The 70,863-nt window shown below is 50.0% G+C and overlaps 1 protein-coding gene across 3 annotated transcripts; it reads left to right on the top strand.

The window, feature by feature from the left end:
• The first annotated feature begins 6,071 nt into the window (after window positions 1-6,071).
• Window positions 6,072-56,134, top strand: NTN4 (netrin 4). 3 transcript variants are annotated; one of them, XM_052774763.1, is made up of 10 exons: window positions 6,072-6,205; window positions 9,445-9,974; window positions 27,982-28,269; window positions 38,864-38,990; window positions 40,288-40,476; window positions 46,652-46,868; window positions 47,574-47,686; window positions 48,874-48,942; window positions 50,616-50,786; window positions 54,420-56,134. In XM_052774763.1, exons 1-10 carry the CDS (start codon window positions 6,145-6,147, stop codon window positions 54,554-54,556), a joined length of 1,902 nt encoding a protein of 633 aa, XP_052630723.1. In that variant the 5' UTR covers window positions 6,072-6,144; the 3' UTR covers window positions 54,557-56,134. The 3 variants fall into 3 exon arrangements, with proteins under 3 accessions (XP_052630723.1, XP_052630720.1, XP_052630721.1); XM_052774760.1 differs by lacking the exon at window positions 54,420-56,134 and adding an exon at window positions 51,494-54,408; XM_052774761.1 differs by lacking the exons at window positions 6,072-6,205; window positions 54,420-56,134 and adding exons at window positions 6,701-6,724; window positions 51,494-54,409.
• Window positions 56,135-70,863: the final 14,729 nt, after the last annotated feature.

Consider the following 70,863-nt stretch of genomic DNA (forward strand, 5'->3'; position numbering starts at 1 on the left):
TCCAAAGGGACTCAGGCTCAAGAGGGGACCAATGCTCACGGTACCTCTTAGACCCAGGGAGGAGCTTTCTATTCCAACAGCTCATTCAATCAAAGTGCAATCATTTAGTCAGTGTTGTTCCATATATTGTCTGACTGTCATTTCTCTTTCTTCTTCAATGGAGTAAGATCACAAAACAAGAACCTACTTTCTCTAAATGCTGCCTTTATTGCTATGTTTGATAAAATGTCATTATTTAAATTGACCTGTAATGCCTGAAAGGGGGGATTTACAACCACCTAACGCCCCCTAAGTTTTCTGTAAAACCACTGCCAAATGCTTCTTTGAGCATTTCTAAACTCAGTTTGTCAGATGCCCATTGCTCATCCTGTTATCAGGCAGATGGAGGCACATTTTTCCAGTCTTGCTTTCTACTAATACTATCTTTCCTCCGCATGGGTAATGATTGTAACTGAAGGCTATTAAACCTCATTTAATTCAAATGTAATGTGGTTCTCAAACGGTCCCGCTGGGGTGGCAGGTTCAGCAGCAAGTCACTGTCCTGGAGGAAGCCCTGACCACCCAGTGCCTACTCCTGACTTAGGAAGTTACATTTTAAGCCCATTTTCTAAATTCATTCTGCGTTTGCATCTGAGAGTCCCTGCAGCTGTCTCTGCTTGATTACCTTTCTGTAAGCTGCGCTGCAATAGGCTTGTGCATGGACTTCAGCCCCAAATTCCCATCGCTCAGGTCACCATGGAAGAGCTGGATGCCGTTGACGGTCTCCAGAGCACCCGGCCCGCTTGGCAGCCCGGAGGCGAGGAGGATCGCGGAAGGGTGATGCTCAGGGCCTGAACCAAAAGGCAAAGAGCCGATGCCGAAGGAGGTGGCACGGCCCCGCCAACATCTGTATCCCCATGATGCCCCGGTTGAGAGGCGGGAGCAAACACAGCCACCTCGTCCTCCTTTCCCGCTGGGGAAGGCACGGAGGGGAGCATGGCACGGTGGTTTCTGCCTCCGCACACGTATTAACACCAGCTGGCAGAGGACACCTCCCTCGGTCGCCCTGAACCCCAGCTTTGGGGTTTTGGTTCACCTTACATCGGCGGTGAGGCAGAGCAATGCTGAGAGTCGTTCCCCCATCAGGAACTGAGAAACAGGCTGCAGTACGCCGTGCCCAGCCAGGCATTGCTCAGAGACGAGAGGTGTGCTGACCCTGCTGCACTTGGCTGTTTTCCAGCACAAGGCAGCGTCCGGATCGTCTCCCCGTACGGCTCAGAGGGCAGCGGAGATGCGACAGCAGACGTCCTTGCCTAACCCCTCTCCCTCTGCCCCCCAGCTCGCTCTTCCCAGCCCCACATCCCACCGCTGCCGGGCTGCCCTCCGGCACCCTGCTCCCAATTTTCGGGCTGGGTGCCAGGGCTGAAAGGAGAGCCGGTGAGAGCCCCGGAGGGCCGTGCCCGGCCTCGTCCCGCAGCCAGCCCCAACGCTGCCTCGCCACCCCGGCCACCTCTCGCTGCCCCGGCTGCTCTCCCTGGCTGCCAGGAGCGTTTCGGAGGCTTCCCGGCGACTAGATGCCGAAGCTGGCAGAGGTGGCATTCAGGTTAATCCTCCTAATAATTTGTAGCGTGCAGGATGGAGAGGAGAACCGATGTAGAAAGCGTCGGTGCTGTGAGTTTCTATGGCATTTAAATTTCATCATTGTCTTAATATCTGCATATCAATTGCCCAGGAAAGGAGGGAAGGAGGAGGGGCAGAGGTTACGTGGGAGCTAAGAAAACAGTGACAGCAATAATCCGGCAAGCGCAGGTCTTATTGCAAAAAATTACGCCGACTGCCTACCAACACTTTTCTTTCTTTAGCAAGTCCTCCCCATCTCTTTCTCTCTTTCGCTTTGCTTTTTTTCCTCCTGAATCCCCTATAAGTGGAACATGGGCAGATTAGCTGGTTCCCCTTCATTCCTGCTTGTCCAAAATGGGTGGTAAGAAGAGAGGGAGAGAGAAAGGAAAAAAAAAAAAACTCAAAATGCCTGGAGCCACGGCTTGCGGATAAAAACCAGCTGCACGTGAAAAATAATTGACGTGGTTTTCAAGCTACTACGGTTTGGAGAATAAAACGTGAACTCACCCCTTACTTCCAGAAAGAGGGCAGAACCTTTAAAAAGCATTGTTGAAAATAGGGGTTTGGGTTGGTGTTTTTTAGCAGCAGATGCACAGAATCTAATGCACCTGGACCCAGCCCTGTGTGCTGCCAGGCAATCCCCTGCGGCACTGGGCTCAGGGGCTGACCTTCCTTCCTAAAACAAATCCCTGTCAGAAGGCATTTTGGTGCTGTTAGTCGGAGAATTGTAGCAGCTATCGGACCTCCTCGACACCTGAACGAGCCTTAACCCTCTCGTCCCTCCCGTGAATCCCAAGAGAGGACTGTAAGTGGAAGCGATACCTGATTTCACGGCCAGGTGATGAACCCTTGCCGGAGCGCGGGGGGTCCCTTCGAGTGGTGCGGGGAGATGCTTTTGCGCACTAAAAGGACCGATGCTATAACCAGAGGGGAAAAGGATTCAAATCTTTACCAGACTACATAGTAAATGGGTCTGTCTGTGCTCAATAAAGGGGTTTATCGTTATGTGCAACGTGCAGAAGTCTACCCGAAGACTGTGACGGTCTCGGCTTTGCCCCCATATAAAATGAACTGCAGTGAGTAACTCCAGGGTTTTTCTTTTTCTCTTTTTCAGGTTCCCTACTGACCTTTTGCATTTTTCCCCACAGTGGGCAGAAAGAGGGTCCTTTCCATCCTCATTACAGACTTCTGAAGAGCAGCGCTATCATTGCCATAATGCTTCTGTGACTTGACTTCCAATTACTAAATCCCATGAAAGGGCTCCCATTCTTGTATGCACACTGGTCCGGCATGCAAAATACTTGGCTCCAAAAAGTCAATCACTGGCTACAGGGAAAAGGAAGGGCACTTTGGTTCCCTCATTTTCTCCAGTTGTCTGTAGGGTGATGCCTTATATCAGAACTCAGCTTTAACAGGAACTTAAACAAGGAAATACGAAGCCTTAATCAGTAATTATCGCTCTGGATTGTCCTTTGGTTTATTTTCATACAGAAAACTTAGGAATCAAGCTGTTTCAAAATATGGTGAGTCAGGGAAACATTTTCATTGCTCATTTGGTGCCGGTTGGAAGATTTTCAGTGATTTGCACAAAAAATGGAAAAGTGCAAGACTTAACAACGGGTTTTAATAGAAAGGATTAAAGATGTGGTACCAAAACAGACAAGGGGGAGGTGGCTTCTGACCCCATCCAAAATCCACTGATCAGATGTCAGGCGCCATTGACTTCAGTAGACTTTGAATCGAGACCGTATTTTTTCTTGAAACAAATTTCTACTCCCTTCAGCGAAGCCCTTTTAACACGTTTAAATTTGTATGCGGTGCATTAACCTCTGTTCGTGGCTGGAGGAGTGGATCATCTCCCGAGAACAGCCACCAGGTCGGGATCAGCCAAATTTTCTCTGAAGTCAAAAGGATGCTTTCTGCTGATCCAGTAGATCCCTCGTAGAGACAGTAGCATCACCGTCTCCCACGCGGTAGAGCAAAGGACCAGTACCGTATCACTTGGTATTTTACGTCGGTCACGCAAAACATTAGGAAAAGGCAAAACGGGTCAGTGAAAACGATATGGAGGAAGGCGTAGCTTCCATGGGGAAGGACTCTGTACAGGACTGCGGCAGCTCTTCTTGCACAACACGGCACGCTTTGCACCAGTGCGAGGAGGGGATCCTTTTGCCCCCGACTCTCCCACCAGCAACCTACTGCTGAGCAGTGTGTGAGATACCTCCAGTCCTGCCTGGCGGACACCTGAAAGGGCCCCTCAATGAGAAATAACTAACAGACTAAAAATAAGCATCTCTAGAGCTAAAGCACGTAGGTAATTGTTGAGCTGGAATTGCTGCCCTGCAGTTACGCTGCTCGGCGGAGAGCGCTCCGATCTCTTCCCACCAAAGTGTGATGCTCCATTTGGGTACCACCTCCCCTCCCAGCACAGAGCGGGCCATGCCCGGTCCGCAGAGGAGCAGCGAGCGCACGGGCAGGCGCAAGGTGGCATATGTGACACCACTTAAAATAGTCAGGCGTGTCTGAAGGACTGCATCGGCCCCAAGGGCCTCCTGTTAAACTGTAACAGGAGTCCTGCATACTTACACGGATGCCAATAGAGAAAATGGTGATCTTTGAACAAGGCTCTAGTTAAAAAGTAAATCTGATCTTTTGAATTTTTGAGATTTTAATGACAAAAGTCTAAGCCAGACGGCTCTGACTGAGCGGGCGGTAGGTGAGGTATTCCCCCCATTGTTTACTTCTAAAATTAGCTTCACACACTGACTTGAAAATGTTAATCCTGGCTCATCCCTACCCTTGGCTTGGGGGAAGAGATTTGCAGAGGATCCTCTCTCGTCACCCGATTCAGGGGCCAGGATTTCACCCTGACAGAAAAGGCTGAAGGGCTTCTGCTGCCTCTCCCCAGGGATGAGGGAGCCCTTGGAGACCTCTGCCAAAGCAACAGGCTCTGCTCCGTCCTCCAGGTTACCTCCCCAGCATCTCTGAGGAGGCAGAGGCCATGTCACCACTGCTTATTCCCCTCTAACTTACTGGGACATGCATATTGAGGGAACATCACTCTTTAAAGACTTCTTAAGTGTAATTGAGAAATGCAAACTCCAGACAAAGGCGGGTGATCTTCACGTTTCTGGGCCCTTCTGTCTACCTGGCTACCTACAACCACATTGCAGGAAGGACAGCTGGAAACAGTCTTGCTCTTCCTTAACCAGCAGTACGGTATGAACCCAAAAGCCTAGGATCCCGAAGAAAGTTTGGGGAGAGGTGAACACTCTCCTCGTAACTATGTGATTTTTCTCCTCTGGCACCTCGAGAGGCAACACCGACCGACGAAGAAAATAAAAATGCGCTGAAACGTCTCCGTGCGCTTCCTACCCTCTGCTGAACTCCCACCAGTCCTGCGAAGCAGCAGGCAGGACGCCTGCCCTGGGAAGATGCCCACAGCTCGTGGCCGTGCAGAGCTCCGGGGGGGGGGATTTGCCCTCGTGGGTGCGTGTTTGTGCAGGTCCCACGGGACGACCAAGAGCCAGGAAGGGGAGCTGGGAGGATTTGAGCTGCCCGTGACCAGAGTTGCAGAGTGTGTGGCCTCCAACAAGTAAAACAGATACTACAAATATAAGCAAAATTACCATTTTGCATATAGTATTGATGTAATTCTCCTGTAATTCAGTTCATACGATTGACGTGGAGCTCGATGAATTGAGTGAGTTACATTATTTCACGCTAACTTTGTCCTCGCAACAACCAAAAAAACCTGCTCTTTTGGCTGCTTATGACCAAGAATTCTGTTACACGTGAAATCATCATTTGTGTCTAATTACAGACTTTACCGTTTCGTGGCCTTTGTGCCCTTTTGGCTGAAAAGGGTGCCTAAGCACAGCAGTCGCGCATCAAAAGTCGTTGTATGTACGTAGTGTGATGTAATCCTTCAAAATTAGTTTGATCTCAGATCCTGAAATGAAAGATAATTACGGAACGTGTTACGTATTCCCTCACTTTTAAAAATAAAAATACAGGAGAAAAATTGCGGAGTTCCACGCGTGGGGCTGGGCTAGACCATCTCGAGAGATGGAGACCGTCCACATCTGTCCCGTCCCGACCGCAACGATTCTGCGACTCTCCCCGCCACCCTAAGGAAGACCAAACGGGTTTTATCGGGCGGGAAAGCGAGCGGCGTGCGAGGCAGCAGCATCTCGAAGGAGCAGGCTCTCCCAAACCCTCGGCTTAACTCAACCCGCCTTTCCCACGTCCCGCCCGGGGTGAGCTGGAAACTCTCCTTTATTCCCCCCCCCACCCCGCGGCTTTCCCACGCCGCGCCTCGCTTCCAGCACCACCGGCCCTCCCGCCCCCGGATCGCCGCTGGGAAGCGCTTGCTCCCCCCCCTCTCCCCGTCCGCCTCCCCGCGGACCGGGCGGAGCGGAGCGGCGGGACGCGCGGGGCGGCGTGGGGCGCGGCGGGGCGGCGGGGCGGCCCCGCCGCGCCCCACGCCGCCGCCGCCCCCCGTTTCCACGGCGGGGGCCGGTCGGCGCCGCGGGGCGCTCGGTCATGGGGCGCGGGATGCGGTTGGCGTCGGTGCTGGTGCTGCTGGTGGGTGCTGCTGGTGCAGGTGGGTGGCGAGCGGCCCTCCGGCACCCACGCGGGGGAGTGGGGGGGGGGGGGGTGCTCCGCGGTACGGTTTGCCCTCAGCCGTAGACAAAGAGGGAAGGGGGGGGGGGGGGAGCCGGGGGTTTTGGGGTTTGGTTGTTTTTTTTTTTTTTGCCCGCTGGGGGATTCGGTGGGGGAGAGCTCGGTGCCGGTCGCGGAGGAAAAGGGCTGAGGGTTTCTTTTGGGGGCGGGCAGGGTTTGCAAAGCCCCCCCCTTTTCCCCGCAGGACAAACCACTTGGCGCTCGGAGCCGCCCGCAGCGGAGACAATTGGGTGTAAACAGTTTGGCGTAAGCCGAGTGCCGGGTTTCTGCTTTAAAAAGACGGGAAAAAAAAAAAAACAAACCCAAACCCAAACCCCAACCCACCCAGATGGGGGGACAAACATTTAATCGGGCACCAGATGTAAATGAAACATCACGAGGCAAGGGTTGCTAAAATGCTGGAGCGGGAAGCGTATGATTTTCCGTGGATGTTTTACAGGTGAGTCATGGTATTCGCTGCATGCTCTTACTCATTACTGAAGATCCCAGTCCGGTGGCATGTACAGTGTAGAGCATGGGAGCATTTACTCGGGCAGATTCATGAAGTGCAAGTAAGGAAAAGCGCCTTTTGCAGGGCTGCGGCATAGCAGTCGCGAGCTTGTGGCCGACGGCACGGAAATCTTTACGCTCTCATTTGTCCTTTTTCTGAATTCCTGTGGCAGCCAGCGGTACGCTAGAAAGCTGTCACTTTTCATAACGTGCGGTGCTCTGCATCCGTCATGCAACTCTTTCCAACTCAAGTGAAAACAAACACCCTTTCAAAGGGGGTTTCCTCTCCCCCCCCCTTCCCACCCCCAGGATGGGAAGTGGGGTCTGCGTGCCAGCAACGTTTCTCGAATCCCACCGAAGCCAAGGTCCCTGGCCCCAAATCTGGCCCCAGGTGAGGAAGGGACGGACCCTCCATGCCTGGCCCGAAGACAGCTGCACTCAGTGACCGGGGCTGGAGCACACCAGGAGCTGGGAGCAGTCAAATACTCTCAGCTCCGGGGGTCTCACATGGGATTTTGGTAGCCAACCCCTCCTGGCCGGGCTCAGGCAGAGCCTTGCCCCTGCCCCGGGGACAGCTACGTGCCGAGCCCTGCCACCACCACCACCGCGGTCATCACCAGTCACCGGGAAGCCTCCCACTGACCGGGTCCTCCTCCGCTGCCTCCCCGGGGACAGTAATCGGTGGTGCGCAAAAAACAAAAGGACTTGATGAACGCAAACAATCATCTCGACCTGTCCCAGGGTGCTGACTGAGCCCCGCTTCTCTTACCTCTTCCCTAATCTGCTTTGCAATCCCGCAGCTGAGGGAACCGCGGTAAACGTTCATCTATTTGTTTAGCGGCGAACTGCGTTGTGTTACACGTAGCCAAAGAATCCAGGAAAGCAGCCAAAGACATAAATTAGGCCAACTTGTGGCAAGCCTAACTGATAATACGATAATAGCACTTACTTACCTACCCCTCAGGAGAGCTGCGTAGGTTAGTTAATGTTTATACAGCGCTTTGAAAAGGATGTTCAGGAGATGTAAGTGATATTACATTAATCTTACAGTTATATTTGTTTACTTTTCTAGAGTAAACGTATTCTGCACAGTTAATAAGAGATCATCTCAGACACAGTTTTACCAGGTCCCTGTAGGAAGCTAACTTGGCTGAGCCTTTCTTGTTCACTAAAAATTTCACAAGAGCGCTTAGCCGGTGAAATCCAGAGGCTGGATTCAGAAGTGCTTTGTAATGGGTGCATAACAAGCGGCGGTCCACATCTGTTCTGAATCACCGGTATAGAAAACCTGTATAGACCTTTGGTGGTAGGAAAGTATTCTTTCCAGGGTGTTTCTTGAGGAGCAGAAGGAGTGGGGAATGCTGTCAAGCTCTGAAGGCTTAGCCTCTGCTAGTGCGTAATATAGCTTAATTGCAACTATGACACTGTAGACAAAAGCTGAATAAACCCCAAATAAAGGATTTATTGGATGCTAAACTGAAACGACCTTTGGACATAACAAAAATGTCAAGAAGAAGCCATAGTAATTGGTGCACAAAGCTGACTATGTATGACTGGCCCAGTGATAAAGACGACATTATGCACCTCAGATGGTTTGGCCTGCCCACATCCAAGTCATCAGAGCTTACTTTTTTTTTTTTTTTTTTATGTTAAACAGTTACGGTTCATCAAATACAGCCTTGACCCACTGTTACATTTATTAATAAAGAGGTGGAGAGAGACCCTAATCAAACATTCCTGCAGCAGGAGGATTACATTGCAGATGGTTTCACACCAAACCCCATGGTGATTTTATTTTTCTTTGACACTTTAACTGTGGATTACTAAATCAAAAAGGCTTCCAGAGAAACTTGGAACACAAACCACAAAGCCTCAGCTGTGAAGCGGCTTGCCAGCATCATTTCAACCAAGGATTATTTTTTTTTTTTTTTTCCCCCTTTACACACACCAGTGACAGCCTTCCCAAACTTCAGCGGTGCTTCGATTCAGCCCTGACCTCGGCAGCAGTTTGGGACTGTGGGGAGACCTGGGATAGGGATGGAGGGGTGGGAAAGGGGTTAAAGATTTGAGGTCGTTGGTGGCAGGAGATATTCCTACCAGCTCTCGCACCCCCGACACCCGGTCTGCCGCACGGTGAGCCGGGGTGCAGCGATGCTGTCCCTCGCGGCCGTCTCCCGGCCACCCGCCGGCATGCCGCCTTGGCTGCCCCAGTGTCGCCAGCAGCCCGTCTTTCTTATGCTTTTCTCCCTTTCCCCAGGACCACCTGGATCCCCTTGGAGGCCTCAGGGCAGGGGCAGCATGGCCACGGTCACTGCCCCCGAAGCTTCAGCCCTGCTCCAGGTTCCTTTTGGGGTGGGAGGGTGAGGTGGCGGCATCTCTCCTCCAGTGCTGCCTGCTCTGCTCTGCAACTCTTGGTCGGGATTTTCCCAAAGCGTGGGGAAGCCCTGGAGCTTTTTTGGTTTGTTTTGCTCTTATAGACGTGCTGAGCTCCACGGAGCAGAGAGCTGAGCAGCAGCGCCGCGCTCTCCCTCGGCCCCTCCGGGGCTCGGCGGGTTCCGTCGGCACGCGGTCTCGGCAGGGGCAGCATCCCTGAAAAGCGTGTCGACGGGGTGGAGTGTGCCCACCTCCGGAGCCGGCTTCAGCCCCCTACCCCTGCTTTCTGCCTTGCAGGTCTGGGCAGCGCGGTGGGAACGGGCAGCCCCTGCGAAAAAGCCTGCAACCCTCGGATGGGCAACCTGGCACACGGGCGGGCGCTGCGGACGGAGACGGCCTGCGGGCGCCATGCCGCCGAACTCTTCTGCGCCTACACCGAGGACGCCCAACGCCGCTGCAAGCTCCCCACCTGCGGCCGGTGCAGCGGGGCCCACGCGGGGCTGGCTCACCCCCCGGCAGCCATGGCCGATTCCCCCTTTCGCCTGCCCCGCACCTGGTGGCAGTCGGCCCGGGATGCCTCTCGCGAGACCATCCAGCTGGACCTGGAAGCCACCTTCTACTTCACTCACTTGATTTTGGTCTTCAAGTCGCCCAGGCCGGCCGCCATGGTGCTGGAGCGCTCCCAGGACTTCGGCGAGACGTGGAAGCCTTACAAATACTTTGCTGCTAACTGCTCGGCCACCTTCGGGCTGGAGGATGACGTGAGTCAGAGAGGAGCCATTTGCACTTCCAGATATTCCAGTCCCTTCCCCTGCACTGGAGGAGAGGTAGGTCTGCCGGGGTCGGGATGAGAAAGCCCTCGCTCCAGCCCCTCTTTCCCTCTGCAATCTCTGCTCCGGCCTTTACTTTACTTTGTCATCAAATTTGTTTCACAGGGTTAATTAACGCAGTTCATTCCCAGGTGATGTAGGCACCGCTCTACCCCTCACTTTGCTGAGCTCGTAATCCCCCTCTTTTCCGAAAAACTCCTCTCCCCTCACCCGGTGAAACCCCACACACAACTGCAAACAAGGCAGATGCTGCTCATTCCTCAGGAAAGTCGCTCTTTGACGGTCTTCTCCAGTCCTTACGGTCGTGTGATTTAGGGTTCATGCAAATTGGTCCAACTTTGACCAAAATGCAACTATGTTAAAATTAATGGTCACCAGATTCACTTTAAATAGCAACCGCCTTCACTGAGAAGTAAGCATGTAACTGCTTCATAGCCACTTCATGTAACTTCAGCATAGCCACTGACCACACTAAGTACCACCCCCGTAAGCCACATTAGCCAGGTAATTAAGAAACTTATACCTCATCTTTTTTTCTCTGCGCACACTCATTCTGATGTGAAATGAGCGTGAAAAAAAATGAAGAAAAACATCATGTTTGCTAAGAGGAAAAATACAAGTGGGAAAGATTGTTTTCGATATCAGAAAGCAGATAATAAAGCATGCATTTGGAGGTACTACCAATAATACTCTTCCCTTTGGTGCCTTAAGCTGTCCGGCGGCCCTGGAGACCCTGCCCTGGGAGCCCCGGCTGCAGGGCTGCCCTCCGGGGTCCCCACTCCTGGCAAGGTGTCCCCAGTGACCACCTCTGGACTTTAAAGGCTGCTCCCTCTAGTGGCATCATTTAATGAGCTTGTCTGAAAGTTTAATCAAAATTCCCCTCCGACCTAACATAGAGAAAGGAGCAAATCTGATTAGTGAATTGGGGGGGGCAGTTATATCATTGTAGTTTCTGCTGAGAATGGGTTTTGAGGTGACAGCCCGGTCCTTGGAGACCAGCAGTCATGGCTGAGAAAAATCCCCTGTTCAGACCCCTTTGCAATCGTTTGGGGTCACCTCTAGCCATGCTCCGGCTAGGAAGCCACTCTCTGCAGAAATACCAAGAGCTGTTTTTTCACCAAAGTGCATCTCTCAGCTGCGTTTCGGGAGGCAGCCCATGTCCTGCTCTAGGAGAAACTGCTCCGTGCTCTCGTCAGCTCAGAAACAAGGATCTCCAGACCTGCCAGACAGACCAAGGATGGTTATTGCATTAGCCCAGCAAAGGGTTTAAATCAGATGGCTGGCAAAAGAAAGTTCCATCTTCCTCTCATCTCCTGCCTCCCTGTGCTTGTGCTGCCCAAAAGCTGCCTGAGCTTCCTTTCACAGTGAAATATATAAAAGGGCTTGCAAGAAAGATGGAGAAAGACTTTTCACCAGGGTCTATTCTGACAGGACAAGGGGCAACAGCTTTAAACTGAAATTGATTTAGATATTGGTTATAAGGAAGACATTCTTCACTATAAGGGTGGTGAGACACTGGAACAGGGTGCCTAGAGAAATTGTGGATGCCCTGTGTTTGGAAGTGTTCAAGGCCAGGTTGGATGGGGCTTTGAGCCACCTGGTCTAGTGGGAGATGTCCCTGCCCATGGCAGGGGGGTTGGACTAGATGATCTTTGAAGGACTCTTCCAACCCAAACCATTCTGTGGTTCTGAATCGGGGCTAAATGCAAAGTGAGACCTACAAAAGAAAGGATGGACGGACCCCACTGGGAATTTTCCAGGCCCTCAGCACTTTGGCCAGCCCCTGTGTCCCACCACCTGAAGCATAAACCTATGCCAGCCTGTGATACAGGGCAGGGACCGAAATCTATAGCTCTCGGGCCAGCCAGCAGGACATGTCTGAGGTACTCGGACTTGCACTCTCCTTTTCCAGCTTTCCCAGGGATCGTTCACAGGGATGGGAAACCCAGGGCATCATTCGGGTCAGTATTTGCCTCGTTTATGCTGGGTCCCATGTAGCGAGCACGAGTTTTCACTGCGGTCATCCCAGTGATGTACCTGCACGCCAGGATGGGGGCTGTGCCTGGCGAGAACCTGTGCAAATCCCGACGGCGGGCTGGGTCTCTTATAGGTTGGTGCAATGCATAGGGACAGTAGGATCGAGGTCTCGTGTGTAGAAACCAATGCCTATCTCAAGAAGAAAAGGAATTTGGTGGTGTTTGATGCGTCTGCGGTAGCATGCTGCAAAAACAGGCTGTTTACCGAGCTTGCTCCTGCGGGATCTCTTCTTTTGGCATTGTGTTAGCCTCTGTTATTGCAGAGAAGCTATAAAAGTCAAGATCATCTAATTATTCCAGGTTTTAAACAAATGGTGAGTCCAAGGGGCTGGAGCTTATAAGATGTTATTTATATGGCACACTTCAGTTCCCTGCACTTAACCACTTTTTTACCTGCAAAGTAATAACAGCAGCTCTCTGGTGACCAGATGGCAAGCCTGCATGCTTAGCAAATATCACATTTAATTTATTACACTGTGCTACATTCCAGCAATTACTTGTAACTGCGAATAGCAACATGTATCTCACCTAAAGAAACATCAGAGTTGTGTGTTCTGTTTGGAGTTATGTCGTGCTTTACTCCCACTTCTGGTGGCACCTAATTTCAGACATATGGAAACAGTAATTTCACTTGAAACAGTGCTTTCAAATACGCAGTCATCTGAAATGCCCAAGTCTGAAGGGTATTATTTAATTGCAGCTCAGTTGCTGCAGCTTTCTTTAAAGCACAAACATAAATTCCACGAGCGCTACTGGATTTCTTCTTTAACTTTTTAAGAGTTTTTTTAACTGCGATGTAACAACTGTAACCGGTGATCCAAACCGGGTATCGCTCCCTCTGTATACCACTTTCTCCCACTTCAAACATTTCCACGCCACACGCGCATTTCCAGGCACAGAGTCAGGGCTCGCAGGATTTTGCGGGACGGTGGGGTCTCTGCACGCTGCCGGCAGCTCGGTCGCTGCCGCCCGTCCCCTCGGATGAGCAATTTGCCTCTGGGGAGGCCTCAGGAGATGCCGGCTCACCCCAAACGGCGCCGGAGCTTGGCACAGACCTGTGGCTGGTTGGGCTGGTGGTTTCTGGCTTTAGCCCTCTGCAAAGAGCAGGCGGTGCTGATCCGCCTGCATTTCGGCCGATCGTTACGGTGCCTGCGAGCCCCGTTTCAAGGCAGAAGCTCGTAGTACTCAGGGGCTTAGGGCCTCTTTTTAATAAATCACCTGTGTTAATTTGGAGCAAAGGTGTATCTGCTTCAGTTTTTACTGAAAAGAAAGATCAGGCTTTTTGCATTTCTTCTGCCCTCATCCCCATGAGTCATTCCTTAGATGCCTAGCTCAACTCTTACGACAAAAATCCTCCCTCAGCACAACTTGCCGTGATGTTGATCTTGAGGAGATTTACGATAGCGCAGAAAGCAAGCTGCCAAGCCTCTGGGTTCATTTCAAAGATCCAGAGCTCAGAGCTGGTAGAGAAATGAGAGATGCTGAAATGGCTCTGGGAGACGCCTTTCATCTTTCTTCTGCAGTAGAGCAGCTCTGGGCTTCCCTTTGCCGTGGTGGGACCGGAGTGGTGGAGAGCATTGGGAGAGCGATCTGTACTTGGAGGGTGTCACCGTGCCGCGGTCACCCAAGCTGGGTGCCACCACAGCGGTGGGAGCCAGAAGAGGTAATGTCATACGCCATGAGTGGCACTTGGCAGGTCTACTGATGGGTAGAGTGTCGTGGTTTAACCCCAGCCAGCAACTAAGCACCATGCAGCCGCTCACTCACCTCGGCAGGGATTTGGCAGGTCTCCGCTCTTCTTTGCTACCTGTCCTTGATGCTGCAGAACCACTGGGCATGGTTATTCTCTGCTTTGGATGCATCTGAGTCCTCCACCCTGAAGCAGGCATGAGCTGGAGGATCGACAGCCCAACGGTGGGATTAGGAAGGAAAGGAGAGATCTGGACAGAACTGTAGAGGAAAGAGGTCGAAGGCTGCATGGCACAGTACTGATCTCAGGAACGCTGCACTGATGCCCCGGGTTTGGTCTTAAAGGCTTTCTCGGTGGAAGTAATCATGAGTTCACAGGTCAGCACACGCTCAGAGACTTTGCCGAGCTGTGCCCCATGCCAGAGCAGCCTGCCTGTAGTCTGGCCTCACGCAAAGAAGAACCACCCTTTCAGCAGGCAGGAAAGCAATGACTTCTCTGCAAGGATCCAGGAGCCAAACAAAACAACGGAGCTCCTCCTCGGTAGGGAACCGAGGAAACGATGCAGATGGTGGGTGCCCACCTCCTGCCCCGGCATCCCCAGGCACTCGCTCCATCCTATTCAGAAATCCGCCCGCGGGCTGGCACTGCTCTCAGGAGCTCTCACTGTTCAAGACCCAGGGCCAGGCTGTCCCCCATCATCCAGTATGGGCGAAGGAGAAGCGGGAAGGAGGAATAAACCCCAGTACAACCAACCCAGGTTTCCAGCAAGCTTCAGGCATCTGCCGCTTGGAGGGGTCGGATTTGCAACACCGTGAAGGGGACAAGAAACTCCTTCCCTGTCAGGGAATAGTTTCAGATCAGCTGCACGCAGAGGGGTCACTAAAGACTTTCCCCATGCTTCATTTAGTGAATTAATTGTTTCACAGCAGCAGTTTGTTTAGCAGAGGCAGAAACCTCTAAATGGTGGCCTTATATCATCAGTGTTTTAAGAGAAAGGCTAAGGCCAAGTTTTAGCCTGGATCATCCAAATGTGCTACAAATCCAGAGTATTTCCACTGTTTTCCAGGGTGTAACCCTTCAGCCACATTATTACAAGGGAAATCAGAACTGGATTCACCAGCCAAACATAATCTGATCTCAGTAAACAAGATGCAGAAATAAACTCTTTCAGCTTCATGCTCAGACAGGAATGCCGATTTTATTAGTATGCATAAAAGGCTATCTTCCCTCCCACAGTTCAAATCATATTAATATTGCTTCTTTTACACTCTAATCTTAAAATTGTCCTTGTCTAGAGATCACTGTTAAGGGCTCATCATCAAGGGGCCCTTAGCAGATGTTAATACTTTAACTGTGAGCAAGAGTGACTGTCCACTCTGCAATGCAATTATCTCATTCACTTTACATTCCCATCTGTGGTCAATTCAGATTAGCTCGCCTGAGTGTCCCCATTTAGACAAGCTCCAGGATAAAAGGACTTACTGAAGCAGAGTCTCCTTGACAAGATTTTAGTAAATTAGTAACTTATTTGAGTGTTCATCTATTCAGAATACTGCTAATAAATCACTTGGAGACCTCGGCTATTGTTGGTGTTTGCTATTAATAGGAGAGGCATATTTGCAGCTTGACTATATTCCAGCAACAAATTCTAACGTGCTTTTAACTTTCAAAACATCACATACCACTGTTTTACTGTGGGGGGTGTGTGGCTTACTGAGCATTTCATTGATCTCATGGGCCTTCTGTAGCAGAAAAACCTTCAAATGTTTTGCCTTGCACTGTTACTGCATGCAGCCTGCCTCTGGTCCTTAAGGATTTGGACACCAGTCCTATTGGTTCTACCTGAAATTAGCTGTGTAGAGGAGAAGGAAATTGTGTCCTGCTACTCACAAGTTTGGCCCTGATAGACAGTGAGGAATTGTAACACTCGCTGATGCAAACAGGAGTTAAAGATGCTCCATGATTTTTGTTTTGGAGCCCTAATTTTGGGTTGTGGAAACACTCTGTTGCAGCTTAGAAGCTTTTGCCCATTTTTTTGCCTTTTAGGCCTGAGTAAGGTTGGGGTTTAAGCTTATCATTGCTGTCCTTAACTGAAGCTACATCTTCATTGCCTTGAGATCCTCCAAGGAACTCGTGGGTCACAGGAGTTCAGTCACTTGCAAGACTTGGCACCCCATTAAGAACCTGGGCAAATATGCAAGAATAACCTCAAAACAGCCTGGGATGTCAGCCCATTAGAGGGCTGCAAATGGCTTTTTTAATCCTCCTGTTCCACTGATGTCTGCACAGAGAGAAAGCAAAGGTCAAACCGACGAGAAGGAAAGAGGGATCCTGGCTGGTGTTCAGCAGTGCTCAGGACACGTGAGGACGTGGCTAGGGAAGTATGTTTTCAAGTCCCATCTCTACACTTTGTAGAAGTGCATTTTGTCGGAAAAAAACCCTCTTTAGTGGCATCTTCCTGATCATTCTGTCTTTGGCAAAATGCGAATTGTAGGGCTCTGTACAGAAATGCCACGTGTAAAGGAGAATCTGTTTAGCTAGGGGCCAGGGATGATGGGGGTGATGGCCAGACCCAGCCCAGCTCTTTGCATTATATCAGTGAATTTAGCAAGACATGGGGACCGTTATTTCATAAGCACGAGAATAATGATTTCTAGGGGAATAGTTAACGAGACGAAGTAAACGAAGACAGGCCAGAGTCAATGAAATGATGTAGAAATCCCAGGCTGTGGCAGCTGGCCGTTCAGCGCGGGGTGGCCGAGGAGGGCTCGTGAGAGCCGAGCGGGATGCGTGCCCGCCGGCCAGCGCGGCACGGGGCTCACTTCTCGAGGTAGCGACCACAGCAGCGGCACACCGGCGAGATGCCAACTCCTCTCCATCTACCTTGCTGATGGCTGTGGCGAGGTGCATCTCTTGGCTTGGCCCCCGAGCTTTCCCTCCTGGCATGGAAGCCCGTCTTCCCAAGCCCTGTGCAGGGCTTCCACCGGCTTTAACATAGTGGGGTCCGGGGGAGCTTCTCCCTTTAAAGAATGGGGCAGCAAAAAGAGGATTCAGGGAAAAAGGGGAAACCTGAGCTTAGTTTTTACCTGTGCCTGGGAGGACAGGAGACGAAGGCAGTTCTGGGCACATGTAGAGACAAACCTTCAGTCTCCAGGGAATTTTACCATGAAAGACACTTCCCTCTAGAGTTTGGTCACCATTGGGGCTGAGCGACACAACTGCTGTTTTCTGAGCACCGGCACCTGCTTTTGAATTTTTCCATACGTGGAGCACCAGGGATGATCTGCCAGATCTCTGGGCCAGGTTGTGCCAAATCCGTCCCGCTCTCCTGCGGGCAGTCACGGAGGAGCCACGTGTCCCTTTGCCGGACCTCCCGGGTGCTCAGCGTCTCTGGAGGAGCAGGGCATGCGAGGAGCGAGACGCTTCTCCAACCTGCCCGGTGATCCTCCACGTGGTTCCCCCGTCACAGTTAGCTCACGGGAAGGTCTCGTTGTCTCCTCTTCCTGGCTTTCCCAGTGCTTTTGGCACTTGGAGGTTGGCCCTCGGCTTGGCCAGCTCTTGAAATGCAGCCGCCTCTGGGATGGAGCATAGCCAGTGTTTAACAGTGCGTATCGGCAGTCCCCCGTTTAGAACAGCAAGTTTCTAACGACTGCGGATCAGGGCTTCTGGATCGGCCTCCAATTATGGCTAAAATAAATTATTCCTCAGCGGGAGCTTGACCAGTCTGTGAAAGGGGGTATATTGTAGGCTGCCAACAGCAGGAGGGAATGGGTCCCAGGGCTCCAGGAGACCCTTTCCAAACCTCTTGTGTAGGAAGTGAAGAGCACTGTACCCATATGAAACAAGGAATTTGGGTAGGCAGAATTTAATTCTCTAAATTGGCATCTAGCCTTGTTAGTGGGACTATTGCTTCCCTTGAGAAAAGTGCCACGGGATTTTAGCGGTGCAGCCAGAGCCTCTCTTCAGGCACTGCACCCCACTGCTTCATTTCACAGTTCATTTTTGGCATGAAGGGAGGACTGGGTCACTTATTCAGCTTCCACTTTGCTGGCTGAAAAGTAGGGCTGCCATGTTTCTCTTTGGGATTCCTGGATACAACCGGTTACACGGGAAGTGTGTAACCTAAAGCAGTGAATTGACACATCTCAGAAGTTTTGGATCAAAAGCTCATGGGGACTTAATCTGAGATTAATCGCCAGGCACAATGGGTGTCGGCATGAGGTATCCAGTATACCAACGTTCAAAATCCTACACAAATGGTGAAGTCCTCAAACTCTCCCTGGGCAACATTTCCAGAAAGAAAAGAAGTTAATGTCCAAAAACAAACTTACTGGACACATATGCCATGACTCTCTGTCACCAGTCTCTCTGCAGCATCCCTCATTGCTGTGGTTAAAAACTATAGCCATGGGTTAAAAGGAGGGTGCTGTTTCTCATGACCTTCTTGACGGTGCATATTTGCATATAATTCAGACAGGTGTTCTTTTTCCTAAAATTAAGTGTAGCTCATGGTAACTGGGTGGTTTAAGCAGCCAGTTCTATAGACACAAAGCCTTTTCATTATAGAAAAGACCACTTGAGAAATATTCATGAAATCGGGTTACTCTTAGGCTGAAAGAAATCCTCTTGATCCTTAGTACTGTTGCAGTTACTGAAACGCTAACCTGCTGCCTTGCAGGCTTTTGCAGAGGTTTGTCGTGCTCAGAAGCTTTTAAAGGGGTTATTCTGCAGCTCTGGGGAGTGAGCCAGCTCTTTTTACAGCCCTGCCTACGAACAAGCAAGTCCAGTTCTCTGTCTGGCTCTCTGGAGGTAGCTCCGGGTTTTCTTGGTCTTCCATATGCACAACAGGTAATGCCGGCAGGCCAAGGCTGAGAACATAAATCTTTGTGGGGATAGGGAAAGGAGGGGAATTGCTGGAGGGAAGAGCATTTAAATACCATCTTTCTTGCTGATGGGTCAAAGGACTTCTTCATATCATCAGCTGAAATGCGCTGGTTCATTTTCCTATGTGGGATAGTGCAGCCTTGGAAGCGGTGATTCTGAAGATGAGAAAAAAGCAATAATTATTTTCCTTGATAGTGCATAGCTGATGATATCATGCATCTGGAGGGGTTTGTGAGCCAAAAAACTGAGCATTTCTAGCTGTTTGATGAGTGAAAGTAGTGACTAGGCAAAATAAAGCTATTGTGGAATAAACTATCAATTCTTGGAGAAGCGCTGTTAACTGGAGGTGAAGAAATGCAAATGTTTTGAGCTGTTGTGAGCTGGAGAGAGATTTTTCTGGTAAGCATATTACTTCTGTGATCATTGTCTGCATGAAGGCAGGCATGACTTAGCAGTTTTTCATTTTCATCTAATGAAATTGTGTGGCAGGATGTTGAAGGGAAGTCTAGAAGATGGCTTTCGTCTGATTGATTATTGCCAGAGATGTCGAGGATCCTGGAGAAATCCCGAGGCTCCTGCCTAGCTCTCCTTGTGCCTTTTCCAACCCCCCACTGTCCTGCTGCTGCGTGTGTGTAGGAGCTCTTCCCATACAGCTTCTCGCTTTTGAGAATGGCAGAAGAATGCCTTGAGTTTCCCAAAAGATAAAAGTTGCCCTGGTATAAATTAATTTGCCAAGGCCCCCGGAAGGGCTGGTTATTTGAAATACCTGCGTTTTCCTCCTGAAGTCTTTGGAAGATTGTGTAACTTTTGGATGGCAAGACAAGGGGTTATTTGTCTTGGTTTATGTGCTGTAAAAGATTGCAGAAGGGCTGTAGGCATGGGCCAAATGTCATCCTTTGTCAAAATATATGAAACAGCCTTAACAGCTGCAGGAGTGCCATTTCTCCAGCGTCTCAAGGAACGCAGGGGCTGCTGTTGGTGGTACACAGTGGGTTTCTGTCACCATTGCTTGGGGATGTGGACAGAGTGCTTCACACTGTGGCCCGAAAGACAGGCTCCACTACTTACTGTGATCTTGGAGTCTCTGATGGTCACCTCTCTGCAGTGGCAAGGCAGGTTTCCCAATTTCTGTTGCTGTTTCATCTCACCCTGGGTGATGCTGAAGTGTGCACCGTGAATGTGCACATGCAGGGAGTGATCAGAGCTCTCCATGAGAAAAAGAGAGGCTCTTCTTCCCTGCAGTCCACTTGGCCGGACAGGCAGAAAACCAAAGAAACCTGTTAGAGGAGCTGGTGGGTGATACCTGCCCGGTTTAGGCCGATGAACTTCCCACACCATGTGAATTATTTACAGCATCTGCCAAAAAGTCTTTTTTTAGCCTAGGATCATTGCAATGAACATAGCACAGAGATGTGCATGGGTTCCTCTTAAAAGCTCTTTTGCTTGGTGGTGTAATATATCAAATAAGTCTGTTTTGTCAATAGAAGGTTCCAGCACTGGGGCTCTGGCAGCCTTCTTCACAGGGCAAGGAGTCCACCAGGTTTGAATTTGTGAAGGAACAAGATGGTTTTCATAAAACTTTTAAGAGCTTAACGCCTTTAAGATATATCTCCCAAATGTGGTTGAAGTTAGCCAGTGGTTTCAAAAGTTTTTGGGGTGGGCTGGTAGACAGACGCATAGATACACGTGCAGTGCAATGGCACAAGGCCTGTTTCAGTAGGGAACTCACCTAAAATAATATGGGAAGGCTTCACAAGTGAAACACTCCTCTGCAGACACAGTTCTCCTCTCCTTGAAGAGCCAAGGAGAAAGCCTGGCAGAAGACCACACTGATGCAGAAAATGCCTGGAAACTAAAATACTGACCGGGAAGGTAAATGCTAGCATGGGATTGAGCTTTCAATACTGAAACTGGGAGACAAGAAAAACCTGTCTGCAGAGTATGTGTCTCTCTCAGAGGATGTATGTGGGCAGGGAATAAGTCGGCCGTTGTAGGCACTAGGTCTGACAGACGGGGCCCCACTAAGCCAGGCAGCTCCTGTGTCTGAGGTTTCCCACTGAAAAAAGGGGTCCCCGAAGGCGTCAGGGCAGGTAAGACTGTCACTGCCCCCCATGGGGACGAAATAAGATTTATTTCTGCGGCATGAGTCTTGCCGCTTGGCACAGCAAACCTTGAAAGTCAAGCCATCCTCCCACGTACAGTAAGACACTCACCTCAGTCTTTCTTGCACATGTTGTGGGGTGATAAGCTTAATTACTCTTTCCTGGGAAGGCACATGGGGATGAGCACAGAGCAGTCTCAGCCCCAAGGTTCCTCTGCACCACATAAGGGTGACCGAGGCGGGGTGGGCGAAGGAGATGGGAGGACACCCTCTTTGAACTGGGAGGACCTGGCTGGCTCTGGATTTCTGCAGCTAAATTAACATCCAACTCCATCTGCAAGTGAAAAACAGAAAAGTCTAATCAGGCTTTGGTGGGGATGATGAGTTTATTGCTCCTAATGCAGTTTCTTGGGTGGAAGTTGAAAGCAGGCACCGTGGCAGGTTGACATTATAGACGGCCCCAGTGGGCACACACACGTTGCATCATTATTATTATTTTTTCAACTACTCATTTCTACAAATCAGCCTTATTGCCCGCTGTGAGCTTTCCGTAATGTTTACCGAGAGAAACTATTACTTTTAACTTTTACATCTATTAAGAAGGAAACCTTAATTGGCCCAGTAAAACTTCCCAGCTAAGCTTCTCCGAACAAGACCAGCCAAGGCTGAAAGCAGTTGCCATTTTTGGGTAGTCCTTGTGGGAGAGGGCCTGGACCGTTGGACGGGCTGGGCTGTCTGTGGAGGGGGGGACGGGGGGACAGGGCCCAGGAACGCAGTGACTGGGGGTGGCAGGGCTGTACTGGGCAGCACGGAGCATCTCAGCTTGCGCTGCGGCTGCGAGCAGCAGCTGGCTCCTGCGGGCACAAGCAGATGTGAGGCGATGCTGGAAATCCCAGAGCTGGGAGGTGGGAGACGAGGGCTCCCCTTCGCCTTAGCCCCAGCGCCAGGCAGGCAGTGCCTAAGCTCGGCTGCTTGCCAGGCTCCAGGGAAATTTTTCAGGAGGTAAAGGGATGAGGTCCTGGACTCGCTGGCAGAGCTCCACCACCGCCTTTACTGCCTACATTTTCCGAGCGTTGTCCAGGCACTAAATAAACCAGAGAGCTTCCAGTGACGTGGAGATTCAACAGGGCCCCATAATGCCCGCCAATTAGCCACATTTATTTAGTGCCTGCATACCAAGAGACACTGCAGACTCCTAATGCAAACCTTAACTTTTCTGTTAAACACTTTTACCTAGACATCACATGCCCTTTTGTAAGGTGGCGCACGTCCCCCATTGCTTTTGCTGCCTTTCTATTTGGAGAAGACAGCAAACCTTACATTCTTTCTATTCTTATTATTTTTTTCTTGTGTTCCTGTAAAATACATTGAAAGGAATAAAACCACCAGCAAAAATCAAATGAAACAGTACTGAATTTATCAAATGCCCACGAGCCAAATAGGTGAACCACTAATACAGATAGGTCATTATTATAGAGTGCTTATAGATGCATTTTCAGCAATCCAGGTCAGATGATACAGAGCAGAGTCGATCAATCTCTTTTGGAAAGAAACCACAGACCGCTTCATGCAGCGCTACCACCTTGGTTTTCATTTACAACCAAATAAAAATCTGGTGAGGTTTTTAATATTTGTTTATTGCTTTTATTCCTGCCATATTCCCCTTTGTTGGCTTGTTCCCATGTGTATACGCTTCTTGAGTCTCCCATCCATTTATTCCCTCTGTTTGTAATTTACTGGTGGTGTCATTTTGTGAACCATCTCCTGACGCCTTCCAGGCCTGGGGGGAGAAACTCTGGCCACGGCCAGGCTCCCGGTTGGAGCGTGGCACCTCCAGCCAGGCGCAGGGACCCGGGGAAGGGGCACAGGCATGGGTGCTGCGGGTCCCTGTCCACGGCCTCTGCGGCTGTGCCTGTTTCTGAAGGTCTGTGGGGAAGAAGCTTTTTGTGGATCACGCGTGTCTCTTCAATGGCCTGGGCATTTGTATCCTAAAGGGCCCCATTTTATCACTGTGGACACTTGTATTTTGACAAAGGTCCGGGCCCTTGCAGCTGCAGTGGTCCGAGATGCGCCCGTGACTCATTGAGAAGGCTTTGCTGGTGGCAAATCTTGCATTGGTTTTGTTGACTTCCTCAGGCAACTTTGACTTCAGAGCCTATTTTGTTGCTCTCAGCATCATTCATTAGCATTTTCCTTCCCACTGTGGAGATATATATAAAGATGTCCTTTCATTGCCTCTTGTGTGTAAACATACTCGGGTACTTCTTGCAAAGGGACTTTTATGTATTTATAAATCGAGGTCATTGTGGTGCAGGCGGTTACTTGAGTGCACCATGTTCATGTCTGCTGCTTTATTTATATACAGGGCTACATTATTGCATCTGTGGAATGGCAAGTAGCTGAAGCCTCTTGTGCCACTAAGACAAAAAACCATGTGAAGTAATCTACAGAGCAAGAGTTGCTCATGACAGGCCATAAGGAAATTCAAATGCTGTGGAAATTTGTTAGAGGGTGTCTATGTAATGATGTGCCCAAACTGCAGACAACTGGAGCGGTCTGGCTGAAGAGCAGAATATTTTTACTCCACAGCACGCACAAGGCGATGCAGGGCAGCTTCTCCGCTCCCAGTCCCCTGGGAGTGGAGTGGGCTCCCTCCTGGCATCACCAGGCATCCCACCAGGAGAGTCGGGTGAACCCAGCCCTCTTGAGGCATAGCAGTGGCATTCCTCACTCAGGGACTGCAGTCTACAGTTCCTATTTGGCTGTGTAGAGAGAATTCTCCCCCACCAAAAAAACAGATCCCTGTGCAACTTTTAAATCACTCCTCTATTGATGTTGCTTCATGCAAAGATTGTATTTATAGGATGCAACAGCATAATTCCATGTAACGTGGAAGGAACATTACCCCAAATACTAGATATTTTGTTTTAAAGACAGAGGTTCTTTTTATTTGCCTCCTGGTTTGTGACATTTGCTGCTCAGGTATGAGATATTATTAGATACGTAGTTTTAAATGGAAGCTGAGATAAGGATTCAGTTCCTGGGACTGTGTTTAAGAAGAATACCAAATATCATAAGATTTATAGTGAGCTAGCAACACTGGGAATGAAGATATCTTTCCGGTAGGATATATTATGGCATGTCTAGCAAAGAAGTGCTGTGGGTTTTCAATTTATTACTTCCTACTTGTTCTACAAAATAGAAAATTTGGATTAGTGCATGCACTAAAGAGCTGCTGATGTAAAGATCCAAGCCTCCCACCTTTTGCTCTCATACGTGGTGCTGACTACTGGGAGAAGTCGTGTTGTCCACCCAACGTTGTAATGCTGGGGTTTGACATATTGTCGGTAAGACACCTGCTTGCAGACAGACTGGAGTGGGAAAGCCGGAGGTCTGGTCACCGTGGCGTGCTTTCTGGTGAGGCTTGCTGCAGGCGAATGGCCAGATTTCGGGGCCGTTGCTCCTTTACCAAAGGGGTGGATGCGTTCCCCTTCGCGTGGTGGAGTTTTCTACTGGCAGAGGCCTCGCTCTGTGAAAACAAACAGGAATGGCATCATCTATCAAAAAGGATGTTCTCCCATACCTCATCTAGCTATTTATCTCCCTTGTGTAATCGCAACACAGCTCTCTTTGGCAGGACCCTCGGGCACGATTTCTTCCAGCGCATTTGGGATAGGAAGAGTAATGGACTCGATGGCTCTGCAGGCAACGACTTCTCCGGCGGGTGGGAGGGATCTGCCACCCCCATGTCACATCTGGCAGAGGGGCTGCCCCAACAGCTAAAAAGCTGACATGACGTACCCGTGTCAGCCGAGACCACGGCCATGGTGGTGGAGATGCTGGGGAGAGTTTCCATCCCTGCGATTTGAGCCAGGCGTGTGTGGTTTTTATGCCGCTTTAGCAGGATAAACCCGGCGGGCTTCGGGGAGCTGTTGGGAAGAGAAAATGATGGCTGTGGATTGGGCACGTCACCGTGAGCGTCCCAGGGTGACTGGGGAGCGCTGGCCCAACAGAGTCCATCAGAGGAGCCGGCGGTCCCCGGCCGGGCAGCAGGACTGAAGTCCTGCCTGGTGGCACCAGGGAGATGATGGGCTTGCAAAACCCCATCGTCAGATACACATGCGTATTGGCAGCGCATTCTTCTCAAATCCTGCCTACGTGCTTCCCCTGCGCCATTAAAACTAAACAATATTTTGGTTGAGGAGGCCTCTGACTGCAGTGGCCAGGGGCTACCAGCAGAACTGTAGGTGTGAAAACGCAGTCAGGTTTGCTGTGCAAAGCATGGTTCGCTCATAGATGGGATGCTGCAGACCAGGGCCGGTCCTATCAGTGGGTCAGTTGCGCAGAAAAGTCCAAGGAGAGGTAAAAACAGGAAAGCTGGCACCCACGCGTGTGTGTACGTGGGGCTGGGGTGCTGGGCAGCACAGGAGTGCAGACCCATAAGAGCTGTATGAGGGCAGTGATGTGCTGACTCCTGATGAGAGGGGCTGGGATAAATCAGCGAGGTTAACGACTGAACAGGGAAATCCTGCTGGGAAACACATCCTTGACCTTATTACGCAGCCTCTGGGGGCTCCAGCTCAATCTGCTGGGGCAGAGCGGAGAATTGCTATTTGTATGGCGTCCTACATGTTATAATGACGGGGTTGTATTTTATTTAAGCAGAGCTGCTAGCGTCTGGGACAGAGGGATGAGGGTGTTTACTGTCTTGGTGGTGCTGAGACCAGGCTCAGCGCAGATCTGAAGCCGGGGCCAGGGCTGCCGGGCACAGCCGGAGCGATACGGCACAGGCGGGGGCTGAGAGCCCGCAGCCCCTGGGAATTACAGAGAGGGCTCATGTTTAGCATCACTGTTTTCAAGTAGCCATAAAAAGAAATGTTTGCAACATTTCAGGGCCTGAGCGGGAATACTGGCTCCATTGAAATCAGCAGCATAACTCCCCCTGAATTCCACACAGGCAAGGTTTAGTTCTCTTGGCATGAAGGCTCTCAGGGTTTTGATTTCCTTGCTGCGATTGTCTTTACTAGAGCAACAAGCATCAGTCATGTGCATTAAACAGGGATAGATAAACAAGAAAAACTAAAAATTATGAGAAGAAAGTCTGCAGCTGCATCTAGCATAGATTGTTCTCATTTATGTATTTCCTTTGCTGCTCTCATCCAAATCAGGATGAACAAAGAATTCTCTGAGATGCGATTTATGTAATCGCAAGGAACCCAAAATGCTAGTTTTTATTGAAAATTCTCAGCCTGGCATTTTCCATCATCTATCTCCACTAAAAGGAAATCAATGTCTCCAGTTTGGAGAGCTGAAAGCATCTTGTGTTCACAAAGCCACTAACGAGTAAATGTGATCAGAATGGTATTGATTTAAATTTGGGTAAATAGCAAGCCGTGGGGAGAGGTGCAAGGCCTGATAGTTGAGTTCGCTTGGGTTTCTGTTCATATCTGCTTGATATTTTTATTTTAGGAAAGCAGAAAAAGACTCTGTATGTTCCTGAAAGAGAGGGGAAAAAAAAAACCAAACTTTTTGAAATGTGTTACTATTTATTAATATCCCTCATCAGACTCAACACTTCCGCACAAGGGGCGTACCACTCACCAGCCTTGCCCTCTGACCACCTCTCCCGGTTAACCTTCTCCCTTATCGACGTCTTTCCGGCAGAAGATGCCGGAATACCTTTGGGAGGGAGCATCTGCAGGACGGCGGCACGGGGCCGCAGCCGCGACGTGCTTGCCGGTGCGTGGCACCCGGCACCAGCACGCCCGAGCCCGGCTGTCACCGGCGCGCTGGTCGCAACCGTGCTTGGCAGGAACACTGGCCACGTAAAAGCACACTGCTGCCATTCAGCTCCAAAACGAGCTCTAAATCTCCTTCTAGGCTGGGACAAAGCTTTCTCCGGCTGGATGCTGGCAGCTCTGGAGAAAAGCCAGGTCCTGGCCAGGAGCGGAGGCGGCAGCCGGCAGGCAAAGCCCGCAGGCAGGGAGCTGGCAGCAGCAGGGTCGTTATTTCCAGGATGCGTGAATCCTGGCGAAATCAAAGGGAAGCCTTCATCAGCTGAAGCGTGTCAGCCGCATCCTTCAGGAGGAGCGGATTTAGGGAGAAGGAGGCTGTGATCAGCGTAAGCGGTGCTGGCAGGCTCACACACTGTCGCCAGGCACCCTGCGGCATGTCCTGGCAAGAAATAATGGTCGCCTTTTGCAAGAAACGATGGTCGCTCTTTGCAAGAAACGATGGTCGCCCTTCGCTGCCACACACCTCCTTGCTGTCTGTAAGAGTCTGGCCAGCGTTTCGGGTGGCGTGGGTGGTTATCAGTGGGGCAGCAGGGTGGTTTGGGGAGGTTTTAAGCCACTGCTGGGAGCAGTGCATCGAGCCATTAGGCTGCATCACGCCCTCAAACACTCGGCGAGTGACTGATTAAATGTTGCTTAGAAATACCGTAGTCCATCAAGGCTTCAGTGGCTATGCAGTGAAGAGCTATTTAACTATTTAGAAAGCATCACTGTAAGTTGAATGTACCGGCAACTAATACATGTGTCATAAATGTGTCATTTTATGCCGGTGGTAGTTACATGAAGTATATGCTGTTTCTGATGTCTCACTGTAGGCGGCTAGACCAGTAACTTTAAAATAAACCTCTTCAAGAAAATTGGTTATTTTTATCGAGTGCTCTCAATTTTCAGCTTTAGCCAATATTTACCTATTCAATCAGACCAGAGTTAAAATAAAGACTGACTGATAAGTATTTGTTTAAAATCCAGAAGCCCCCCACTTTTCTTTCTTTCTTATCTCAGTTTTCTCGACTATCGGCTTGCTGTCACTAATTGCCACACCTCGACACTTTTCCACTAGAAAGCAGCCTGGGACTGATAAGAACCAAATATTTGGAAATCTGAGCTTTATTTGTTAAAAAATACACCTCTTCTGCGGGAGGGGAGGTTCATGAAGAGTCCCCCACCTGAGCATCGCCCGCAGGACGGCCGGTCCCTGTGCTGGGCCACGCCACGTACCAGCGGCACCGACCTCTGCTTTAAGTTAATGGCAAAATGTCCCTTGACACCCATAGGGTCCGGACTTCATGTGGAAAGGGACGTAGGGGATCACGGGGGGGGGTCACTTTGTGCGCACCGGGGTGGAGGTGGATTTACTGCTCTTGCAGTAGGGGGACGAGCATCACCAGAGCCTGGTGCGTGCTCCCAGGGGATGCTCCCATCGCCATCCCACCCCCCCGACCCACCACGGGGCTGGCTGACGTCCTCCTTTCTGCTTCCCTTGCTACGTTTCTCTGCCCAGGTGATATACCGAGCCCTGTCACCGCCTTACGCCGCAGAGGACCCGTACAGCGCCGAAGCCCAGGCGCAGCTGAAGATCACCAACCTGCGGGTTCGGCTGCTGGAGCGGCAGGGTTGCCCCTGCCTCCCGGCCGTCCCGACCCCCCGGTCCCCGCAGCCCCCGTCGCCCCTGCACTACGCCATCTACGACTTCATCGTGAAGGGCAGCTGCTTCTGCAACGGCCACGCTGACCACTGCGTCCCCGTCGCCGGATTCAAGCCCGTCAAGGCGGCTGGCGTTTTCCATGTGGTATGTACACGCGCCCAAAAACGTCTGCGCTGCAGGGGAGCGGAGTTTTAAAAACAGTAGGGATGGTATCGAGTATGGTGTACGTCCAGGTATGCGGTATTTGACGTGTGATGCCCTGAATTCCAAGCACAGTGAGCAAAAGCGGTCTTTACAAAGGAGGTGGTCTCCATGTTGGGCTGAAGTGCTGGGCTTCCCTTGTGCCTTGGTGTGCCTTAGTCCACCAGGACTCTCATCCTTCAAGGGTACTCCACAGTCATTTATTTATTTATTTCAGGTGGATCCTTAAAAAAAAATTAAAATTTCTGACTCCCTTCTTCCCCCAAACGCTAACTTGCAATAACACGATATCTAAAAGATAATAAATGCAGGGCATCTTGACGACAAAGAAGGAGGAGAGCTTCTCCGAAGGTACTAGGCATCTTGTGATTGCCATTGCTTCTGGAGGATCCTCAGATTTTGGGTTGGGTCCTGAACCGAGGGCCCAGAGAGCTGGGTCTTGGCTCTCACTCCCAGGCTTTCTATTGCACTCTGCAATACCTTTCTGCTCCAGATGAAAACCCTGTGCTCCAGTTTTGAGGGACTCCCATCGCAAGAGCTCTGAGCTCAAATCCCTTGACACCCACCAAGACCTAAACCCCAGTCCTCCCATGTCCTGAAGAAGCAAGAGCCGCTAACCCGTTGGGGAGGCGATGGGCACAGCAGCGGCCGATACATTGGATGCCTGCGGCATGACGTGCCTGCACCTTGCCGCTTTGGGAACTCTCGCTGCCCCTAACACATCTTGTCCTTTCTACCCATCTTGGCTGGCTCTGAAAATCCTGGCTTTGCTGGCAGAGGAGCAGTAGGGAAAGCCGGGACAGTCAAACATATTGCACTGAATAATGTTAGAAAGGGAAAGATCATAAAAAAACCATAAGGCAGTTACTCGAGGTAAGGAGGTCTGGCATCTGTCCAGCTCTTCGGGGAACTCTCATTTCACTTAAATTATGGTCTCAGACATGAAGCAGACAGCACGTTTCCCTTCTAATAGAGCTAGTCTTGCAACATCTTGAAAATATACCAATTTGAAAGCCTGCAGCGCTATGATTGATAAGGCTGTTTCAAGTAGCACTGCTCTGCTTTCCACAGATGTTCCCTGAGAAAAGTCTTTGAAAGGAGCTGTTTGCTCAGGATTATTTCAGTGGGATACAATTGCACGGGAGCATGCCCTGAGAGCTGTAACAGAGCCTGCAGCCAAATACGCTTCCAGTAGGGCTATAGCCTATGGAAACCATAGTGCGCAGGTAACAGGCAGTGCTGTGGGAAGGAATCAAGTGCCAAAATCGCACTGAAAACCAAAGCAAGAAATAGCAACAAGCCCCCACACCAGCCCCGAGGGGATGGGAAATTCAACTCCGGTTCTAAAAGTGTATGTGGCAGGAGTCCCAAAGGTGACGTTTCTGCAGTCAGGCTGACTCATTTTACTGTGCCTTACAGCTTTTTCTGCGTGTCCCATAAGGGACGTGCCGGTGTAGGGGTGACATAGCCCCATGATTTGCAGGGAGGGTCAGGGAATGGTAAGATGTTTCCTCTCCCAATACCACTTTTTCCATCATAGGACCAGGGCAGCTGGGGCTGAGCCCAGGCCATGCCAGGCTCCTGCCTGGCACGAGGCTGCTGCGATTCGGGGACTGCGGTAGCACCCCACTTGTGCATACCGGGCTGGGGTTTGCCAGTGCATTGCTTCAAGGTGGGAAAAGAGGATTATTTGCAAGATGATAGCAAGACTCATGTGTGTGAATGAACAGAAAAGGGATGAAGGATTGCAGGGTCTGTGGCTGCTTTAGCTGGGAGAAGGTAGAGAAACTTCTGAAAAGGGAGTAGGATTTCAGAGAGGGAGGATTTTTGTACATTTAAACTGAAAAAGTCACATAAAAGCTAATTCTGAAGAATTATGGTCAGTCATTCAAGTGTGAGATGGGGACTTCAGTCTTGTCTTTATGGAACTGTACCTACATGGGGTTTTAGCAGACCCTTCAGTGTAAAACCAAGGACAGCAAAAGCTGGGAAACACATTACCATTTCACAATATGATTATAAAGTCTGGCTCTGTTTTTATGCTTGTTTAGACCAGACCACTCCTGAAGAATATCCCCTAAGTTAGAGAGTTAACATCAAAATTTAAACAAGTTTACGATCCTTTAAAAAAAAAAACCAAACAAAACTTTTCCAAAAAAAGTATGTGCAAGTTTTTTTAACCCCCTACTTGGTCTTAGCCCACAGGCAAAATCCTAACTGCAGGCTTAGTTTCAGTCCCTGTTTGGCCAGCGGAAGACCTGGACGTGATATATTTGTTTTTCTCTTGGGCTGCTCTGGGCAGTAAGCCAGGGTGTCCTGGCAGCACTGGGCACAGCTACCAGGTCTCGGGCAGATCTCTCAAAGCGACCAGAAGCATTTCAGCCACCTCACCCAGAGATGTGACAAAGCCTCGTAGGGATGTGGGGTTGCTGGTGGCTGCTGCTCGGGCAGGTTTGGTGCAGGGACCTGACCCGGGGGGTCCAGGATGCTCCACTCAGCTTGGGACATCGTCCCAGCTCACTGCCGTGGGATTCCTCCCATCGGATGCATTTTTCTTCTCGAGGGCTGGGCCACCATGTGCTGAGAAGCTGACAGTTTTGAAGGTAAGTATTCTGAGTGGCTGAAGGGAGGCTAGAAGTCCGGCCTGGCCATGAGATAATACTGACCTGGGACATCCTCGGGGCGAGGGGGTGGGATGCCAACAGGGTGGCACCGTGGACAAAGAGGGGCTCCTTCTACCCCAGCAGAAGCGGCTCTAGCTCCGTTCACTGGGGTGGGATAACCTCCTTTGTGATCCCTCTGAGGTGAGTCAAAGCAAAGGTGGACTTTACAGAGTCCAAACATTCACTGTGAGAAAAAAATACTTCACATTAGCCCCAACAGCAAAAAGCAATAGCCAGGGCGTGATAAGAGAGGAGGCTCGTTTCTGTGTGCTCACCACCATCCAGCTGCAAAACTCTCCGCGATGCTCCGCTCTGTGGCCGTCACTGTGTGGGTACCACAGAGCAAAGCTTGCCGGCAATTCCTAATGGAGAAAGGAATTGATGTAGGAATGCTCTGGGTTCGTTTGAGCATCAGAAATGCCGTGTCAGCCTTTAGGTGAATTCTGAATATACAGGTAGGCTCCTGATCTAGGGAAGGGTATCTCTGCATGAGCCGCAGGGGAAGACTACAGAGAAGACCTGGCTGCCTTCCAGTGACGGCAAGGGCTGCTCCTCATGGGTAGTGTGATCCTGACCGTCCCTTGTTATACACTTGTGTGCAACAGACAGCTGTCAGGGTGATACAGATACACTTCCTTCTCTTCCCTGCTCCTCCCAAATTTATTCAAAGGGTCCCTACCCAAAGCTCATCAACAACAGCCCAGGAAAAAATGTGCGTGGACAAACGCACCTCACACCATACCATGCAAAGCGGTTGGATCAGTTTGTGAGCTGCGTTACATAGTGAACCACCAATGCGAGTAGAGAAATGGATTCACATACACAGGAGATCCCTCCTGATCTTCAGTGGCCGTGAGAAGACTGTTTTTTCCACTGATCTGTAGCTTAGGAGCTTCTCACCCCTTGCCAGTACCTCTGCACAGGGAGATATTGCCAAGCGTGCTCGGCCCCTTACCAGCTAAAGCATCCCCATGGCCTGCTTGCAACTATGGCAAGGTCGTGGAAGAGGAGATCAGCCTGGAGATAAGTAGGATCTTGCAATTTAGGACTCCGAAGTGGGGAAAGCAAACCCAGAGACACCTCACCTGGCCTGTGCAGTTCTGTCTCAAGGTGAGGGCAGGAGTTCATCCATCTCAGAGACTCCTTGGCCCTCCCGGACTGCAGAATCCTGCAACAGCTAAGTGGTTTTCATGGTTGGCCTGAGTTACCAGTCTCTTACAGGGCCGAGTCCTTGCTGGGGCTTCCTGCTCTTACCCCTATCAGACAAGATCCCACTATCAACTGATGACTTCATTATCTCATTGATAATCCAATATTATCGACTATTGAATGTTTCCGGCTCTGTCCTTCCTTTCCCCTCCTGCACTCCCGCTAGTGCAGCCCTGTCTGCACGTCTTTCACCTGCATTGAACAGAGTGAGAACAAATGCAGCGATCTGGTTTTGTTCATCCTCTTCTTCTCTTTTTCCCCTAATGACAATTTTAATAACACGATACAGCAGCTATCTTTGCTCTGAAGAAAGGAAGTGGGAAACTAGAACTTAGGGATGAAGAATCTTCAATGGACTTAAAATATGTGCCCAAAGCAGTTTGGTGTGGTGCTGCTGCCATACCAAAATGGTACTGCTGCAGTTACGCTTATACACTTCTTCAGTAGTCCAAGGTTCTGTGTCAGTGTAAGTCAAGGACTTTTCCAGGGACTGTGCTTTATTTCCCAGGCTGAACAAACCAGCTCCAGAACCTGATCGGTGAATGCATCTGAACTTGATTTCTGGCAGCTGCCTGACAATTACGCACCAAACCCCAGCTATACCTCCCCTAATTTTAGGCATGCATTTGATGTACCCAAGTTAGCCAGCTGATCTCCCCAGGTTCCTTCCACAGTTACGAAGGGATGGGGGGATACAGTATGGTTGGGATCCTGGGTAAACTGAGCTACCGTGCTAAAGCACTTTGGTATAGTCAGGCAGGGTGAATATTCCTCCCCCTTCCCATGTGGCCACCCCAGCGGCTGTTATAAATTGCTATCGTGCTACTGACATCAAAAGATGCTGAAGGTCTTCTCCAGCAGCACTGACAGAAGTCTATTGTACAAGGAATTAAAAAAACCCCACCAGACAGCCCCCACACCCTGGACAACAAGCTTTGTATTCTTTCACAAGAACAAGATAGGATATGAGAATTTTCTCATGCATAAATTTGGTTGTCTGGTGCTTTGGGAAAGAATACCTCCCTGCATGCTGACAGCAGCCAGTAGGCATTGTTCCTAAAATTGGCACAGGGGCTCGAACGCAACACAGTTTAAAAGCTATCGTTAAAGACCCAGCGTGAGTGTCGTGATTTTCCTTTAGGCTGATATCAAGCCCATTTTCCATGAAAGTAAAAATAAAAAAGAAAAAATAGAGAAAATACAATTTTAGCAGTTCCAAGAAAGAAACTCTATTAAAAGCAGATGCCCCTCCCAGCTATTTAGCCTATTTACGCTATCACGTCTTTGGGACATTGATTTTCTTTTAGCGTGTGTTTGTGTTGGACTCTATATAGTGGGTGAGTTCTCGCAATATAAATCAATTCATAACAGGTGACTGAAAGCATTTTTCCCTCGACGCAGCATTTCTTTCTCACTGCGGAACATGATAAATAGGGGGAAAAGTATTTTATAGGATTCAACTGAAGAAAAAACCCTATGTATTTGCAATCTGAAAGGAAGCGCTGGAAGGTTATAATTCAGTAACAAAAGGCCCTGGAAGGAAGCATGCCCTAGCAACTGTCTTTGTATAGAGAAATCAGTCGCTCATTTATCTTACAGAAGTCAACTTTTGTAACACTGTTTGCATTGTGCCCTCTAATGACTGACGTTGCGACGGGGCTGTCGAGCTAAGAAGGGAAACAGTGTGAAAGTGAACTGGGATGTAAAGACCCCGTGACAAAATGAAAAATGGTATGAGAGGGCTTTGCCGCTTAAATGAGTCAAGAGCCGTGTGAATGCTTAAAGGGGTGAGACGTACTGGGAATTGTGTTTGTGTACTTAGTGATGCTCCAGAATGACCCAAGTGGGTACGCCTTACAGTTAAATGTAAGTCGAGGTGAATGAAAAGGGAGGAAAAAAATGTCCTCTTTCCCTTGTCCATGCGTGGGGGTCACATTCTGCCTTCAGAAATGTGCTGAGATGCCAGAGAAATCCCCGAGGCTGGGTACATCATTTCCCCACTCTGCCTGGGTTCCCAGCAGAGCTGCTGGGCTGGTTTCTCGGCCCCAGCGCCCAGCTGCTCTGTGGCACGACGGGGAATTTACAGGGCACCGCAGTCTTGCATCTGGCCCTCCTACAGCTCTTACAGGCATTCATTTTGCCCGGTGTAGACAGTCTGCTGGCTGTTTTTCACCTGCTGCCACTTCTGGTTTACTTCTATTACCCCTTCTTCTTGTCCTGTCTTTCTCCTATTTTCAGCTGTCACAGTATTTCTTCATAACTAAAAAAAAAATACCTGTCTGCCTATGGGCTGCAAGAAAGGGCTTGCTAATATTCACCTTCTTTTGTTGTTTGCAACGCATAAAAATCTTTTCTGTCATGCTGGAATTACGTAGAAGAAAAAAGATTTTCTTCAATGGGATAAAGCTAGGATGGAGAGATTTTTTTAAAGCAGAGCTGTTTTGGGGGGTAATCATTATAATGCTATTGAAAGAGAATAAATACATCAGCCCGAGGCAAGGTTTTTGAAGCACTTAGGTCCAACTTTCATTACATTTCGGGGAAAGAAGGTATTAACTAAACAGTTACACTGAGAAACAAGTTATTGAAGACCCCGTTTCCCTCCCCTCGCTCGGTTAAGACTGGCCATTTAGCAGTTTAGCTTGTTCATTAGTGGGTCTGTGCCCCGCTCTGCCTGCCTGAGAGGGGTCAGGGCCACCGTGGGACCCGGGGGGACCTCGGAGAGGCAGAGTTTTCTCGGGGTCCAGCCCGTTTGAGTAGCACCGCTGTAAAGGCTTGGCACTGCCGGAATTGGGAACCCTGCTGCCTTTTCCAAAACTTGCTCCCAAAGACGGGAGCTTGGGTGGCTGCACCTGGCGCAGAAGTGGGGCCAGCCGGGCTGTTGCGTCCCGTACCTCTGTGGGTGCTCACCCAGATGTGAATCCCACTGGGATTACGAGTCCCGAGCCCCCCAGCGAGCAGGGACACACAGGTTTGCGAAGCGTGCGTGACAGGCTGGGCTACAGAACGGTCCTCCCAGCCCATGCCGAGGTGAGCGGAGGTGGGGTGCAGGATCCACAGTGGGATCTGGGCTTGGGAGGGAGCATCTGATGAAGACACTAAAGCATCTGGTTGGGACAAACCCTGGAGGAAAGGAGACTGCAAAGGAGCGCCCTTATGATAAGGACTGGGAACACGGGGTTCCTTCTGACCCAGGCTGCGACAGCACCCACCGAGTCAGCTGGGGACCCCAAACCTACGGACCTCTGTGCTGGTCCTGCGCTCGCCTTTACGCAGAAGTCAGAATCGCACTATTCTGTTATTTTTTAAGCTTTCCAGCCAGACCATTCGTTTCCTTCCCCCCAGGTGCATCATACTTTCACAAGCGATCAATACCAGGAGCATCATGTCCTGCTCTGCCTCAGGGTCTATCTAACACCAGCTGGCTCGATTTGCACCATCTCCAAATTTGGCTCTTTTGCAGCGCTCCTTGCCACAGCATCTGAGAGCCTGCAAGCCTGCCGTTGCTGCAGCAGTTTTTCAAGTTTATAAAACCTCTTTCTTTAGGATTCGCATACAGATTAACATTAATAAGTTGGCGCACAGCTATTTAGGGGTTTACTTACTAGCTCTGCATGCCAAATTAATGGCTGCACGTCAGGTTCTTGGGTACCCATCCTCTTCTGTTTTATTTTCACCCACCTCCCCCTATTCTGGCAACATGCTATTATACAGTACTTGGGCTTTCAGAAAATGCAGGCTCTTACGCCTTGGGACCGTGAATGCTCCTCAGCAGGGAGTTTTGCCTCACTCGCTGTTGGTGTCTTGGGATGCTTAATCCTTTGAGAGTTTCTTAGGTGCTGCTGAGTTTCAGAGTCGTACATTATTAATGCTGAGCAGCTGCTGGCTGATTGATTGAGTCCCCACTGATGCTTTGTGCGGCTTTGGCAAGGGGGACGCTGAATTTGAGGGGTGAGGCTGTAGGCTGCGGGCACGTGCAGGGGGAGCACACGTCCCCGCAGTAATCCCAAGAGTCCCCGTGTCTGAGACATCCCCCTGTTTGCAAGTCTTCTCCCGTGTCCTTCTTACTTTGGCATCACGATTGCCAAAGCACCAAGGGACCACCCGGGTTTGACCACGGCACCCTCTGGCTCCCTCAGGTCACCTTCCCCTCCTGATCACACACGTCCCGGGTCTGGTGGGTCCCTCTACCCTAAAAGCTGGGACAGTCCTTTGAGGAACAAGCTGAAGGATTTCTCTGGCCACAGATGTGGTTCAGGCTACTACAACCTGTTTAGTTTAGCCCTAACCACTCAATCGCCAAAGGGCTTGCAAGAAAGCCCTACCAAAAATGACATCAAAGAGTTAGGGCTCCATCAAAACCACCAGAAGATGACCACGCGACCAATACAGGTTTAACCAATTTCTGTTTTCATACAGCTGGATGCTTTTAAATGTGTGTGAAGTAGCTCTGTAACATTGGTTTGTGTGCAGACATTGCCTAAAAATATATGAGAGAGACAAATTTTATTGAAGAGTGATAATTTAGGAAAGCAAGGCATCTGAGAGTTTGAAGAATGTTTTGTAGGTGGTAGCAAAAATGAAAATATGAAAACACAAGACGCCCTTTGAGAACTAAATATTCCCTCTGCAAATTTGTTTTGTTTCTTTTCTGTATTTCCTTCTCATTCTTTTCAAACATTAGCACACATTTAATCATATATCAATCTGATAAGCCAGACAGACCAACTAGTATCTGCAGTGAGACCAACTGATATCTGTGATGAGGCCAAATAGCACAGAAAGCAATATTATCTTAGTATTTGTGCTTTAGCTTAGATGCTTGTGCATTCCGTCTGATTCCATCTGTATCTGTCCATTGCTTATGCAGTCCAGTTGCTGCACTGTATTTTGCTTATTCCTGTTTTGATGATTCAGACATTTCAATAAGGCAGGAAAGTATCCTTTGAAAAGTTTTTGGAAGATTTTGCTGTTTGCATTGCTGCTGAAAAGTCTTTTAAGGCCTTTCAAGGTCAGTTTTGAAGTTTCATCTGTACCGGTTACATCCGACCCCTCTGAGATAGCAGCTGAAGTCTATTCATTAAAAATAAATAAATCAGAAAGTCATCATCAGCCAGGAGTGTATGTGGGGGGGGAGCGTGTGTGTGTGTGTGTGCACCTACGTAACAAGCAGGAACTGTTTACAACATGTTCAAGTTCCTCTTCTGTTTTGTTTACTGTTCAGGTTTTTCACAGGAACCTTTTTCGTGGCAGGTCTCGGCAGCAAGTCGTACAGTTAGGAACAGCACACTTGTAAAACCACACGTTAAACAGAGTGGAAGGCAGCATTTTCCAGCACCAGTTAAAGCCATGCCCCAGCTCCGTGCCGGATCACCAGGCATCCCGACCGCCCTGTGTCGCTCCCGATGCCGAAAGCAGCCGGTGGCCGGTGCAGCTCCCCAGCTCCGTCGGTTTTACGGCAACCTGCGGCATGAGCGCTGGGCCTCGCTGGCAGGGCAAGCTGAGGTCTCTGGCTCGTTATTGAGCAGCAGGAGAAGCCGAGCCATGCTCAGTTTATTGCCTTCCTTTCTCCATCACTTTCCCCGTGACTGGTGAAGGAAGGGGCACCGGCGTGGCGAGGCACCGCTCGTTTTTCAGCAAATGCAGGATGCCGGTCGTGCCTCAAGCCTGGCCATGCATCAGGTAGCTGGAGAGACTTGCAGCTGAAACACTCTTAGTAAAACTGTATTTAAAAGCAAAACATCGAGCAGAGTAGAGCCGCAAGCACAGACAGCCACCAAAATAGCTATGGTAGGTAGATGCCCGCCACGGTCCATGGGAAAAGGCAGGGCCTTCAGCCTCGCCGGCAGAGCCGTGCTGCTTCAGAGCTTGATTTCATCGCATCTAAGGGCTGCCGGGCTGCTCTTGCCCTCTGGCTACGTTCTGTTTTCTTTGCATTTGCCAACAGCGTGAGTAATGCCAGCGGCTGAGAGGGCAGCTGGCACCAAGCGTGCTACGCTGGCTTTTCATCTCTAATTACCCCCTTACACCAGGCTGTCTAGCTGTTAAATTATCTGTCATGAACATATCCGAGTATAGTCACTCGTGGTCCTTGTGCTATCCTTGGTTCTTCCTTTGCGGGGCAAAAAATCTGCCTAGGATGAGTAGATATCTATGTTTCAGGGGCTTGAATTTCTTTTTTTCTTGTTCTTAGTTATGTTGGTGATGGCTGGGCACACAGAGCTGGGTGCTCAGGTTGTGGGTGCTATTCCTGCAGTACTGCAAAGGTGTATGCATGTTTAGGAGGGAGAAAAAGCGAAAGGTTTTACAGTGTTTCCCAAGGATGCTTTGAATATTGGCTTTTTTAAATCTCTCCTGGAAATTCATGCTGCAGCTGGAAACTCTGCTAAAGATCCTTTTAGATCTCAAAAAAATTAAAAAAGGTATGATTATACAATACCATGACATGCAGATCCACAAATACTAATCTAATTGAAAGCGTAACCGCAGAATATTCAGTCCCTGTGACTGAACTGGACGTCAAAGCAGACATCATGCGAGCCCTCTTTCTAGTCTATGTAATAGCGTGTAGCTGGCGCGGTATCTCCTGTACATGGGTATTGCTCGTGCCCTGGAGACTCTTTGGGCTTTGCTGTGGGTGATCCTTGCTCTCTTCCCACTACTAGGTCCATGGGAAATGCATGTGCAAGCACAACACGGCAGGGTCCCACTGCCAGCACTGCGCCCCGCTCTACAACGACCAGCCTTGGCAGGCTGCCGACGGCAAAACCGGAGAACCCAAAGAGTGTCAATGTAAGTAGCCAGCCAGGAACAGTGTTTTCCAGAGCCTGTGCCGGAGCGGAACGGTTCCTCCTTGGGTGTCTTTCTGCCGTGTTTCCAAGAGGCAGCAGATACTGGGGTGGTGGGTAGGTGCTTGCGAAGCGGCTCAGCGAGCGGAGACCCAATGCCACGCTCCTGCCCAGCACCCACCGGGCGTTTGTATGGCAGGGACGGCCGTGTTTGCACAGCCCCTCGCTTGGAAATCCTCACAATCGTGTTGTCCCTTGGTTTGGCCTTTCTCTGGGACCCAAGCGCATCTCCTTGAGAGATGGTCTTCTGCTGCGGGCAGGCTGCAGCCGGCCAAGCTGCCTTGGAGGCAACGGTGGGCCGGCGTTGTCCCCTCCATGGGCACCGCTGACGAACTTCTCTGCGGGAGGAATGGCCTTCTGCTGCTGGACGTGGGCTCTGCTCAGCCGCGGGCTGCGGGGAGGTTTGAGGGTTACTTCTGCGGTGCCGGGGAGGGATGCTCGGGGCGAGTGCAGGCTGCGGGGGACCGCAGAGATCACAGGGCGACCTGCTTCAGTAACTAGCAGTCTAGCCAGAAGGGCGCTGAGGATTAACCGCAGCATCCCAGGAAGGTTTGCGGGCATGCCGAGCGCCGTCCTGCCGTGGGTGCGATGCTATCGACACTTAAGCTAGCACCAGCGTGCCTCCGTGGGCTGCGGTCACGCTCGCTGCAGTATGGATGTTCCCCAAGGGAATGACAGTGAATCCCTGTTTCCACCAGCAGCATTTGATGAGCAGGGGTTGGAATAGATCTCGCTTTGCCCCTGACTTCAGGCGTGTGGGCATCCAGACTTCCTCCACGGCCAGCGCAGGGAAAGGGGGATGCTCGCCCTCTCTCACACACCTCCCCTCCACCTGCCTTTTCCCTCCGTCAGATGCAAGGAGCATCCTGACAGCACCCGCGTGGCAGATGCTGTACGGGGCACTGCTGATTTCTAAAGCTGGGAGGGAAGGATCCTGCCCCAGCAGGACCAGTGAATGTGGGAGGTCTCCCTGCGCTGGCCTGACCACATTGTCCTCGTACTGGGAGACCTGTACTGGAAATAAAAGCGTTAAATAAATTATTTTTTCTTAAATGTCACCTCTAGAGGTTGGGAAGCATGGATGAAAACGTGATGATACTTCATGTATTTGAATGAATAACAGGTTCATAGGCCAGGTCTCCCACTCCAAAGCATGGTTTGGGTTTTTGTGTCTCTTTTCTATAAATCAACATCTTTCACTGCCTTAACGAGTCTTTCTGTTCCCTTTGGCTTTGCCTCAGCGTGCAAGTGTAACGGGCATGCCGACACTTGTCATTTTGACATGGATGCGTGGCTGGCATCGGGCAATCGCAGCGGCGGCATCTGCGACAACTGTCAGCACAACACGGAGGGGCAGCACTGCCAGCGCTGCAAGCCGGGCTTCTACCGGGACCTCAGGAAGCCTTTCTCTGCCCCAGATGCCTGCAAACGTAAGTCGGCCACCTTTTACCAGTAAAATGCTTCTCAAGTGGGAGGGTGTCAAAGGAAAGGTGAGATCTTGCGGCCCCTCCTTGGAGCAATCTTCTTGCTTCGGCCAAGGACGGGGAGCTCTTCGAATTCCCTTTTTGATGCTTTTTGCAAAAAGCAATGGTGCGGTTTGCAGGGCGAAAGCCTGCAGATGCTGTTGACAAATCTGTCCCGAGGATCCCTGTAGCCTGGGGGCAGGGGAAGAGAGATGATTCATTGACTTCTCCTACTATTTTTGGAGAGTAAAAGCTGCATCATGTCTGCCTGTTCTCCTTGTTTGGTGATTGCCGCAACCTCAGAAGCAGGGTGCCCCGGCCAACTGCAGGGTGCAGCTGGTACATAGCATCGCCCACCGGTGCGTGTTCGCAGCAGCAGCAGGTGGGCATGGAGGGAGAGACGGGAACACGAGTTAAGTGATATTCCAGAAGGTGTGACACTAAGGAGGTCAGGCCAAAGGCAATGACTCGGCCACATGTGAAATTAAATATTTCCCAAGCAAAAGCAGCGATCCAAAAGCCACGCTCCCCAGGGACCACTGTGAGGATGGTGACTCACCGTGGGGGACTCCGGATCCCCAAACCACGCTGAGCACTTTGCACTGGTCAGCTAAATATAGAGTGCAGGCATGTTTTCTGCTCTGAACCTACAGCCACCCACCAGATTTCTCCTCACTGACCCAAATCTGGAGGAGAACCTTCATGGGTGGAAGGAAAAAATCCAACAGACACCCTGCTTGTGTCGTTTGAGGGGACACTGAGCACACCTCTCTCCTCCAAAGGAGAAGTATCTGCGTTTAAAGGAAGAGAAACTCTTCTGGGGTGGGGAGCTGCACCCGGGGCTGGGAGGGTGCGTGCGGTTTCATTTTTGTCTGCCGATTTGTCCCACTCTTTCGCTGCACATCATCCTCCCGAGACTGCCGGCATCCCTGCCAGCCTGTCACAGAAGTTCTCCTCCTCTGCACCTTTCACTCGTTGCAAGGAGGAGCAGCAACAGCTGAACCGCCTGTTTTACAGCCCTAATTCTCTTTATGAAAATAGAATTGACCACAGTTCTCCATTACTTGTGTAAATAATTATTTCACTGCTGTAGTATGTACACAAATTTGTTTTTTTAAACAGTGAATTTAATGACTTTTTAAAGTTCCTTTAGCTACTTGTGTATATCGAAGTTCCAAGTCTCCTTCTCTGAAACATCAGATACTTTCCCTCCATAATTATTGTCAGAACTTAGGCAACGAACTTTTGGTTTGGGGTCTCATTAGTAAAAAGACAGGTTTAAATCTTGCGCTTAGACCCAAAGCAGGGACTTGAGGGTTTTTTTCTAACTAACTCACGGATTCAGCCTTGCTGATTTAAAAAAAAACAATTGGATTAATTGACTCCTGCTAGATAACGCAGGATGAAGGACTGAAATAAATTCTGTACAGGACTCTCAAGCCCTGCAATGTGCTTTTACTGGGGTTGCGCTACCTTCGCTAGGATTACAATTCCTGATGCTCTTTACGTGCCAGCTCCCGTCAGGGAAGAGCACGCATTTTTCCAAGGCCATTGAAGCCAAGTCAAGCTTTGGCACTGATTTGAGAGCAGTCTTCTGGAAACCTAAAAATAACACCCTTCACCTTGGAAGTGGTAGGAGTGGCCGCCATCTCCTGTGACGTCTCATGCAGCCCATCGAGGAGATGGAGTTTCACAAGGGACCCATCGTAGGATTCTCCTGATGCCAAAACGCCCGGTGCAAATCCTGTGGCCGTTTGGAGGGTCGGAGAGGAGGTCAAATGGCACGTCCTGGGCTGGCCAGCACGGAACCTCCTTTCTTGCAAAACCAGATGGAAACAGAGGTCTCGGGACGTATCGCTGCAAAACAGCCGCGACTCGAAGGGAAGGCTGCCAACAGCGTGCGTGTGCCTGTGTGCAAGTTAGACCGGCACTAATGAAGTCAGGCGTTACACCACGTCATTAGCTATATGTTAGCCAAATCCCAGGAGACTCCACTAAACAGTTTCTCCCAGCCTTTCTGGGCAGGAGGAAGCTGTGGCGATGAGATGATTAATGGGTATTTTTGTTGACTTATGCCGGTGCTCAGTCCTCTCGGCTTTCTGCATTCATCTCTGAATCACTGGCCCGTGGCATTCCACTTTCCACATTTTTCCCCCCCAAAAAGTGTGCCTGACATAAAGACTATAAATTTGTTTCCGTTACACTTTAATGCAACAGTCCAGCCTCTTTATGGATCGCTCTGTACTCATGCACTCTGGTATTTAAAGGCCAAAGGTAGCATATATTTGAGAAGAACTGTAAGATAGCCTTGAGTACAGTGAGGAAAGTCTACATTTATTTACCTTCTGCATTAAGTACATCTAGTTCGTTGCTCTTTTTTTTTGGTATTTATGATTTACAGAGCACGAAGAACTCAAGTATCTCAGGGAGACGACTTTCCCCAGCATAAACGGGGTTCCGTAAAAATATCGGGGTTATCTGAGTGCTTTCCTTCCAGAGACCCTATTGCCACAAACACGGATCATTTCTTTCTGGGCTTTGCAAACCCTCACAAATGCTCGCCTCCCTAAGACCCCTTCACCATTTTCCTTCTGGTCTCCTGCTGCCAGGGCTGCTCCCTGCACCCAGGGACCCGGCATCTCACGGCAGCTTACAGGGCCGTAGCAAATGACTAATGACTGTTAAATTAAATTATATAAGACCGATTACAGCCTATGCCTGGCACGTTTCCAAGGACCGTGCCACGGTCTGCAATAACAAGGAACGTGCGTGGTGCCCTGTTATTCTTTCCGGGAAAGCCATAGCGTTGCCTGCTTGCTTCTGGCTCAAGGCACGGTTATTGCTCAACCGTAGGGTAGCATTGAAAATTTACAAATACCAAGGTCAAAGTAAATAAAGGAGTTGTTAAGCCATAATCTTTACGGATACTTTAAAGGTTCTTGTAGGCAAAGAGTGTATATAATATTTGCTCAGGAGTAGGTGTGTACCCTATAAATGAGACATTCTGCCATTTAAAACAGCAATCTGATGACTCTTTCCCCCCCACCCTACCTATCGGTCCTTTTCTTTACATCCCTCATGAATTTTTAAGCCTCAGCTACAGTATAATTGCAGACAATAAATTGGGTTTTATAATTGCCAAGTTTATTTTTGCTTTTCAACTGTAGGTTTTTGAGGGTAAATATTTGTCATTTCCAAAGGTTAGCTGGCAGCTGAAGAAACCCCAACAGTATCACCAGTCCAGGGCGGGGAAATCCAGCTCTGCTGGAGTCCTGCTCACTGGGTTTCGATCGCAATCAGCACACGGGACACCGGGACAGGCGGCTGTTAATTCATATGTGCGTGGAAGTGACGTGCAAAATATTGCTGTGTAGTACAGGGTGGTGAATCGGCGTTTTCATGACGCTGCTTACAAATCGAAAAGAAAGCAAAAAGATCAAGCTTGTGGAAGGTTTCTCTTGGCCCTTCTCCCACTGGAGCTCCCTTGGCCGTGGAAACCCCAGGTGGGGTGGCCGCGGCACATGAGACGGGCACTGTCCCCAAACCTCGCACTGAGGGTCTTGCCCGTGTACCCACCGTGAAGTGCCATCCAACGCTGTCTGTAGCTGCTTTATCTGCTGCTTGGCCGCTCCTCTCACCTTCCTGGAGGTGGATCTCCTACTACCTGTGCTACAGCGAGGTGCAGATTGGGTGGAAGGAGGAAAATGGGGTCTAAAACCAAGGCTCAGCGCAGCAGCCCATGAGGGAGCAGTAGCTGCAGCTGCCCCATGTTGTATAATTAGTCCTGCAGTCCTTTTCTTCCTGCCATTGCCATAGTGTGGAAGCACTTGGTCCTATTTTCATGCATTTCTTTCAAAATTGGTCCAACGCGCTCACATCTGAGCTCTGGAGTCTCATTTCTGCGCTCGGTGCGTAGTGATGCGGCTGCACTTTATGGCTCAGCACATTCCTGCCGCAGCACGTCACAAATGTTTACCCTGTTGTAAATTTGCCACAAAAATCATGCAGATTAACGCCACTTAGTGTCACCTTGGGCCTGCACCCAAGATGCAAGACCAAAAACCTTCAAATCACCGGCCGCCGATGCAAGGCAGGTCGGCACCTTGGTAGCTCATATGGGAGCAGCCAGGAGGGACGGGGTTCGTGGAGATGGGTGCGCAGCCCTTGTAAAAATGACCAACCTTTACCAGACATCTCTTTGCTGCTTTTATTAAAAAGTATAGCCAGCTACCTTCTCATTTTTAATTGGCTATGAGCTTGCTGCTGTATTTTTCATAACAGCCTTTGTAAATTTAATATGCTTGCCTCACCACGGTGTTGCCGCTGCCATTAAATTTTCCATTAGGAAAAAAATTGTGCGAAAGCATTGTCTAAAACATAAAAAGCTCCAGCCCCAATAGGGTTGGGTGTAAAACTCAGCTGAAACTTGACCGAAACAGGACCAAATCTCTCTCTGAGCAGTGGGTTTAGCTCACTGACTGCAGGAGAATAGAAGAGCTTTAAGTGCTTAATATTTCCCCTGAAGGGGCTGAGGAATGCCAGAAATACCCACCACATCTAGTAGGAAAAGAGAGCATTTGGCTACATGTGTCAGGTGTAAAACACTTCACAGACTTCAGGAGAAAGGTATGCGAGTCTCAGTGAGCGCTGTTGAAAACTATGCTATTAAAGGTACCAGAGTTCACTGCCTGCAGCTAGTTATGCAGTTTGTGGAGAGGCTTTCTAATCTTTTAATTTTATATAATTATATTTATTTGGGAATGGAAGGGGTGGGGAAAATTTGGGGATTACTTTGGCAAAGATTTTGGAATCGTAGTCGCCTCTAAGTTAACTGCCAATATTAATCTATCCTTTAATATTTTGAAACAACACTCCAGGTATGTCAAAGCCCCGAAACCACAAAAATGTTGTCAGAGCAAAATTAAATATATGTGCACAGCAATAAGTATTTTAAGAGAAAGAAAGGCTGTGTTGCCTGGAGTGGCTTTTCTGCTTTATTGCCTTCACAGTTGGAAAATAAAAATACTCGTATTAGAATTCGGTGAAAATTTTCCCTCCAAATGAAATTTTCTCGGGAATTCTGATTTTTAGATAAATGGCGTTTTAGACAAAAGTCTTTCAGCAGGGAATTTTTTACCATAATGCACAAGGCTGACTATAACACGTCCTGGTCAGAGAACCAAATCCTGAGGGAAGGAGAGCACGAGTCACCCAGCTACTGGTCCTGCAGGGCACCACGTTGCCTGCTGGCCAGGCCAAATGGTCAGAGACTTTTGATAACTGTATTTCTGATCTTTGAAAAGATTAAAGCCTTTGGGGAAAAAAAGATAGTAGCCTTGCAATAGACACAAATTACATCTATGCAAAAGAAAAATCCTAAGTAGAAGACAAGGAAAACTTCATACCACCTATTTTAGGGCACTCTTTCTGATTTGTGAGAATGGCCATTTCTCCCAGTGTGTCCCAGCACGCTTCCAGTCCATCATTCTGCTGCAAGGGACTGTGGGGGTGGAAAAAAACTGCAGCTGGTGTTTCTGTCACACACTCTGCAAACCTGTGTCCCAGAGTATATGCAAAAGCATATCTCTGAGCCGTCGCTGTCCTCATTCTTTTTTTTTGATGTTTGGAAATGATGGCTTTAAAAGAAAATCAGACAGAGACAGAGGACTACTTTTTGCTCAGCCTCCACTTTAATTATAATGACTGTTCTGAGGGGTTTTTTTAACCTCCTGGGTGCAAGACAGTTGTTATTACTTTAGAAAGCAATTACGCTGTGATTCATTTTTGCAATGAAGCACCCACAGCTGCTTAAACATCATTGTAAGCCATGCACATCCCCGGGTACTTGGCTGGACTGGAGTCCAGATGCTATAAGGAAAGTAATAAAGGCCTGTTTGGCAAAACATAACACGAAAGCAGGCTAGGTTGACTAAGAAACCTCATAGAAGTTAAAGACATACAGTCTCTAAGGGGAGATTCTGGTCAGATTTATATGGGCGAGAGGAAAAAAAAAAAAGCCCAGAAACATCATTGTCCCTAGGCAGAGCGGCCATTTCACAGGCATCTCCCGCGCCTTCGTCCCGCAGAGTTTTTGCACTCACAGATGCTCTCCCCCCCCCCCGTCCCGCCGTGTCCCCCGCAGCTTGCTCCTGCCACCCCCTGGGATCGGCCGCGCTCCCCTTGGGTCCCCGCACCTTCTGCGACCCCAGCACCGGTGACTGTCCCTGCAAGCCCGGCGTGGCGGGACCCCGCTGCGACCGCTGCCTCCCCGGCTACTGGGGCTTCGGTACCTACGGCTGCCGACCCTGCGACTGCGCCCGTACCTGCGACCCCCGCACCGGCGACTGCCGCAGCAGTGGGTGAGTTGGGGGGTCCCGGCCACCCCCTCCCAGCCTCACCATACCCCGGGATCCCAGGGAAGGCGCTGCGCTGACCCTATTTGTGCGCGGCCCGCGGGCTGAAAAATAGCCGTTGTATAAAATATTTGGGGTTCGGTATGGTCAGGAACCGGGGATAGAGCAGCGGGTGAGGCTGCGGTTCGCCTGGGTGCCTGGCGCACCGCGGCAGGGCATCGGTGATGTTGGATTATTGGCTCTGGGTGCTGGTGTTAATGTATCGGGTGTTCGCCATGACCTTCACAGTTGCTTCCTCTCCATGAGAAAATATGGGCCTCAGGGACATCTGAGCGAGAGGAGACCAAAGGCTTAATATTGTTGCTGTTGCAACTCAGCTTGCGTTGCCTGTGTTGGACTTGGAGTCAAGCTCTGACTTCTAGAAGACAGCACACTTTAATAATACCCCACTGTCCTGATCTTATACGTTGCTTTTTTTTACCGGACTGGGGATATTTAGAGCATCTATATCCCTATAATGTATTTTAAACCCCAAATGGATTCACGACCCATTCCGACAACCCTCAACCTGTTCACTTTCCAAAACTGCCCCTTGCGTTCAACGTCACTAAGACGCGCAGCCGCGTCGTGCCCAGAGGACGGGTTGATATTGGCCCTGCTTTCCACCAGCTCCAGGAGGAAGGCTGACCATCTCCCTTTCCCCCCTGGCAGCTCGGACGTGACCTGGCACAACGAAGCACCTCCTTTCCAGGCGATGCTCAACGAAAGCGAGCCCGCCTGGGGCTGGGAGGATGAGCAGGGCTTCTCGGCGCTCCGGCACTCCGGTAGGACCGCGGTTTCACCCGTGTTTCCCTGCCCCATCCCTCCCGCCAGCAGCCAGTGCAGATACCATCTTCTCCACTGGCTTGTAATTAGTGCCCTGGCAATTGCAGGAGGGGGTGGATATTCCCCCATTAACGTCCTGTGTGACCATCTCCTTCTCCTCCACGAGCCGGAGGAGCCTTACGGCTTGTCCCATCAACGCGAGGACACGCAAACCCTGTAGGCAGATGCTCCATACTGAAAGCCCGCACTCGGTGTTCAGCTCTCAGTAAGGCAGGAGTTGCCTGCCTGAATTTGCAGTCCCAGCTGTGTATTTCAAGGCTGAATACTCTCATGTTTTACTTGGCCATCATGTTTTAAACGTGTCTTTGTATTCACTAGAACTACTACATGGTGGACAAACCAGCAACGTTATTTAGAGGGTGGGGTTTGCCACTTCACTGGCAGGTATTTTGGAAATATAGAATTTATTTCCCCGATACCCACAACAATTTTGGCATCAATTGCAGCTCACGATGCAATCTGAGACGGCCTAGCATTTCAGCTACAGCTTCAGCTGGGGAAATTATTTCCCTCCTGTCCCCCCAGTCTGGAGGAGGCGGGTGCTGCGTGAGGGTGCTGCGAGGCAGGTCGGCCCCACGGCGCAGTGGAGCAATAAGGCAATAATAATTGCCTTGCAATCCCTGCATGCAAGCAGGCAAGCGTCATTTCCTCCATTTTCAGAAAGCAGCATGATAAAATCTCGAAGATACAATAATTGAGTTAATTGAGGGGAAAGCTCCATCATTTGTCTGGGCAACTTCATTTTAAACGTAAATAAGTATATCGTGTTATTCTTTGTTCTAAGATCACGGAAGTCATTAATCTGCCTTAACCTCTGCAACATTTCCTTTTAAAATTTTGTCTGGTACATTACGGTGTGGAAAATACCATGGGGAACGACATCAGTGTTATTTGCATCCCAAGGCAAAATAATACGGCCTTTGTTTCCCTTCTCTTCAAATTGTAAACAAGGAATAATTGCCCTTGGACTAAGATTGTATATTCAGCCTGGATCTGAAAATAGGGCTTTTTTTGCACGGGGCTTGGTGACCATGTGAAAACCTCTGGCAGGTCTCGGGCTCTGCCCGCGAATGCTCCTGTCTTTTAAGTCCAATCCACAGCCATTTGTGTCCTTCTCCTTCCCCAGGTAAATGCGAATGTAAAGAGCAAGTTTTAGGAAATCGCAAGGTCTTCTGCGGGATGAAGTACACCTACGGTGAGTTGCGGGTGAGGTGTCAGGGGTGTAAGGGGAGGTGCTGCGAGGCCGTGCAAGCATGTAACCATGGGCTACATAGTCTAAGGGCAGATCTTTGACCTTTCCAAAATGTATAGATATCATGGTGCCAAGTCAAGGTGGGTGAAGCCTCTTGCTCTGTTACCCACCTCTCTTGCTACCAAAATACCCTTGTGCCAAAATCATGGGAGGACAAGAGCTGGAAGTGTCCCTGAGAGGTTATCTAGGTCCAAGACAGGCTGTAAAGCACTGTTACCAAACATGGGTCACTGAAACTCTGTCTGCGGACCAGGTGCCCCAAGCACAGTCTAGAAATCACGAAATCTGAATTACACTGAATTCCGCTGGGAACTTCCCCCTGTCAACAAAGTTCAGCTGTTGCAATGGGGTGACGTATGTTGTCTGTGTGTCTACTGGATTTAAATGAACGAGAGGAGGCACTTTGTTTCCCAAGACCTCTCTGGTGCGTGCCAGTGAACCTCCTCCTTCATACCGCAGCAGAGCAAGGAATGCTCTGCCTAGCACTCCCTTCCTTCACGGTCTTCCAGGGGTCTCTTGCACCTGTTTCATCTCACACTGAAGTTGAAAATGTACAGGGAGATAACCCATACCTCTGCAGGCTGCGGAGCAACCCACAAAGGGAAGTTCAAGTGGCCGCCAGCTGTTGAAGTACAGCCCTGGCTTAGCGGTATGAGGAAAAAAATCTGATTCTGCTTTGCTTTGCTCCCTGGCCGCAATAGTGACTGTGTTTAATGTTGCAAAAGATAAGAAATAAATTTTAAAAAGTCACAAAAAAACCCGAGTTCATAAATCTTATCTAAAGTGCACTCAGGCTTCCCACCATTTCATCACTCAACATGCAAAGGTGTCAGCTAAGCTGGAGAGACAGACGAATTATGGGGCTCATCATGAGCTTCAGGAGGCCGTGCTGTAGGAAAGGTTTCCCTGAGCTTCCTGGTGCGCAGTGCTGAATAAAGCACCACGACACGGTGATACCTACCAGTGTAGGCATCGGCACGGTCGTGGGGAGGCTCACGCGTGGGACCTGAGCCCTGAGCCTCCACCATCCATGGGCTCTGCAGGTGGGATACCAGGCAGCGGCAGTGTGCCTGCGGGTATCTGCGAGCTCAAAATTCTCCGCGTTTTTGCCTCAGTCCCCACCAACGTCTCGGTCTCCACCGCTGCGTTTGGATTTGGCAGTTCTGCAAAGCGGGAATGCTCAGCAGGGTGGGATGAGGGCAGCTCCTCACGCCCCTGCCTGCTCCCTGCCCTGCCTGGGCTGAGGCCAGCAAAGCCCCCAGGTCCATCCCTAAATCCAGGGCTTTCCATTTGATTTCCAAAAGGGCTAAGGAAGCTTTGCTGAGCTCCGGGGGGAAATGGGGCCCTCACAAGTTTTGAAAATCAGGTCAGTGGACCTCTCCCACTCCCCACATGGCAGGTCCAGGGCCCGTGGCCGAACCATCCGGCAGCATTCCCACCCACGGGTATGGGGACACGTGTGCGCTCACCCCGGGCTCCCCGGCAAGGAGCATCGGGCTAACTCCGCTGTAACGAAGTCATTGCCCTCACTGCTTCACCCAGACGCCTGCACTAGACAAAAAAAGAGCGCTGTAAATAGTTTATATATTCCTGGTTTTGAATTCGTGTCTTCCCAGTGATCAAGACGAAGATCTTGTCAGCTCATGACAAAGGCTCCCACGCAGAAGTCAATGTAAAGATCAAGAAAGTCTTGAAATCCACAAAGCTGAAGATCCTCCGGGGCAAGAGGACCCTCTACCCTGAATCCTGGACTAACAGAGGCTGCACTTGTCCCATCCTCAATCCCGGTAGGTTTGACTCCCTGAGCAGTACATCCCCACCACGTTTACAGATTTCATTCCCACCCCTCTGTCCCCTCATGCCAAGGAGCTGAGATTGCGGCCTGGTGTTGATTAAAAATTACCGGCTGTTACATCATTTGGATTCCAACAGCAATCTCCATCAAATTTGAGTTTTGTAGAGAAAAACTTGGTTCATTCTACAGACTTTCAAACATCTGATTCTCTTTATGAAGCATAATAACACTCTTACAGCTTTACCAGTCTCAGTGTGTTCCCAGAGGGAGGGAGGTGCACATCACGCCACGACTACATGACATATCTTTTCAAAAGTAATGCTAATTTGAATCCATAAAAGCACATTTAAGTCTAATTTGAGTCATGATATTGTACTGAAGTTCTAATCTAAACTCAAGGGAAGATGTCCCTTTGAAAGTAACACTAATTTGCATCTACAAGATTTGGAAGAGTTTCTCTTATGCAGTGAGAGGAGACCTTTGGCTAAACAGTTTTTTCTCATCTTCTTTTACTGAAATGGAGTATAACCAGTGGTGGCTAAACAGTGCATGCAGTCTCCAGTACGGTTAAGGAGATGCAGACACAAAGTTTTCTTCAATAGAGCAAAACTAAGCTCCAGCTGACACACCTTTCTTTACAACTCCGAGATAAACCGACAGTTACCAACCAATTCAGATAAAGGGGTTTTTTTCCATAAGGTGCACACATCACTTGGAAATCACCGATCGAAACGTCAACTTCGGTGCTGAGATGTCCCTTACGTGTGCAGCACTGCAAATTTCCTTTGGGGGGAAAGGGCTGTCTGCGAGGCTGGATCACACAGAAAGGTTATTCATTGATGAGGTGTTTGCAGTCTTCTTTCACCTCCACCGGAGTGACCGTCTTTGGCTTTGAAGGCAAGCTGCCGTCATTGCACAGCTGTAGTCAGGAAGACTTGTCAGGTGCAAGGGCTGGATGAATCAGCAGCGTTAGGCAGGACTTTACTGTTTAAGTGCAGTAAGACTTCGCGTGTTGCTAAAACACCATAAATCTGTAATTAAACAGATACAGCTGTTTTCTTTTTCTGTGGAAAAACAATGCAAACGCAAGCAAGAAAGCCCAGATGCCGCTGCCTTAATATGAACCTGGAGGAATGCCGTGGAAGCTGTCAGACACCGAGCGTGCAGGGCAGCCCCGCACTTGACACCCAGCTTTGCGACCCCGCTAACTTCAGAGGAGCTTCACTGCTTTCTCCCAGCGGAGGAAAAGACAGCCGTAATCACCGAATCAACGAAGATCGCTTGAACACCAGCGGAAGAGTGGAGGTGCAATTGTCTTTAGGGACAATCCAGGCGTCTGACACATCAGGTGTTACTCCCTTGCCGGCTCTCATGATTTACACTGCAAAGCTTGGTATTGTCTTGAAATGCAGCTGCTGGAGTCCAAGGCGTATAAATTAATCTCAGCTTTCATGTTGGAAAGAAGTTGTGAAGTTTGGTCCTAATGGGGAACTTGAAAACATCGAGTGTATCTTTAAGATCTAATCATTTCACAGGGGAAAAAAAAGGATCCCAGGTATTTTTGAAATCTCATTATTTTCTTCAGCTACCACATTCATTTCTGAACGGTTGGCAATACTATATTAGCAGATTTAACCTTCTCTCAGAGTAAGAGCTTCTGATCTCCAGATGAATAAACTGACAACAGCCAGATAAAAAGCCAAGCTGACATAAAACAATTTCCTGATATATAGCTGTAATAGAAATCACATCTCCCAAAAACATAGAGGAGATCAAAGATAAAAATAAAAGAAAAAAAGACATGTTTTTATTCTGTTTCACGGCGCTAAAGGGATACCAAAAGGAGGGTAGGCTTTTAAAGGCTCTGGCAAGAAATAAAAACTCCAAGCACTTATCGAATCTCCACGGGCTGTTTTCGGATTATAAATGTGCTTAAGTTCTTGTGAGGGGATATTCGCTACCCTTGCACACCTTCCCCTCCACACACACCCACAGGGGCAGGTTGGGCTTTTGGGGGGACACTGAGCTGAAAGGTTTAAAAGTTTCTGCCGTCTGCAAGGGAGCAGGAGCCCCTTCCCCTCCTCGGCTCTGCCCAGCCCAGACACAAATAAGCAGAGAGCTGCCTGCCAGCAACACAGGGCAAAACGCACAGCCTGAAGTCCTGGCTTGTGTCATCTCAATCGTTTGAGTCATTTTAATTTTACAATTCTTTAACATCAGGTTGAAAATCTAGAATATCTAGAAAGCCCTAGCGAATCAGCAACCGCAGCAATATTTGCTTGCTCTCTGAGGGTGCATGCCACATTTCTCTCTCAAGGGAGATAGATTTAGGAGCCCTTGAAAAGTCGTGTTTGTAGCAGCAGGATTGATGTGGCCAAAATGAATGTCTTGCAAAGGGCGATACTGCCGCACACATATCCTGTGTTTACTTGGCAGAAGAGAGGATGCGTGTGCCCAAAAACTCAGATGAAGTAGATAACAAATTGTATTGAATTAAAGAAAAACATGCTTGACCTTTAACTAGGGGACACTCTCCCTTTATTCTGAACTACAAAATGAAAACCCAAGAAAACCCGAGCAGATTCCCCGCTGCAGCCAGGCTGGAGTGGGACGACCGAGAGCGCTGGAGAAGACCCATCTCCCCCAGGCTAGTTCGTACCACCACGTGGTGCTCCCCAGACCCGTGCAAGGAGGAGGGGGTACAGGGGGGTCTCCTGCTCGCTGTATCCCAAGCATGCTGCAGCGGGATGCTGGCCCTGGCAGGGAGCTCCTCCGGCCGTGGGAGGGCTTATCCTCCTTGTTATCCCCATTTCTGTCACGTTCGTGGCCCATTTAGGCTGTTGGGATCCTTGGCAGTGTTTCTTTAGCTAATTCAAGCCAAAGGCTTCACTCCGTCCCCCCACTTAGCGGTTATTGCCTGGCTCCAAGTGCAGACCTGGATGCCTGGGGCGAGCCCTGCAGCAGGGGACCGTGCTCCAGCCCTTTCTGGCGGCTCCTGGACACCAGTCGAGGCTTTGCCAGATGCTGCTGTCGTGTCCCTAAAACATCTGGCGGAGGCAGAAATTAATGCAGCTCTTCTCAGTGTGACTGCCACCCCCTCGGGCTCTTCTGGGGTGCTCACACCGGCAAATCTAGTATTGCCTCTTGTCAGGGTCCCGTGTGCCTTTGCCTGCAAGGGGGCACTGGATATTTTGAGCAAGACACCGGCACTAGGTCATCCTGCATTGTCATTACTGGAATGCGCTGAACTGACCGATTTCCAGACCCAGGTGTATTCAGGGAGGGCTGAGGCAGCTTTCTGCCAAATGAAGGTAACAGCAGTTCCCAAACGAGGTATAAAAACTTGTAGTACAGCCCCCAGAGTTCAGCTTCTGTTTATATTTAGAAACTAATAAAATCAAAGTTTGTATACTGCATCTCACTGACAGATGCGCCGCGGGTCGTTTTTCCAGGGATATAGATAGAGGTGTAGATATACAGATATATGAGAGAATCAATAAGTATCAATATTTTTTTGTATAAGTGCTTTTTGACATGGAGCTAGATATCCAGGCTGACTTTGCAGTGTCAGTAGGCTTCTTAAGCATGGTGCTGTGCAGTCCCTGACCGCTTTGCTGGTTTGCAGGCTTGGAGTACCTCGTGGCAGGACATGAGGACATCCGAACGGGCAGACTCATCGTCAACATGAAAAGTTTTGTCCATCAGTGGAAGTCGGCTCTTGGAAGAAAGGTCCTGGAGATTTTGAAAAGAGACTGCAACTAGAGGTGCGCGACTGCCTAGGGCACTTCTTTATGCACAAAATGCAACAGCCTTCACAGAGAGAAGACCTCTAGGATGAAAACTGGAATGTAAGGAAATAGTGCCAAAACGTGTAGCGAGGCATTCAGAGTTGTAGGCGCTGTCTAATTTAACCCTTCCTGGCCAATGTTCATTCACTCGCCTGTAGCTTCCTTGCCAGGGGCTCACCTGAGCCCACCTCATCATTACGTTGAGGGAAACAAGAGGAAGGGCGATGTTGGAGCAACTCCTATGAAGCCACTGATCGCCCCAGACTAAATTGCCACTCTGGAGAAGGAAAGAATGCCCATGAGCTACAGCTGAGAAGCAAACCACCGCTGCCAGTGCCACCAGCGCAGATCCTGGGCGACTACCAGAGGCTCCCAGGGGATACTGTGGGGAAGGCGGCAGGCAGATGCTGGCAGCAGCGTGGCAGTGACGACCGCTCTTTAGAAACGCCCCGTCGGGTTAGGACACGGCACCCGTCGAAGAGAACCCGACGCCTCTTGCTTTTAACCTGGTCACCCCGCTGAAGGTTTCAGGGGCTAAATTCTCTGCTGGTGCTGGCGAGGACGGAGCTGCTGGAGTGAATCGAATCCCTCTGCCTTGGCACAAGCGCGGCGCAGGGCAGAGGCCGGCTGGCCACCCACTTCGTGGCCGCAGAGAAGAGCCAGCTCCGGAGGGTGCAGCATCTCTGAGCTTTTGTCCTTGAAGTGTTAAAAAATGAACCTAGCCCTAGTGTAAATATTTCAATGTATAAAGCACTTTACTGCCTGCCACTTCACGGTGCGGGAAGTCTAATTGTGTTGGGGAAAGAAGAGGTTGAAGGTGGCACATGAAAAAACTCCCTGAAACAGAAGCACTCCTGAAGACCCCCCCCAGTTGGACGGCGTTAATGGTATAAAGGGAACGGCCAGCCTGGCACTGGCCACTCAGAGTATCTGAGGATGCAACCTGAAAGATAAAAGTATTTGCACTGAAGTCCCAGCTTCAGACCAGCACTTGGACCCCGTGGGCAGGACTCCAGCGAGACTTTGCAAACAGTGTGAGAAGAAGAAGAGACTTTGAGATAAAAAATGCAACTGCCAGAGGAGAAAAACTCTGCCTGCAGGAAAAGGAGTGGATGCGGAGAATGGAAAGGACTCGCGTTCGCATATCACAACCCAGCGATTCATGGTGGGCCTGGAGTTTATTTTATTTTTATGTTAGTATTTAAAACTGAACATTTTATTTGTTTTCCTCTGTGTTATTGTTTGCAGTATATACACATTATACTTCTTCATTAACACCAGTATGGAATATAGCAGTTTACTGCAGTTTTCAGCACTAAAATATATCTTTTCTGTAAAGCATCTTTAAACCACATTGCAAAGAGTATATTCTGTTCATGAGTGTGAGGGGAAAGAAAAGGAAGACATACAGCGCCAGAAAAGTCACGAGTCTACCAATCCACCTTACGTATTTGTTTTTCTTGCAAGGTCCTGTGGACTCACAAAAGAATGTTACTATTTTGGTAATTTGTTTTTATATCTCATGTATGTAATAAATATAATATGATTTCAACATCTTCATCTCCTGTTACTGCTTACGCCACTGGCAATGCAGGCTTCATGCCTGCGCTAAAGAGCGCAGCGAAGGTGGCGCTGGGTGAGGAGAAGCTGCCACGGGAGATATTTTCCTCTCTGGGAGGGTAATATTCACCATGTGGTAAAAAGCCAAGTAGCATGGATGGCTCACAGAAATCCCATTTCACCTCTGTTTTGGGAGGCTTCTAAGCTCTTCTTATAAAAAGGGGAATTGTACCTAAATATTTTCAAAGCTGGCCAGATCCTTGTATCCACACAGGCCTGATGGCTGAGCTGCAGAGCAGTTACCCGTAAGAGCAAGCTGGGGACGGCGGAAATCAGGCTCGCTCCCTACATTTGAAACTGTAAAGGCAAAAAAAAAAAAAAAAAAAAGGCTGTGGGAAACGAGTGCTGCGGCAAAAGGTCTATGAAAACACCGCAGAGTGAAGTCAAGCATCAGAAATGATGGCCGGGGGGTCGAGGCGTAACCCGCAGCACGGGCAGCAGCTCCCTGGGCGGGCGGTTAATCGGTGACGGCCGGGGCACCACGCTGCGGCAGCACCCATCTCCCGGCGGAGGAGAGGGCAGGGAAAGACTCCCGGTGTGGAGACACTTGGAGACGAAAAGCCTCCAATATCTCTGTTTTGATTTAAAACTTGAGAGTTTTACCTGCTTGACGTATTTTTAGCTTAATCTTATTTTAATGCCATTAAAACAATATTTGCAATGGCTCGTTGATTAACGTGGCATCGTGAAAGCTGGAGGGTGTGAGTGGAGAGGTCCGCAGTCCCGGCTGGCTTGAGCACCACAGGGAACCGGGATGGCTCCGGCGGCAGACGCTGCTTACGGCACCTTGTCTGAGCCCTGTCGTAGTCTTGGGTTTGGGCACTGATGGTTTTACAAAGGAAAGGGTTTAACTTCTCTAGGGCAAATCTGCCCATGAGAGATTTCTGTGAGGGGATTTTGGCTGGAAGGAGAAATGTCCCTTTACAGAGAGGGCGAGCTGGATATCCCTCCATCCATATGAGATCACCTCACAGTGACAAGATGGCCAGCCAAGCCCTTCTCAGTGAGAAAAGCTTGTTTGGACAGTAAATCTTTGCAACTGAGTGAGTTTATGGAAGCAGCCCGCTTGGTTTATCTGTTTAATCCCGTTACATGTATGAGAATAGGATGTCTGTCCCTGCCCACCCGAGGAGGAGATTTATTGCTTGACAACTCCAGGAGTACCAATGCCTTGACCAGTCCAGCTGTGTGACAAAAATCGGTGGCAGGAAAACCAACCTGGCCATAATCAGAGTTGGCAGCAGCATCCACAAAAGGGTCTTTTCTTCCAGACATACCCCTCCGGCCTTACAGACGAGAGTTGCTGATGCTGGCAGCTCCCCAGAGACCCAGCAGCCCCTCTCTGGACTGTGCTGCTCCTGGCAAGAGGAGAGCAGAGGTGAGTGCCGGGGTTTCAGGGACCAAATTGGTGACGGTGGCACCGGGAGCTGCAGCAGCTCTCCCCAGAGCATCCCTCATGCCTCACCTGCACATAAAGACCTGAAGAAAGCACGGTAGGTAGAGTTTTCAACCATCCCGGCTTCCAAGGCAGGAGGCTAGATGTAAGCAGTGGCCGGGGGTCAGTGATAGGGGCTAGGGCTGGCTGGCAGAGCCCCCACGCTCCTGGTCGTCGGTCAGCATCGCAGGAGCGACTCTCGGCTGGTGACGTGCACTTGGCTTGGGGGAAGTAAAGCCGGTGTCTTGGAGCCAGCTACCACCACAACACAGACCCTAAGTATACGTGGCAATAGAGTCCTTCCAGGGTATCGACATAGGATCCAAACCTGTGTTCCCCCGAGGCACTCGCAGGAGTCCTCTTTCGCTTTTTCTGGTGGGTTCGCACACGAGCTCTCGACAGATGCTTTGGCGCAGAGCAGGGAACGCCCAGCCCCAACAACAAGTTTGCGGTCCCTCCTTGCACCCTCCGAGTCCAAATCCTGTGCCGTGAGGGTTGTCAGGACCAGGCACTAAGCCAAATACAGAACACTGCTGCGCCGGCGAAGCTTTCTCCGCTGTCCTCTGCCACCACTGCTGCTTGTGGAAGAAAGCAAGATGAGCCACCCAGATCTGCCCGTCAGTTTTCACTAACCTGAAGCCGTGTGCTTGGAGGAGGCCGTACTCAGAGATGTCCCACATCGTCCCTCAGAGACGTCACCTTACGCACCCAACTGCTCGCTAGTAAACATCTCCAAACGGGGTGAGCGCTCCCCGGCTCTGCAGAGCCTGTGGGATGGGTACCATTGCCCAGCCCATTCATCAGGAAGCAGGAGGTGACCGGACAGAGGTGTTTCGGTGAAACATCTGGTTTTATTCTGCTAAAGAGCATTTTTCTCTTCGGACCACCTCAACAGACACCAGCCATGCCTACAGGCTGCGAGTGCCGGGAGGGATGGGGGAGAAGTCGCCTGCAGCCCCGGCCGCATCCTTCCCCGCAGCAGCAGCTGCCCGTAGGGCGACTGGGCAGCACGTGGAACCCAGCAGCATGTCCCCCACCTCCCAGGAGCTGCTACTGATGGAGACCTCCTCCGTCCTCGACACCTCCCAGACCAAAAGGCACGGCGAAAGCCGGGAGAGGGCTCGGGACTGCGCCGGCTGCACGTGCGTGGGGCCCATTCGGCCAGCCGTTGCTCGCCCCAGAGGAATGTGATCTTGCAGTCGCAGTGGAAAATTACAGGCGTGTTTAATATAGTTGCTCCGGCAGGCTAAATCTTCTGGGATATGACCATGTTGCTGAGAATGACTGAACATCTGGTACTACCGGCCTGCCTAAATGGAAAGCCGGGCTGGTATGGGTAAACATAACAACTCGGGAACAAGTAGCTGCAGTGTATTTTTTTTTTTTTAATCTTTATTTTTAGTTATCGTATTGACTTCAGTATCAACACTGGATAGAATAAACATCTCAAAAATGTCCGGTGGCTGCTGCCCCAGCATCCAGAGGAGACCTCTCTCTGATAAGGCAGGAGGAGATCGGCTGTCTGTGGGTCTTCTGGGCTGATGTGTTGATTTTTCGATGACGGTGTTTTCAAAGCATGCCCTTGCCCAGAGGTCACAGCTTCTTGCCGCTCTTTTCCCACAGTTCAGCACAGAAACATCACGAACGCCTTTTATTGCTTCAAGGGAAGGCAGTGAGGCCTCGGCAAGCCTCACAGGCTGGGAAATACACTATATATGGGAAACTTGTTGGCATATCGAAAATGTTAGCGTGGCCGAGAGGCCAACGTGCCACGGCAGGCATCGGGAGAGCCGCTCTCTGTGCCCAGCCCAGCTCCAGGTTGTGCCCTTCTCCTCACTTCTCCATCACTCTGGTGGGTCCTTTGGAGCAAAAATAATGCTAGGCTGCTTGCAGATGCGATGTGCTCATGGGTGTGATGTGCTCACAGATGTGATGCACTCACGGGTATGCTTAAGCCCAACTGATGCACATAGCCCAGGGAAAATTTTGTCATGCCCAAGCCTTGTTCCCTGCAATGCAATCTGCAGTTCAAGGCATCTCCAAGCTCTACCTGGACGCTTTCTTAGCAGTAGAAGATGCGTAAAAGAAGTTTATCGGGGTGCTGAGAGGTCTAAGGAGGGTATAGGTGTGGGTGCGGGTGTGTGTAAGTGCATTCCCACGGGATTGCTCGCTGCTTCATTTCCCAGATTGTGTTTTCTTCGCTCACACCTCTGAGGTCCCCCTGACCGGGCAGGTTGCCCACACTGCCAGCATTTCTTTCTTTGGCGTCTTCTCTCAGTCTTAGACATAGAAGTTATATACACTTATTGAGCAGAGGACATGGATTTTAAGTCACCTGGAAATCAGGGCTGGCAAAAGGCCTCAGATCTGTGTGAAAATTGCTGAGAAGAATAAAATTGCTTCCTAAAACCAACATTAGCGAAGTTTCCCTGAGCTGACTTGCTGTGGACGTGGATATGCACCCTTTTAGTAGGTGCAAAATGCGGTCCAGCCCCAGGTGCTGGACACACGCTGAGGTACTGAAACACAGGAAAACCAGTTCAAAACCAAGCAACCGTCCATTTGGCTGGCATTTACCTGGAGTAAAGAACATTCCTCACTGTATTTCCCATGACTGATTCACACGTCATCCCTATCTGGTTCAGTAGGTGATATTTCTAACATTATAACCTTAAAATATATACCTGTAAAAACCGTAGTTTCTCTCTGTGCCTGCTCTTCATTGGAACTCTCCTTTGTTTGCATCAGGTGCAACTCGTGTCTGGACCTTGAGCATTTGTGCAGCCTCCATGTGGTCAAACCTGCCGCATAATCTCTACTTGGGCTTTACCTGAGTAACACCTGTAGGAGAGAAGGAAACGTTATTTCACGTACACAAACAAGGACTTGAGATTCGCCCCACCTAGCGTGACGTGTCGGTGGTCGTGCAAGGATCCCCTGATGCCCTCAGGGTTGCAGAAGAGACCCAGGAGCACCCCGAGGGGGCCGTTACAACAGCCCGACTGCCCCACAGGGGCAGGCCAGGGGGTAGGAAGATGCACAGGTCCTTTTGTAGCTCCGAGAGCATCACCGAGATGCAGGCAAACGCAGGGACAAGGGACCCTGGCGGTGGGAGACGAGGAAGGCTCAGCCATCGCTGCCATCGCCCCTTGCTCGGCATGGCCGCCCAGACCCGATCAGTCCCTTTGCCCAGAGAGCTGCAATGGGGGGGGGTCGTTTCTTGACCTGTCCTCAAAAAGGCCCCCAGAGCCACTGGGGTGACTGGAAGAGGGAGGCCGATTCGAGGGAGCCCGAGCCTGGTGACTGCAACGCATGCAGATAGCAGCCACCAAAGGAGTTCGAAAACGCTCACGCGGAGCTGTGTGTGCAAACTAGACGTGCTCAGAGCCGCTCTGCAGCGCAAACAACCCCCATCTGTGCTGTCAAACGCCTCCGAAACAGACGTTTCGGTAGGGATGCCGGCCCTCGGCAGCCCCAGGGCCGGGGGGTCAGGAGGGGACAAAGTGGCACGGGCCAGAGCTGTGCCAGGAGCCGTGCTAACAACTTGGCGGTACAGATGATCACCTTCCAGTGCCCAGAAAAGTTCTTGAAAACTATGTAATTTATTCGCGTGTCCGTACCTCCGGAGAAGCAGCACATCCTGCCCCGTGACTTGGCCCCGGCCGCAGCCAACAGCTACAAAGGCAGGAGGAAAAAAGCAACAACAAGAAAACAGAAGCCAAGTTATGCAGCAGGGGGGGGTGGAAAATATTTCCCTGGTCACGGCGGGTGACTGGCAGAAACCCCGAAATGCACAGTAAATACAATGCGAAGCAGCACGGACAAACAGCCGGTCCTCGGCGCGACGCCCCGCGGCAGCGCGCCAGGAACCGGGGACGATGGCGGTGCCGGTGGGACGGACCAGCACTCCCAGTCCTGCTCGGGGACGTAAACAGGACACCCCACCCCGGGGCTGATAGCCAGAAGAGGAAGGAGGCCGGGTCCCCGCTGCGTCCCGCTCACCTCTGAAATGACAGAGCAATATTCCGAATGACAAAATACAAGCAATATTGCAAAGAGCTTGAAGACCGAAGGCCGAGAGGAGGAGACAGCCCGGGGGACTTCTGCCGCAGACTGCAGTGGGGTCTGCTCCCTCGCCCGTGCTTCGTGCTGGTGACTATTTAACTTAGACACATTAAAAGCAGTAACGACCGAATTCTTCTGAGCAAAAAAGGACTTATAATTGGATAATGGCCACTGAGCATCAGTAGCTGGGTTGCCTAATGCCTGAAGGAAAGCATGAGAATTTTTCTTCCACCCACAGACCTATTTGAAGCTGACAAGGTCCTGCTCTCTGCAATTCCCATTAATTTTACTGCCAGGCTTCAAGATTTATGACAGCTTTGTCTGACATTCATGTGGCAGACAGGTATTGTTACGTGCCGACATTACCCAGGTAGCAGCCACGGGTTGTTCTCTACAAATGACTGCACTCCAGTCAGCTTTGGAAAACTCCCAGCTTTTGTACAGGGAAATATTAAATAAATGAGTATCACTTTAAATTCCAGTCTGCCTTTCCACCCTCAGGGAAGCCCTACACATGCCGGACAACAGGGATTGCTGCTCATCCTGTATTCAAACAGCAGGCAAGCTTAAATCCTTAGAAATCCTTGAATACCCGGCAGATGATGACATAAACCGAGGACATACCATACCTGTCATTTAAACCCTCCATGATTTGGAAAAAATCAAACACGCAGCAGTTATATTAGCTAGGAGCAAAGGAGTAACCGGCTGGCATCCTCATTCTTCTCCTTCCAGGACTCCATTTTCTCTAGCTGTGCAGAGTCTTTTTTTTTCTCTAGATAACGTCCAGAATAGAGAGAAAACAAATAGAACTAAAATAGCAACAGTACAAGAGAAAATACCATCAGGAGTTCCTGTTCACAAGGCTATCCTGGCATTTATCTGGGGCTGTTGACATATTTAACAGCCATCGGGTCTCCGCCAGCTGGATGCCAGCTTCAAGCCCAAATCCACAGCCGAGATATAACTTCTTGCTTCTTGCTACAATTTCTGCACTGTTCTTTTTCCTCTAGCTGAGTTAGCAGCGTAGGGTATCCTGAGGGACAGCTTATCCAAAGGCATCCTGAAGAATAAACCTATATGGCTAATCCCTGAGTTTCCCTCACCTGGGGAAGCAAGGATTTTGCTTCCATGTTATGTTAAGGATGTTTTTTTCCGAGTGAATTGCAATGAAGAAAGCCTGTAGCTTTGCTGGTGAAGGACTGTGAGTGTTACCAAGATTTTAGTATAGTTTCTGAAATCTTCTGAATGTTTCTTCATTATACTGAGCAAACATTTTCATTTTAATTATCTGTAGTCCATGGAGATACATCCATGGAAAAAGGCTGGGGAGTAATAGGACCGTAGTCTTCCCAATTCCCCCTCCCCAGCAGGTGCAGCAATGGCACCCAGCTTGTTGGTGGAGGCTGGTACTGGGTTATACTAGGTGCTGCCCAAAGAGGTTTTCCCCCAAAGACTGCAGGGTCTGAGGGCTCCAGGGAGACCAGAGCTTGTGGGACAAGCATTGTCCCCCTTGTCCTGCTTGGAGGATTTTATTTTCCTTCCCTGGCATTACTCAGGAGCAGAGCAGGCCTGGGCTTTCACGACCAGCAGCGCTCTCGTGGTGAGACCACCACAGCTCTCACTTGCCGCGGTCCTGACGCAGATTTTGCGGAGGGTCGACAGCCCGTCCCCTCCACCAGCAGACCACCATCGAGCAGCAAACGCCCCGCGGCAGGGACAGAGCCCACCGGGTGGCTGCAGGAACCCAGGTCCCGGGGAGCACGTGTGCTAGCACCCAGCCTGCTCTCCTTGCTGCTCCTTGAATAAACGCTATTTTAATAATGAGCCAGAAAGGTTACCGACTCATCCTTTCTCTTCCAGTTAAGGAAATGAATTGGTCAATTATCTTAAGCATCACATAACTCAAAAAAAACCCCAAAGATTCTGGTCAAGGGATCCACTGTGCTGCCCCTTATAAACTAAGAAACAACCTTCAGGTATCAGTTCCCAGCCAACACAGCATTTGTATGTGTTATAATTAGATACTGGTTTTGTTGCTGCACGGTCCTGCGGTTACGGTGCTTTCCACTGTAAACCCACTCGAACTGTGTGACTTGGCCAATGACTCTGACCTTTTCTCATCAATGAAATACAATATAAGTTATTTTTGAGAGAGCTGGTGCCTCTGCATGCTTTGTTTCCCTTGATGCTGTCATGCAACCATGATTACTTCATTAAGCAGAGGGGGAAATAACAACAGTGGCCTATTGTAGTATACACTGGGAAAGAATTTTTTTTTTTAATGCACATGGTACACAAAAAAATCCATTCTGACTCTGTATCATGTTATGTGACAACAAGAGAGGGAAGAAACAGAGATAGCTACCCTTCCCGTGCAAACAGACAGAACGTAACACAGCGAATAAAATTTCTCCTTGACCGTGCCTCCCTCACATTCACAGCCTCGGAGCCCTCCGGTAACTTTAGCTGCCGATAACGGTGACAGCTCTGCCCAGGACGATGGTGAATTCCAGGTCCCCGTGCCGTGCCCATCCCTTCAACGCTCGCTGCCTTGGGAAGGTCCCTCCTGGCGCTGGCTGCTGTCACATCCTTCACGCAGGAACACCACAGCGGGTACTGAGAGCTGATCATCTGCCACAGTCGCAGCGGCTCGACGCACGTTTCGAGGCACCCTCGCACTGCAGCAGTCCTGCTGGGGGACATCCCTGCAGGCTGCAGGGGCTGCTGGCAGCCCCCATCCATGGGTGCCAGGGCAGCGCTGGTGCTGAGGGTGAGCACGGGATGCTCTGCTTTTGCTGGGTGTCGGGGTGCCGGGGCCCTTCTCCAAACCTGTGACTGCAAAAAACAGAGACAGAGAAGGAGATGAAGTGATAATAATGTCCAAATGGGACAGAGCTGATCGCTGTAGGCAGAAATGGCCCCGTTATGCGTGAGTACCATGCATGGGAATTGTGAGCTTCTCGGAAGAGAGCGTCTAAAAATATCCTTTTAAAAAGAGAAGAAAAGTGGCAGACATCGGTTGGTGGCAAGGAGAACTTATAGGAAGACATCAAGTATGGCAAAAAACCTGGAAGTGGGCAAAAAAGACAACTGCTCAAAAAAACACCTCTAGTAACCTAGCAGGAGCTGGTACCCAAGGGCTTGAACACTTGAAAGAGCTGAATATCCTTAAGTCTTGTTTTGCTTTCCATTACAAATCATCCAGTCACGTTACAAAACGGTGAAAGCGTGCAGTTCATGTTTAGTAAGCACTTTCCTTGACGGTTATGAAAGGCGAACACGCATAGGGGAAACTGAGCAGCAGCCTCAGCACAGGTGCCCGAAGACTTGTCTTTTTTTTCAACTGTCCCTCTCGATTTAGTAAAAAGTGTCACTCCTTGATGTGTACCTTCTTTCACCTCTTCCCTTAGCCCATCACAGACACAAGGCTGATACAATAGCCCTCCAAACCACAGCTCCCCAAAGGCAGAAACGGTTTCGCCCCCACCACGATCTGACCCCGCTTGGGTCAGGGGCCGGCTCCTGCCTGCAGCCAGCTGGGCGCCAGCTGGGAACGATGCCCGCAATGGGAACACTGGCCTGACCGGCATCTCGCCGGCCTTGCTGCCGGGCAGCCGAGGGCAGAGCTCAGCTCCTCGGGTTGAGTGCCGTGCCGAAGGTCCGCAGGGCGAATTGCACCGCGCTACCTGGCGCTCCGCGGGAGGCACGGATGTGCGGCCGTGGGGCCACAATTTACATTTAAAGAATTCATAAAAATTCCAGGCCAGAGTGCTACTGTGGGGTTTATAACCTTGACATTTTTTTATCACCCCCTGGCTTGTTTCTTTTTCCCTTTATAACCAAACCAACCCATACAAATTAGTATTTGAAAGTATGCAATTAGCAAGCTGCTCCTGCAGCTATGCAGTTCTCCTGCCACCCAGTTTCCCAATGGGAGGAACTCAACAAAAAAGAACAAAGAAAAGAATTTGCTGCCTCATATTAATGACTGCTGTTTGAGGACAGCATTTGTATTTTAAATGAATAGCTTGCTGAGGACAAAAAGGTCAGAACTGCATTTTATGGTAGCAATAGAATAGCAGGAGGACAGAAGAAAGGCGAAAGCTGCGAGCAGACAGGCGGAACAACATGCTCTGCTTGCTCGAGAGGCTGGGACCAGCGCCCGGCCACGCTGAGGCCACGCGTTCAGGAGTCAAAATACGGGCACGGTCCTGCAAGGTGGTGAGGACAGCGGTGGGAGGGGAGAACGCTCACCTCCCAGCCAAGTCAATGAGCTCTGCGGCACACAGCGTGGTTCCAGAACGATCGGCTCAGCCCAGTGATCCCCGCCAAAATCCTTCCTTTCTGCTAAGCCGTATGGATCTATCTTCTTGCACGTGGAATTTTTTTCATCAGCTCTGACACCCTGAACGCACTCTGTCCCCCAAGACGCTGCCTGTGGATATGCAACAAGACCCTGCCAACATCCAGCAAGAAAGCCGTGATGAGTGCAGCTACCTGGGAATGTGCCCTTTGCTACCCTGTCTTCAAATTGCTCAAAGTTAAATCTAAATTGAGAAACCCAAATGAAACCTGATGCTGGTTCAAGTTATACTGCAAAACTCCAGCCCTTATCCATGGGTATTGATCAATACCTTCAGGAGAACTCAGCCTGCCGGCTCTCTGAGGCTTCAAGATAAAGATGAGCCAGTATGGGACTATTTTAACCAATAATATGTAATAAGCATGAAAGAGCCGCACCACAACTGATGATAAAGCTAGCCAGAAAGGAAAGCCAAAGTCTCCAAAAGGGCCCTGGGATCCCTGAGGTGGACACCCCATCGGGGTATTACCTGAGCAGAGCAGAACAGCCAACTTCTGCAAAGCTGTCGAGAGGAGTAAGAGGCTTCTCCGAGCACAAGGGCTTGTGCCACTACCCTTTCCCGGTGTGAAGCGGGCTCACAGCCCCCCTGGGCCACGGGAACCGACTGGATCCCCCCCAGGGCCCTCCCTGTGAGGTATACGGCTCACTGCCGGGGTGCCAGGTCCCTGGGCAAGAATTGCCACGCGTGGCCCTGACACCCACAGTCTGTCCGCCCTCCCCTGCGTGTTTTGCTACCGGGCTTCACCTGGGGACATCCCCGACCTCCCAGGGAACCTCCTTGCTGCTTTGGACTGCGGCACTGGGTCTGTGCAGCTCTGGCGAGGGTCAGGCCATCAGCGAAATCACGCTGGTATGCCGCCAGAGAGGGGGCAAAATCCAGCACCTCGCCCCCACCATCCCTTTCTATTTCCAGAGGTTTTATTCCTGGCACTCTTCGGTGCCCTCTCCTCTTCCTTCTTGGGTTCCTTCCCGTTGCCGCTGTCACCTCCTGCTCGCTGCACATCTCCCGGCTGCTTTCCCAGGTGCCCACAGCAGCCACTGGGGTCCTGGCGTGTTTGCACCCATTCGGGGTCTTCCCTGGAGGACAGATGTCCTTCTTGCCCCAGCCTCACTGCAGGTCTGGCTCCAGGGCAAAGCTTTTGAAGAAAAAGTAGGATACGTTAAAGCTGAGTGACTGCTGAGCTCTCTTATTGACTATAATAAGACGGAGAATAACATTTCATTAAGTGCATGTTTCTGCCAGTGTAACAAGCCCTTACCTGCAATCGTGTGTGAAGCACAAATGACCTGAAGGCATTGCACCTGAAGGAAAAATTCCAGTCCCTTCAATAACGTATTAACATTTTTAGCATACATTCAAAATGTTTAATGCAGTAGGAAAAAACACATGTTCTGGTCTCGGCGGCATTGATAATCTGTAAGAGACAAGAAGGAAGGCTGCAGTTTTCCAGCGGTGACTTCCTGGTGTGCATCCTTCTTTGAAATGTTCAAGCCAGGACAGACATCAGAAAACCAGCTGGAAAACAAGGACGGACGAGCAAAGAAATGCACCTTTTGAACCAGAGTAGTTCTGAACATATTCCTGGAAAGAGTGACTGTAAAGCTGTGAGCCAGATAAAACCGGTCCTCTGCCACCCTGACCCCCACACCCCAGTGCTGCTGCTACCACCGAATTACCCAGCGGCTCAGAGATGCCTGAGAATCACTCTTGGCTTCTCTCCAGGCACTTTGGCTATGGAAAGGAGTAGCTAAAAAAGTATCTCTTTAAATAGGTATTCCCATGGTACAGGTTAGTCCTTGTGTTGAGCAGAGCTGGCAAATAACCCTGCTCCAGGCAGGGAGGGGTGGGAAAAGGTGTTATTTCAGGAATCTTCACCTTGTAGGACCAGCAGGCTGTTAATAGTGTATTTTTGGCTGTGACAGAGCTGAAAGGAAAGGCGTGCTGGTGTTGGACAGGGTGCAGGAGTGGGAAAGGTGATGGTCCTTTACCGCTTTGTCCTCCCACGGCGGCATCCGACGTGCTGTGCAGAGTCCTGGCTCGAGTGTCCCCAGCGCCGGCGGCCGAGAACGGCCGGGACGCTTTGCTCTGAGCCTCCGCACAGACCCTCGCTGGCTGCGTGGAGCACCAAATGCACCTGCAAGAGCAGTTGAATGGCTGTCACAGCTTCAGCAGCAGTTGCTGGGTGTCCCCAGGGGCTGGGGGGGACCGGTGACAGCCAGGCATGACCTGCGGGCTGGGTCCCTGTGTCCCTTCTGGCTGCTGGAGTCCCTGGGAGAATAGGTGGCATCCTGTCACATAGCATTCCTCTCCTCCCCGAGCCCTGCCACAGGCTTCTGGAAGAAAAACAGCTATTTTGGCCTTGATTTTTCAATTCTTCTTACCTTAAACTTCTACCCTTAAAGTCCCAGTTCATTGCTGACTTACAGGTATCGATAGGAGAAAGGTGCACGGGTACAGTTAAACCACTTCAGGGATGCAACTTGCAAAGATGACTTAGGTTTTTGCCTTTTTTCTGTGCTTGTACCAAGGTTTCACCAACCCACAGCCCAAAGGTCTGCCTGTGACATCTTGAAATATTCTGCATAAACTGTGCCAAAGTTCAGCGAAACCAAATTGCCTGGCACAAGCAAGAGACTGGAAGCGGGAATTCTTGAAAAATGCTAATAATGTCTCATACTTGAACTATTTTTCCCTTAGCTGGGAAATCATTCTGCTTAAAATAGAACAGGCAGGGAGATACAGAGAATTTTTTAGCAGTCCCTGAGACACAGGACACAAGCAAATTTTGTTCTGTTTTGGGGTGGGTTAGAAAATCCTTTCAGCCCTTGTGCCTAGGTGAGCTTTCCATTTTGCGGAACAGAAAATACAAAGATTGCTGGCCTCTGGTTGCACTTTCAGCCTCTGTACTGCCGTGGAGATGGAGACGTGCAATTTGCATCTCTTTTCCTCCACATTGCATTAACGTGAATGAAATATATTCGCTGTGTATAAATAGTGGACTTAGCACAGAAGCCCCGCTTGCCTGAATAAGTCTTTTAAGCTCCTCTGCCCTTTCTGCCCCACGGCTGCATAGATAAATAAAGAAAAGGCCTTATTATATTTGCGGTGGCTAAAAGTAAAGGTCTTTGCTAAACCAAGTAAACTAAGCCTTCACACTTGTCCCCTATCACTTGCTGCTCCTTAAATCCCTTGGCTTAGGCTCTATAACCTGGTGGGAGAACACTATTCTGGGAGAGCGTTAAAGCTGGAGACGCGGTTACGTACTGACAGCGGTGGGGTCTTTGCCAGATACGAAGCCCAAAGTCTCACAGTTGATGTGCTGCAGCCTCCTCGTTCGCATAAATAGACAGAGCGCACTTTATTCAGGGGTTTTTTTATAGTTGCTGAGATGTTGTTAAAAGGGAGAGAGAATCTGTGACAAATTTTCACAGGAAAACACTTGGAAGCCTGTCTGGTTTGATCATGGTTGGTTGGGATATAATTGTTTGGGGGGTAATCCTGGAAGAGGACAAACCAGTCACCCCTTGCCAATTATCCATCCATCCATCCATCTATCCACCCATCCATCCAGGTGAGGGCTGCTGTGGTTTTTGGAAATTAAAAAAGAGAGGAAAGGGGGAGGAAAGACTACTCCACCCCAGCAATGCTTTCTTCCTCCTGAATCCCACATCCTTCTTGCCCCAAAGCCCCCGGTTCCCATCCCACGTCCCTCACATCCATCTCCATTCCCCCCAAGGATGTCGAAAGTCCCAAATCGCTAACAAGACCTTGCCTCTCCCTCGTCCCCTGCCACTCTCTGGACTCCCTTGAGCTACACCGGTCCTCTCCCCAGGAGAACAGTTTCCTTTAAGGAGTGAGGGGAGCAGCGGGGGGGACCTGGACCTCCAGCCCTGTGCCCTCAGCCACTCGTGAAGTGGTCAGGAGTCAAAAGGGCATGGCGGAGAAGGGGATGGGTGGGATGAACACCCTCAGCATCCCTCGGGAACTCTCTGAGAAACACGCAGCTTCCCCAGGATGCTTCAAACGCCACTCTTCAGAGAGATTTAGATACCTAATGGCTAAATCAGGCTCTTGGTGGTTTTGACAGAAGGTGGGTGCCTGGTGCCACCCCCAGGTAGCAATCAGCATCTTTCTTTCCTCACTCCTGGCGCCTTTCAGCTTAGTGCCTGCTCCCAGCAAATCCTGGCAAACCTTTGGGTTTGCAGACTCAGAGCAACTAAAATTTACTGTTCACACCTGGCTCGTATCACGCTCCTCTCCTCGCAGAAATAACCCTGTGGCCATAAGCCTTACCATGCCTTCAAGGTGCTCGGCTCCCCATCGGACCAGAGCGTGCAGCGCGAAATAAATTCAGTCCATTTTTTTATATCATTCCAGTAATTCCTTAGGGGATGAGACCGTCTCAGTGTGCGGGCAGACAAAGAGCCAGCACTAATGTAGGGCTTCATCCTTTCCACGCTCACTGTCCTTACAGCAGAAATATTCCCGCTGTGCTAATGGGATTAAAAAGATGGGTATCCAGGCACTAAGAATTAAGAAAATTTGGGTTCAAAACGTTGTTGAGTTTTCTTTTGAAATGGCCACATAAACGCACGAATTATTAGCAGATAGAGATTGAAACTTCCACATTAATAAACACAAAAATGGACTTGGCACTCTTTCTTAAACTAAAATGTTATGAATGTAGTGGAGCTTATTTGTAGGCCAAGGCATTATCATAACAGAACATAAACTTTTAGGGCAGCTAGTTATCTGGCATAATAATTCTGTCTTTACTCATTAACAAACATCAGC

Source organism: Harpia harpyja, chromosome 23 (assembly GCF_026419915.1).
Source record: "Harpia harpyja isolate bHarHar1 chromosome 23, bHarHar1 primary haplotype, whole genome shotgun sequence".
Taxonomy (NCBI): Eukaryota; Metazoa; Chordata; class Aves; order Accipitriformes; family Accipitridae; genus Harpia; species Harpia harpyja.

Bases quoted from the DNA above. Each gene is read 5' to 3' on its own strand.
- NTN4 (XM_052774760.1), top strand. From the start codon at position 6,145: ATGGGGCGCGGGATGCGGTTGGCGTCGGTGCTGGTGCTGCTGGTGGGT. The intron at 38,991-40,287 runs GTAAGTAGCCAG...GCTTTGCCTCAG, and splicing joins AGAACCCAAAGAGTGTCAAT to CGTGCAAGTGTAACGGGCAT. The intron at 46,869-47,573 runs GTGAGTTGGGGG...CCCCCCTGGCAG, and splicing joins GGCGACTGCCGCAGCAGTGG to CTCGGACGTGACCTGGCACA.